General features: G+C 37.8%; 2 protein-coding genes and 1 pseudogene across 5 annotated transcripts; 1 reads left to right on the forward strand and 2 right to left on the reverse strand.

The window, feature by feature from the left end:
* Positions 1-514: 514 nt before the first annotated feature.
* On the forward strand, positions 515-29,124 carry LOC149834361 (DNA damage-binding protein 1). 2 transcript variants are annotated; one of them, XM_090011358.1, is made up of 19 exons: positions 515-707; positions 1,416-1,464; positions 9,178-9,237; positions 9,341-9,432; positions 12,192-12,243; positions 12,470-12,532; positions 12,727-12,776; positions 19,246-19,321; positions 20,115-20,324; positions 20,459-20,565; positions 21,839-21,947; positions 23,139-23,339; positions 23,462-23,677; positions 24,526-24,636; positions 25,284-25,559; positions 25,668-25,942; positions 26,389-26,740; positions 27,119-27,403; positions 28,412-29,124. In XM_090011358.1, exons 1-19 carry the CDS (start codon positions 604-606, stop codon positions 28,991-28,993), a joined length of 3,270 nt encoding a protein of 1,089 aa, XP_089867484.1. In that variant the 5' UTR covers positions 515-603; the 3' UTR covers positions 28,994-29,124. The 2 variants fall into 2 exon arrangements, with proteins under 2 accessions (XP_089867484.1, XP_089867485.1); XM_090011359.1 differs by lacking the exons at positions 515-707; positions 1,416-1,464 and adding an exon at positions 8,619-8,658.
* A 17,639-nt stretch (positions 29,125-46,763) lies between these two features.
* LOC149834362 (protein ALTERED PHOSPHATE STARVATION RESPONSE 1 pseudogene) lies at positions 46,764-48,484 on the reverse strand (annotated as a pseudogene). 2 transcript variants are annotated; one of them, XR_016432528.1, is made up of 2 exons: positions 47,695-48,484; positions 46,764-47,110 (listed from the first exon to the last, which is right to left on the reverse strand). The product of XR_016432528.1 is annotated as a protein ALTERED PHOSPHATE STARVATION RESPONSE 1 pseudogene, transcript variant X1 (transcript). The 2 variants fall into 2 exon arrangements; XR_016432529.1 differs by having other exon boundaries at positions 46,764-47,126.
* Positions 48,485-49,170: 686 nt separating this feature from the next.
* LOC149834363 (uncharacterized) lies at positions 49,171-52,320 on the reverse strand. Its single transcript, XM_090009351.1, has 4 exons — positions 52,015-52,320; positions 50,223-51,106; positions 49,659-49,843; positions 49,171-49,494 (listed from the first exon to the last, which is right to left on the reverse strand). The coding sequence occupies exons 2-4, from the start codon at positions 51,103-51,105 to the stop codon at positions 49,171-49,173; spliced, it is 1,392 nt and encodes a 463-aa protein (XP_089865477.1). The 5' UTR covers position 51,106; positions 52,015-52,320.
* Positions 52,321-72,089: the final 19,769 nt, after the last annotated feature.

The following is a 72,089-nucleotide window of genomic DNA, read 5'->3' on the forward strand; positions in this document are numbered from 1 at the left end:
TGAATTTATGATGTAAGCAAAACCTAACTCAAGTTTCTATTGACATATATAATAAAGAATCCAAGAAAAATAAAGTTTTACCTTTATGTTATCTTTTCCAAACCAGAATTTGGGTCTACTCATCCCGCCAAGTTCCGGCACCTGAAAGTCGGACTTGGATCCTCCACCCACACCTGTTAGGCCCTTGTTTCGGCCCATGTCACAGGGATGCACTATTTTGACTCCATGTCCCTAGTGAGGGCACGCACACCCAGATACTGCAATTGACACGTATCATTTTTATTTTAATAGTTTTAATATTTTTAATTTTATTTTAATGAAAACTACTTTTAACGCTAAAATTTTAAAAAATAGTTTTTATTGATTAAAATTATAAAAAATACGTGTCATCGTGTCCCATTAAAAATTAAACTTCCGAGTCCACGAATCCCTGTGACACTGGGTTGGGCTGCTGAACTCTTTATTTCATCATATTTTTTGGTCGATTTGACGTGTCCTTACCCTCAGCCGCTTCCCCATTGTTCCATCATTCTCGTTCGGGAGCGGGAGAGAGAGAGATTAGGGTTTCTGTGGGGTTTTGTTTCTGCAGTGAGAAGAAGGGCGATGAGCGTGTGGAACTACGTGGTGACGGCTCACAAGCCCACCAACGTCACCCATTCTTGCGTCGGCAACTTCACGAACCCTCAGGAGCTCAACCTCATCATATCGTCAGCTCCTCTCTCTCTCTCTCTCTTTTATTTTTCTTTCGGCAACGATTAGATTCGTATGTGTTTTTTTGGTTGATGCTCTAGTTTTGTTTCGGGAAATTTTGGGTAAATTTCAATGCCCGAAGCTTTCCGGTTGAAAAGGGGCAGATTTTTCTCTGTTTGCTTGTTTATTTGGTTGATTTTTTTCTCTGAGCAAGTTGATTGATCGGAGTATCGTCTGTTTTGGGTTCATTGATCGGGCTCGACTCTGTGTATCGTTGGAAATCAGAGGCTTCTGCGTTCTGATTCTATTAAAATGAATGCATGTGGTTGGTGTGGTTTTGGAGGTTCATTTTGGTGAGAGTCACCTTTTGAAGGGTTTGTTTGCTTTAGCCTTCTTTTTTGAGTCGTGCTTTTGGTGTTGCGTAGTGTGAAACTTGGGTTCTCGTCTGTTGCTGTTTCTGATCGAAACTTCTGGAACTTAACCTCGCCTTTTTTTTCGAGTTTGTATTTGTTTTATTTTCTCTTTATTTGCTTTGAAAGTTTAGCATCGGGACGGATTTGATTCTTTTAGTTCACTGGCGTTCTTAATGTTACTCTTCATTTGGGTGTGCTTATTTGATAATTGTTGCTTCGTTAAGAATTTGAATGTGCATTTTGGTGTGCTTATTTTGTGTTACTGTCTCGGTAGGAACTCTATATGCTTCTAACGCGTTCTGTGCATTTCAGGAAATGCACACGAATTGAGATTCATCTTCTTACACCTCAGGGTTTACAGGTAATTTTTGACATTTTGGTCTTTTTGTACATCAGTTTTAGGTGGTTCAATGTTACGCGATTAATGGAAGTGTATGATATGTGCAAAAAATCAAAGTTTCTATCAGATTTGATGATAGAGGCATATTTCAATATAGGCTACAATGAAAATGGTGTAGATGTAAACTTATAATGCGGGAATTTAAAAATTTGATGTTTATTATTGTTGCATTCTTCCCCATCACCCACACTCCACTACCTCTCGGAACACATGACAAAAATGTTACTTTTATATTTTCTTTATGTTATGTCTTCTCTTCATAGTTTTGTATTTTTATATTTTTTATATGCCAAGATTTTCCCGGTATAAACAAAATATTTTAATCCACAATACGATATTCCCTTGAGATTTGTGACATTGGTTGTCACAAGAACACTTCTAATTCATAGTCAGCAGGGTCATGGGTTGTGGGTTGTAGTCTGCCTGGTGACCAGAGGCTAAGGTATCTTGGCTAAGATCATCTGAACGATGATGTACCCTTCTGTACTTAGAATCCTGGTCGTTGTTTAGTTCATGGCTCACAACGTAAACTAGAGAACCTGATTCAATGGAATTCAAAGAAGATCATGAACAGATGGAAGAATATAACCTGGCTCAGGTAGCTGAATGTGGTTCTCATCCATTTACATAATGAAGGACAAAATCCTGCCATGGTGATAATAATCCTCAGAATTGCTTAATTAACCAATAGAGTCTAAGAAATGGTAACGGACCAAAATACACCTGAGAGCACAACAAATGACTGGGTAACACTTCATAATGCACTTGAGAATTCAACAAATGACCATAATGTTTCATGCCCTCTATTTCTCTTTCTACATTATTGTTGGATAACTTTCTTGTTTAACAAGATGCTGGATGTTTTGTGGAAGCTTGATATGTTTCATTGTAGTGCATGTGAAGCCGTGCCTTCGGAGTCGTGCAATGGGAAGATGCTATTGAAAGGAGAAAGGAGAGAACTGAAAGGATGTCCAACATTGGATTTGGGCTGGTGTCTCCTCTTTTATGTTAAACTCATGATAAAATTACAATATTGTCATTACACAAGAGGTTATAACTTAAATGACTATTATACCCTCACTAGATAATAGAAATACAAACACAAGGAAATACATTCTAAACTACCCTATTCCTTAACATGCCCCCTCAAACTGTGCATATGAAAGATCCATGGACAAATTGTTTTTTAAAAGCCAATGTCTTCCGATAGTTAGAGGCTTGGTGACCAAATCTGCAATTTGATCTTCACCACGAATGAACATAGACCGAATCTCCTTATCTTCAACCTTCTCCCTCACAAAGTGTTGATCTAACTCCATATGTTTCATTTTTCCATGCTGAACATGATTAGTAGCTATTGCAATAGCACTTTTGTTGTCATAGTAAAGTATCGATCTATGTCACATGGGTGCGGGTACCAGTGCGGCTCAATTTCAAAAATTTTGGACACGGGGACACAAGTATATATATATATATGTATATATATTTTAAAAAAAATATATCTAAAGACTGTGCTTTGCAGTCTGCTAAAGACTGCTTCTGCTAAAGACTGTGCAACTGCACAGTCTTTATGCTAAAGACAGACTGTGCAGCTGCACAGTATATATATTTTTAAAAAAATATATAAAAGATAACTTTTTTTAGTTTTTATACATTTTTTGTCCTAAAAATTGGACAAAAATAGACTCGGTCAAAGTTGACCAAGTCCAAAATGTGGACGGACTCAGTCCAGGTGCGTTGACCGAGTCTGACACCTGTTGACCGAGTCCGCCCCATGTCCGAAGCCGCACCCGTGTCGGGGCGTTTCGACGCGGGTGCGTCGCCTCCCAAGCCGAGTCCGTGTGACATAGGTATCAATCTATTCACATTACAGTGTAGGTTGACTAATAAGTGACGAATCCAAGATACTTTAGCTGTGACTACAACCATAGCTCAATATTCTGCTTTAGTGCTCGACTTTGCAATTGTTCTTTGCCTTTTACTCGCCCAAGTAACTAAGTGAGGCCCCAAGTAAACTCCATAGCCCGTGACAGACCATCGTGTAACTGGGTCTCTTCCCCAATCGACATAATCCATAACAATGCAAAGGTCTCTTATAAACAAGTCCTTTCAATACAATACCTTTAATATACCTTAGAATCCTTTTCACGGCCTCTATGTGTCTCTTTTGTGGTGCATGCATATACTGGGACTCGATTCACAACATAAGCTATGTCTGAACGTGTGAAGGTAAGATGTTGAAGGGCACCAACTAAACTCTTGAATTTCCTAGGCTCAGCTAATGGTGAATCCTTTCCCTCACCGGATTGGCCCAACCGAGTGTTGAGGGCAACATGCGTGAATATAGGCTTACATTGCAACATCCCACTACACCATAGTATGTCCATGGCATATTTTTCTTGAGTCAAAATGAGTGAGCCACTTTTTTGATCAACCTGTATCCCAAGAAAGAATTTGAGAGTTCCTAAATCCTTCATGTGAAACTTCTTATAAATGGATTGGCCTTGGTGATATTCAAACCAATACCATACCGAATCATGTAAATCAGGTTTGTTTGGATTTGGCAATACATCCCTAAAAGATGCCAGGACAAATTATTGAGATGGGAGGACCACTATAGTTGGCAACAATTTTGTTGCAGACATATCTTTTAACACTTGGAAATTAAAAAGGAGAAGCTCTGGTTTTGCGGCATGCTGTAAGAAAACTCAGTTTTTGGAGAAACAGTGTAAAAAAATTATATTTTAGAAATATGGATCTAATTTGACTTGGAGGTCAGGTCGAATTATATTGGCTCTTGGAATCAAATCCCATGGTTCCTATACCCTAACATTTTTTTCAAGGAAAATTCTCACTACGTGTCCCTTTTCTACGTCGTTTTATAAAACTAAACCAAAATAAATGTGTATATATATATATATATATATATTTTTCTACATGTATGATCTTCATTTTTTAATATTTTTAATTTATCTTTTTTTAATGCAAAACATTTTTAATCATGGATTCCTTTTTTAATGAGTCTTTTCCATTCCATGTATTGCTAATTATCGAGAGCACTAGGAAGAGTGCATGGAGGAACATGACTTCATAAAAATCCTTATTTTCTATTGACTTGGGAAAGTCGATCCACAATTTGGTTTAGAGTTACTATTACATGATTATGGATTCTCTTTAGTATGAGTCTGAATTCTTTTCTCGCTTTCTAAATGTGGCCTTATAGAAAATAGGGAGGCATGGGTGTATGGATTGAACTAAAACATGCAAATGTAATAAATAATTCAATACTCACATACTGTTACACACTGAGCTTGATAGCCCTTGTGACGTGCCGCAGTATGGGACATGGTGCAATGCGAAGTGCGGAAGAGGTGTGTGCCACAGAATGTGCCATGCACTAAGGTTTGGCACTGGGCAGTGCAAGTATGTGGCATGTGCATGGGCAGAGGCAACAACGAGCATGGGTGTGCGAAGTGCGTGGGAATTTTTTGGAATATGGATAGGCTGGACATGGCGTACAATATGCATCCGGGCTAGCCCCGTAGCATGGTAGTGCCATTTGGGGCCTGCTCGCCCATGCAGTGGGCATACAATCCAAGTGGCATGCATGACAGTGGTACATGTGGCACACACCACTGCCGCACGCCCATTGTTCAACGTCGTGTGTGTAGTGCACGGTGCGTGGCCGCACTGCTGCTGCATGCGGCAACACACTGCATCATGCGTGCACGTGCAATGTTGCGACATGCAACAACTTTAGGCCACATGTGCCGCGACATGCGCAGTGCACACACACAACTTTAAGGTGACGTTTGACTATGCATTTGGATTTGTTTGGGGCCAAGATTGAAAGTTCGCCCGCGTAATGGATGGATGGTTGGGAACACATTTGTGAAGTTGGATTTGACAATAAGAGAAGTTAAAAAATTTATGGTTTCCGAAGGGTTTTTGGGTTCCTCCTGCCAGCTGGGGGTCAACTCCCAAAACACTTATATAAGGGTCTTGTTTCTCAGCCTGTTGGTTAGCATGTGGTGCATGTTGTGCACGGGCACCCCCTATGTCGCACAAGCAACACTTGGAGTGCATGGGGGTGTCCATGTATAGTGTGAATCCCCTATGGGACGTGAGCCTTGGCCTTAGGCATGGAGATAAGGGCCCTTGGTGCAGTGATGCTGTCCCTAGCATGCGAGACTGCATGGGGTTGTGCAAGTGTATGCATGGTGCTGATGAACGAGTTTAGGTGGTGCTCGTCACTAAGACATCAATCATTAACTGGTCTTCGAACTGGGTGCCAAAAGGTCTTGTCTTTTGGTGGGCGTAGTTTCGATGGGGTCGTGCCCATGGGATCACTACACTTCTCATGGCACACGAGGTTAAGTCCTCCTTGTGCGGTTTTCTCTTCAGATGACTATAATTAAGGAACGATTACTCGGGATGGAACTCAAGAGTGTGTTAAGCATCGTAATGCTAAGTGAAGATTCGCTACTCTTTGTATGACCTGTGTTGGACCTTGAAATGTTTGTGATGCCGCAGATGCACAATTTAACCTTGGTGACAATGTGCACTTGCCTGTGGTAGCGGCAAGGCATGTTTGGACCTTCAGTTGGAGGTGCTTGTCAGTATGGGACAGCGATGCGATCGACTATGCAACAACATGGTTCAAGGGATCCTCTAAGAGGAACTTGAAAAAGAAGTTAGTTTCGGTGTGTTTACACGTGTTTGGGAATACACGTATTGAGAAGGCTGGCTAGGTTGGGTTGCCTAGCACCGTCACAGGAGTTCGAGACATGCCAAGCACAAAAATTTATGTCATTTTCGGTGCCTTATGGGTGCGTACATTCCTGTGACATATATTGGTGGTCTCTCTTCTCTACAAATATCGAGGACCACGTTGGGCAAGAAGTGCCTTGGCAGGATTAAGAGTGCCCTTTGCTGGGGCCAGAAGGTGCCCCCCCCGAGGTTGGAAGTGTCCCATGATGACTATGAAGATGGTGAATACGCCATGCGAGCGAGGATGACCCACTTATGTCTGAGATTACCTTGGAGTCTCACAAGCGAAGAGTGATCAATTGTTTGAGCAAGCAGAGGATCAAACACAATTAAAGCACACAATGTCAGGTGAAGTTGCGATGTCACAAGTGAAGACCCGTTGGAAGATCTACTCTTTTTTCAAAGATGATATGAAGACATCATCGAGGACGACGATGAGTTGAGTGGGGGAGAGTGTTACACATTGAGCTTGGAAACCCTTGTGACATGCCACTATATGGGACATGGTGCGGTGCAAGGTGCGGAAGAGGCATGTGTGCCTAAGGGTGTGCCACAAAATATGCCATGTGCTAAGGTTTGTCACTGGGTTGTGCAAGTATGTGACACGTGCATGGGCTGAGGCAACAATGAGCATGGGTGTGCGCAAAGTGTGTGGGAATTATTTCCCTTTGGAATATGGATAGGCTGGACATGGTGTGCGAGATGCAGCCGACCAACCCCATAGCATGGCAGTGCCATTTGGGACTTGCTCGCACGTGTAATGGGCCTACAGGCCAAGTGGCGTGCATGATAGTGGTACAACGCGTAGCGCACGCCACTCCCACACGCGCAGTGTGCATCGTTGTGCACGTAGCGTGCGACACATTGTGTTGAGGCTAGCGCATGTGGCTGCACGCCCAAGGGTTTTTCGGGTTCCTCCTGTTAGCTGGGAGTCAACTCCTAAAACACTTATATAGGGGACTCATTTCTGAGCCTGCTGGTCAGCATGTGATAGGTTGGGCACGGGCACCCCCTATGTCGCACGGGCAACACTTAGAGTGCGTTGGGGTGTCCGTGTGTAGTGCAAATCCTCATGGGACGTGTGCATTGGCCTTGGGTGTGCGGATAAGGGCCCTTGGTGCGACGATGCTGGCTATACTCGTATGCACAACGCTAGAGAACGAGTTTGGGTGGTGTTCGTTACTAAGGCATCAACCATCAACTAGTCTTCAGACTGAGGACCTAAAGGCCTTTGTCTTTTGGTGAGTGTAGTTTCGATGGGGGCATGCTCATGGGGTCGCTACACTTCCCGTGGCACGCGAGGCTATGTCCTCCATGCGGTTTACTCTTCGGTTGACTATAACTAAGGAACGGTTACTCGGAATGGAACTCAAGAGTGTGTTAAGCATCATAACACTAAGTGAAGATGCATTACTCTTCGTATGACCCGCGTTGGACGTTGAAATGTCCTTGATGCCAAGATGCACAGTTTGACCCCGGTGACAATGTGCAGTTGCCTGTGGGAGCGGTAAGGCATGTTTCGACTCTTCGGTTGAAGATGCCCGTCGGTATGGGAGGACGATGCACATAAGTGACGATCGGTTATGCGACGACAAGGTTCAAAGGATCCTCTAAGGGGAACTTGGCAAAAAAAGATAGTTCCCGCTGTGTTTACATGCATAAAAAAATGCACATATTGAGTAGGCTGACTAGGTTGGGTTGCTTAGCGCCATCATGAGAGTTAGAGACATGCCAAGCACGAAAAATTGGGTCATTTTCCCCACTTGGGCTATGCCCGTGACACATCCACACAAACACACACAAAAGAATGTAGGCTATCAATTGTGAAAGGAGATCAGGTGATGTCCCTGAGTGCATCTTGTCCCATCCGGATATTTGACCCCTCTCCAAACAACTAGCTTCATATCAAAATTTAAATTTTAAGTGTTCTCTGTTCTCTCTGTTCTAAAAACCTTGGGAGCACCAACACACTAATTCATTCTTAAGATGCAGTAATGTTTATTCTTATGTCACATGGATATGGAAACAGATTTGACACAGGAACACATAATTGCTGTGAAAGTCTGGTAATGAAGACATGTAAGTTTTAAATATTTATTATATAAACACACATTTGAACAATTTTAATATATAAAATATATTTATGTATAATAAGATACAAAATTTCATTGCAAAATTATAAATGGCATCAGAGGCATGTCATAACATGTCACATGGCATGTCATAGCATGTCATATGACATGTCAGTGTGTTGTATCATGTCCCTTAGACTGGGGAAACCAACTGACATGTCCCTATTACATAGGTTTGTGCTGTCATATGATGCATTATGGATTGTTGGTCGAGCCAAAGGCAGAGAACTGGTAGTATGGGTATTTGAGTTTGGTAAGATTAACTGATTCTATACATTTGATTTGCTAGTTACGAGTTCATTCTTTTTCTCTCTTTTAAGATGTCTATATATTTGAGTATCAAATACAATTGAATTATGTTTTCATTTATATTATTATCATCATATTGTTGATATTCTTCTTCTTATTATTATATGTAAATGATTGTATTTTATTACAAGGGAGGTGGAATGGCTAGACCTCTTGGGAATCATTCCCTTGCTGAGGTTAGAATCTGTTCACAGACTCTCAAGAGCATGTCCAGTGCTAATATGTTTGAATTCAGCATCCCAGTGCATATATAAGATTTACATATCCTCAAAGTCTTATGGCTGCGTGTGCCATGCTTGTATTTTGTTCCTTTTACTCATCTTCGTGGTGTGTAGATGTTGGCTAGTGGTTGAATTTGATGGTTTTGTCTAATTTCTGTGTTTAAAACCACACATTTTTTCCATTTCTGATTAGATGTTTCCCTCTATTGAGCTATTTTTTGATAATGTTGCATGTTTTGCAGCCTATGTTGGATGTTCCCATATATGGAAGAATTGCCACACTTGAGCTTTTTCGTCCACATGTGAGTTTTTGGGTTTTAAAAACTGATACTGTTTTTTTAATCCAAGTATCCCTGTCAGTGTCATTTTAAACATTGACATCTTTCCTGGTGCTTTGGTCGACAGGGTGAAGTACAAGATTTGTTGTTTATTGCGACAGAAAGATACAAATTTTGTGTTCTTCAGTGGGATTCAGAGGCTTCTGAACTTATCACCAGGTTTATTACTGAAATCATGCTGTAAATTAAATATTATGTGATGTTTTACATGGAAAAAAGAAAAGGCCATTGATTTGTTGTGTCGCCTGTTAAGCTTTTCTAGCTTAAGTGATTTGTTGAAATGTTCTTGTAATAACAGTTTGGCAATTATCTTACATCTGTAGGTTTTAGATTGTTGCTGTTGTATATACACATTTTTCTGGAAAAGCTGACTACAAAATTAATACAAGGATACAAGTTCCAGATACATGTGACTAATGGTGGTTGTTAAATTGGGGCATGTCCTTGTAAAAAATAAAAGGAATTGGACCATGTTAACCATCTAATTGGGCTCTGTCATTGCAAAGTTTACTTCTTGTTCTGTCTTCAATGATTATGATGTGGTTAGGGTAATTATATTTTTGCCTATGGGAATCTGAACTGAACTTTTGTTCATAATAACCCAGTGATGTTTTTGTTACTTTGTAGTTTGTAGTTCTCAGTCAGATTATGGTTTCCCAATGATTAAGAATGTGAAAGTTCCCCCTTTGAGATACTATTGAAATTCATTATCTTCCCCTCGTTTTTCTTATGTTGGAAAATCTTGTCTAAGGTTCATCTTTAGAATTGCATGGACTAGTTTAAACACTTTTTGCAAACTCTTTTAAGGTTTGAATGGACCTTATATGGTTTGTGAATGTGCATTGATGATTTGTCTTATGTTTTCTTGCTCAGTTTTAAAGTTCAACCCATGTATGGGAGTCTTAATATTGTCAAGGACTTGCAACAACAACTAATCTTTTGGATTTTCATTCAGGGTGGATTATGCCTAGATAACATCCAGAATTGTTATTTGAAAGAAAAAAGAACGTCTTAGGAGGGCTAGGCTTGCCAGTAGGGATGCCAACGGTACAGGTTTGGGTTGGGTACCCGATCGACCCAAATATGTTTGGTCGGGCCTTTGTCAAGGACTTGCAACAACAACTAATCTTTTGGATTTTCATTCAGGGTGGATTATGCCTAGATAACATCCAGAATTGTTATTTGAAAGAAAAAAGAACGTCTTAGGAGGGCTAGGCTTGCCAGTAGGGATGCCAACGGTACAGGTTTGGGTTGGGTACCCGATCGACCCAAATATGTTTGGTCGGGTTTGGTAGAAGATTTTAGATCTGAATGGATAACTGGATCGGGTTCGGCATCGAACTCGGTTTTAGGAAGAAACCCGATAGGTCGCTTATGGGTATACTTTAAAAAGCAAATACTGTAATTTTTTTTTTAAAACCGAGTTGCTGGGACTTGTGCAGCTGTAACTGCAGTAAATGCAGATGCTGGCAGGTGTATAGACTAGGGACTATTAAAAGTTGTGCAACCACGTATTTTACGAATGACTTTTTAAAAATTTCCCTTAAATGCATAAGGAAACTAGAGAAACTTCTAACCATGTGTCGTGCAGGTGGGTTAGATTAAATTTGTGGTCATTTTTAATAACATTAAATGAATTTTATTGGATTCCGATCGGATCTGGGTTTGATGGCTGGAGTCGGATGCGGGTTTAGTTGGCATATTTATGCATCCGGCTCCGAGTCTGATTATCGAAAATCCGATTGATTGGATTTGGTTTAACCTACATCCGACCCGTTTACATCCCTACTTGCCAGGTTCCTTGGACCTGCTTCTCATCTACTTGTTATTACTATTAGATGCACCGAATACCCCACCTCAGTGATAGTGCATCATCTTCACAAGCAATATAAGCTCCACGGTGATATCTTTTCTTCGTCATTGTCTTCTTCTTCTTCTTTTTAAATTTTACTAACAAGTCGAAAAAGTGAAACAAATTTCATCATGATTGATTGTCTTCTATTCACAGGTTGGGAAGTCATTATTGTGTTCATCACTGAATGCAGTAGCAAGTCATTCCTATATTGCCTGATATAATATTGTGATATTTACGAGCTTTCAAACAACTGAAAAAAAATGAAAATATTGCAATATTTTGAAACTATCTTCAGAACATAACATTGTGATATATTTTTTTGAGAAAATTTGCAAACAAATCCTTTTTTATGTATTTTAAGTACATGTTTACTAATTTTTGTTTCTTTTATTTTTTAAAAACCTTTATGTTTTGCAAGAAAATACTAAAAAATCTATATCTTTTTTATTATCCTTTGTATTTTTCAATTCTAATACTTCTGAGAAAAAACGCTTTCTAAGAAAAATTCCCAAGAGAAATCTTTCCGAGAAATTGTCGAGAATGATTTTTATGACTATGCTTTTAAGGCTTTGGCTGCAGCGTGGGCATCTTTGTGTTGTCAAGGATTTACATATCTTTGTAGCTTTCAGTGTTTGGTGGCCATTATACTGGAGGTAGAAATGAAGTAGCTTTGATTAAGGATGTGCAACCTATATTCTTTTTAATGATTTAATCCACTAACGCATTGGCAAATCTCTTTCTGATCACCATTTTCTCTACATCCACAATTTACTGAATAGCTTCGTTAAAAAAATAACAAATTTTGGTTTTGATATTTATTTATCTGCAGAATGCTAATCTTTTAGATGATTCTTAGGTCTTTTAATGTTCCAAGGCTGTAAATAGTACAAAAAACTTATGAACATACATATACCAGCTTTAAAATTGTGATTAAGATGTTAAAGCAGGGGCATCTCTTTGTTTAATGTAACTAGTATTTCACAAGCACTAGTTTGAGGTACTCTCTTAATATATGTGATGATATACATGCTTATTTTTTCTCTTTTCTTCCTTTTTTTTGTAGAGCAATGGGGGATGTTTCAGATCGCATAGGCCGTCCTACGGACAATGGGCAGGTGGGCTTTTTAAATCATGGTTTCTCATTTGTTTTCATAATTTGCTGTCCAAGTTTGTTACTGTGAATTAGTATGCCTTTGTTGTCCAAAATAGTGCATGAAAGAAAACAAACTACTAGGTTGGCTTTGTGGTTGTTTGAAGGCACATGGGGACCTTTTGTTCTTCTATAAAGCAGGTGATGTGTCAGAAATTACTGGTGATAATATTTTTATCTTCATTTTGTAGATTGGCATAATTGATCCTGATTGTAGATTGATCGGTCTCCATCTCTATGATGGACTATTTAAGGTATGGTAATATGATTGTGCGTGCTTAATATCATTGGAATAATGATGCCTTCTGCTGGATTTTTATTGTACCTTCCCCTGGTTTAATCTTTTAAGTCATGGTCACATGAGGTATTTGCATGTGTATGCAACATCCACGTGCAATATGTGTCTTGTGTGCATTTTTAAAGATTTTGATAAGTTTGTTTTTATTAGGTTATACCATTTGATAATAAAGGTCAACTGAAAGAAGCATTCAATATAAGGTATTGTTTTTAAGCTTATGCATAGTCTTCTCTTTTTTGGTAGTTCTAGTCTATGTGTTTTTTTGTTTGAGTTCATACATGTTTGAAAAATGTTTAATGCCTATGCTTTGGTGAATTTGAGCAGGCTTCCTAAATTTGATAGTTCTATAGCTTTTCTTGCTGATAAACTAGAAATGTCATAGATGGGTCTTCTTGTTCCTTTTCTTTTGTGTGGCCATACTGTAAATAATGTAAAGGTCACAAGCTGTCTATCTCTAACTCTTAATCAATTAAATGAAAAATTTATGCCATTGATAGATATTACGTGTATTATTACTCAAAACTTATTGGAGAAAATTATTTTCAGTGGTACATGGTTTAGGTATAAAGTGGTTTTCTTGTATAAACTTTAGGGTAAATTTTTAATAACTACAACCTCAAAAAATAAAAATCCCATAAAGAAATGCAAGGAACACATGCAGATTGCAGACTCATGCACTTGGACTGGAGGTTTGAAAAATAGTCACCTACATCATGGGTCTTAGCTAGCTACACGCCTATTATCTAGGGATCTTGTTTTGCTTGTGTGTGTGAGCACGTACTCTGTGCATCTGTATGCGTGCATGAGTGCACACGTGCACATATGACGTGTGTTTGGGGGGGGGGGGTTGAAAACTAGTTACCAGCATCATGGGTCTTAGCCACCTATTGCCTAGGGAACTTGATATCCTAGTGTATTGGGGGTGGGGTGGGTTTGTGGGTTTGAAAAAATCACCAACACCAACATCATTGGTCTAAGCTACCTGCGTGCCTATTGCCTAGGGATTTTGGCATGCTAGTGTGTGTGTACGAACATTTTGTGTGTTAGATGTTCAATATTTAATGACTTATTATTAGTTATGTGACTATTTTCTAGTCATATTTATATTCAATGCATCTAGTGTATCTCAATACATATCATCAATGATGTATGATGGAGGAGATATTATATCAGTTGCACGTTAGTGGTAGTTGGGAAAATCTATTTTTCTTGCAGAGGAAAAGAATCTGTGTATCAGTAGTATCACATAATATTAGAAGTTACTATATTTCTTATTTGCGATGACCGGGTGGGGTTGTATCAAGATTATCTTCTGGTTGGTTAATTATGCATATGGTATTATTTAATTGTCCCACTTCATATCTATAGAAAATAAGATTTCTGACATTATGATCTTTTAACTTTATGCTGTCCTTGGTTACAACTGAATTTATGTGAGATTGTGAAAGTTTCAAAGTTAATGTTAGTGATTTAATACTTCTATGGGTTAAAAATCGTTGAACTGACAAAACCTTGGACTTGTGGGTTTGAAATTATAGTGGATCAACAACAGTTAACAATCCATAATCAGTTTTGTTTTGGAATCAATATTGTCATAATATATATCTGATGTATACTACTATGTACATTTAGTTCTCTATAGGTTGATAATTTCATTCATAAATTTACCATTTTATTAGTCTCTTGTTGGTCATGAAGCAACTGTCACGAAATGGCACGGATCTCGATGTACTCTGGAATGTGTCCCATGGATCAAGAATACAATGTAGTTAAACACAGATTCACAATATAAATACCCATAGAACACGACTTAAAAATAAATAATTTCATTAAGGATAAAATTCAAATAATACAAAAGAAATAAAATTACAAAGAATCTTCACCTACAATACACACATAATCTTAAAACTACTCGTCACTCTCTCACTTACAAAAGCACCCACCCACCCTTTATATAGAGAGCAAGAGGGAGAAGAGAGAGATTAAAGAAGGGAAAAGGAGAACCAATCTAGCCGTTGGACCAACAGTCCAATAATCAACCCCTCAAGTCAACCAATAGTTGACTTGAGTATTTAATATATATATATATATATATATATACACGTATAAATATATACATACATACATACATATACAATATGTATACATATATACATATATAATGTTATGTACATATTTTAACACCCCCCTCAAACTTACCGTGACTCATCGTAAGTTTGCAATTACAAAAGAAGTCCCATTACACAAGATATCGACATATTCTTCATGATACAAATCCTTGAAGGGGCTTCTAGATCTTCCTTGATATTCTCGAAATATCTTGTGAATTATCAATGCCTCAAATATTTTGAGAACCTCTAAAGAGAGCAAAACAAAAGCAATCTAACAAGAAATAACTAGACTTATATATATATTATGGAGAGAGGATGACCAAGCACACAAGCATACAATATATAAAAAATATTTAATAAGTCAATATAATATTTTTAAAATCATTTAAAGGAAGAATTAATTTGGAAAAATCATTAATTTAAAACATGAGTCATTTATCACTTTAATCATTCATGGAAAACATGCAGATATATCTATCACAAAAGGCTCTTTAATGCATAGCGGGCATGGATTTTCAACACTACCAATTCTCTGAAGAAATAACTCACAAAGGAGTATAAATTACAAATCATTTTTACATAGTGGATGATATAAATAATCATGGATCAATTAGCAGCAATATTTAAACACACAACTAATGCATATATGAATGAACCATGCAATAATTTATAACCAATGAAAAAAACACTTATGGAAAATATGAAGAGATTTAAAATCCCATAAATGTCAAGAATTGCTTAGATCAAAGAATTTCCCTAATGGAGATACATATCAACAACTTTAGAAAAGCGTTGATGCAAATCACGCAAGACAATCAATCATGAAATAAATCATGTAACTAAAGTATATCAAATGCAAAATGCATGAAACTATTTCAATAACCATTTTGTAATGAAGTGGATTGAATCCGATACACATGCAAGAACACACTTTCAATCAAGTAAAAATACTTGATTGAATCACGAAACTACCCACACAAGGGTCTACAAACTTGTTATTGCATAGAAGCACTCAAGAATGAGTTAGGAATAAAAGGCCACGAGAGGCCATTTTATAATACAATGGAGCCAATGGGGTGCAGCTCAATATAGCTGTTGGGGCTGCACTCAATAGTCATAAATATAGCTGTTGGGGCAGCTCCAACAGCTATATGGAGCTGTCCCATCATAAATATAGCTCTTGGGGGCAGCTCCAACAACTATATGGAGTTGTCCCATCAAATCTGAAAAAGACAAAAAGGTAAAAAAAAGAAAAAGACAAAAATAAATACATGAAATAAAATGCAGAAATATCAGCCCCTAATCGGCTGACACCTATTACAGAGAAAAGACCAAAATACCCCTAATGGGTATTTTAGTTAACAATAAACACATTATATATATACATATATATATACATGTATATGTATATCTTAACACATTTCTCATACAAGAGCAAATGAGTTTAGAAACATTACAAATTTTTTTTAAAAATCTCATGCATAATGAATGAATTTTGCAAATCTTAACACTAGTTCGACGACTACAAGCAATCACCTCACTAGACCTCCAATCCTCAAATATCATCTGTACCTGCAACTAGAACAAGAGCATGATCATAATGCCATTAAAGGGCTAAAAACATCACTTGTCTACATATAATGATACTTAAAACAAGTGTATCACCGACTAGAACAAGCGCATGATCATAATGTCACTAAAGGCCTAAAAACATCTCTTGGCTCCATATAATGACACTTAAAACAAATGTATCAATGACTAGAACAAGAGTATAATCTCAATGCTACTTATAGGCTAAACAAACACACAAAGTGTGAATAAACATCTTTTGTCTACATATAATGACACTCAAAACAAGTGTATCAAGGATTAGAACAAGAGCATAATTACAATGCCACTAATGGGCTAAAAACACACACAAAAATGTGAATAAATATCTCTTGTCTACGTATAATGACACTCAAAATGAGTGTATCGGCTACTAAAACAAGAGTATTATCTAAATACCACTTCGGGGCTAAACATACATAGAAAAGTGTGAATAAACATTTTTTGTCTACATATAATGACACTTTTATATGAGGCATAACAGGAGGAAACACAAGAGGTAAGAGAGCTTGTATTGAAAAATAAATTAATGCCATCAATAATGATTTAATCAGTTTTTCAAAATTCCATGGTTTCAAAAACATAACTACCATCACAAGATATCAAGCATCCAATACTGGAACAATCTCCATATAAACAAATGAGTGATAAAACACACTCATAGAAATCTAGGTCAATTACCTACCGGTTAGATACATACTTAAACTAACAAGATGACATGGAGTGACACACAACTCACCCCAATGACTAACTCAGATTTCCAACAACAATGAGTTCAGAGGCTAATCATCCATCAATCTGACCCAAGGCAAATAACAACACGTCACTCATAAACTTGAGAATTTAGATTAATAAAATGGCATGAGGTGCACACACAACCCAATTCAACGCCTAACCCTGGCCCAACAACAATAAGGCCAAAATCAGATGATGCATTATATGAAATTCAGTGATGGACAATCCAAATGCCATAAACAGGCAATACATACTCATGAAAATCAATTTCCAAATAGGTGAGTTTATAAAAAAAGAACCGATTTGAAAAGTCAGTTTCAAATCAAAATCAATAAAGGAGATAAAATCTTAGCATAAGAATTAGTGCAATCATATGCACAACAATATGTCAATTGATGCAATTATATGCAATCATGTATTATGACATTTTTTACAAGCTTGAATAATAAGTCATGCCCAATATAAGCAATTTACATAGAGGAGATGAAATTATGAATTTTGAGAATCATTCAAGAGATCGTAAATCCACCAATCAAGAAACAAGTGCACTAAGCACTTCACATACAAAAAATCAATAAATCTTACTAAAGAGACAAGGGCACATATGCTTTTAAGAAGTTAGAGCTACATCATAAGTCTACTATGAGGCCATTGAAGATAATCATATGAAGATTCCCAAAGAGCTAAAAAATCTTGAGTGCACTAGTGTACAACTACACAAATACAAAGCCACTAGTGGGCGAGATACAAAGAGCCAACTAAGGGCTATACCCAATCCTCACAAAGAGGAACAAGAAATATAAAAACAATATAGATGTTATTGATAAAAAGATTCCAAAGAGCCATAAAGATCCACATATATATATGGTCACATCAAACAAGAGATTTTTCTCAATGTAACACTCTCCAATAAGCATGATGCAAAATATCAACTCAAGAGAGAAACCACTAAGATGAACACATTGATTATATGATAACAAGTCATGCTTATGCAATTCAATAAAGAAGGTATATACCTAAAGGCCTTAATCCAACACGTCATTTGAAAATAATCCAACACATCATTTGAAAATAATCTTACTTAATAGAGCAATATTGTTCAAATGAAATAACATATTCAAATGGTGATAAAAAGACTTTATTATAAATAGATCGCAATAAAAGTTCATGTTTACATCACAATATATTAAAAATTCCAAAGATAATCCATACATACATTAAAAGACATTCAAATATGAATTTTAGTATTTTGCAAAACACCATAATATTTTAAGAAGCGATTCAAAAGAGTCTTCAATCATGAACCAAGAGTCCATCAACTTTGAGTGGATAGCAAAAAGTGTTCTCCATGGAACACACTCACAAATCCCACAAAGGGGATACACACAATAAGGCACACTATATAAAAAAATATAATTTTATTCAATGAAATAAGTGTGCAAGAGCTTATATATTTTTGCAAAATATAGTTTTTCATTACACATTCATAATCTAAGACATATTTCATATATCAAAATGCAACAAATTTTACATACTTCAAAAATATTTATGTTTAACATAACTCTTTTTAAAAAAAATACTTACCATGAATATAAAAATCAAGAAGCTAAAGATACATACCGGAATGCGAAATCCTTGAATCTATTCTATTCATTTAATACAAAACCTTTTCAAGACCCTGATGCTTCGCTCTGATACCATATCACAAAATGACATAGATCCCAATGCACTCTGGAATGCATCCCATAAACCAAAAATACAATGTAGTTAAACACACATTCATAATAGAAATACCCATAGAACAAGACTTAAAAATAAACAATTTCATTAAGGATGAAATTCAAATAATACAAAAGAAATAAAATTACAAAGAATCCTTATTACAATACAATCAAATTACACACATAATCCTAAAACTGCCCATTACTCTCTCACTTACAAAGGCACCCACCCACCTTTTATATAGAGAACAAGAGGGAGAAGAGAGAAATTAAAGAAGGAAAAAGAGGAACCAATCTAGCCGTTGGACCAACGGTCCAACAACCAGCCTCTCAAGTCAACCAATAGTTGACTTGAGTATATATATATATATATATATGTACATATATTAACAGCAACAAGTGAACATGTTTGTCTTCCCATTGCTTTTCTTGTTCGAAACGTTCATGATTATTTATAATGTTTGATGTCTTATTATTTCTGGCGGTCCTATCAGGCTTGAAGAGCTGCAAGTTTTGGATATAAAGTTTCTTTATGGCTGTGCAAAACCTACAATTGCAGTTCTTTACCAGGTAAATTTCACTTTCATTTGTTATACTTCCATTCTTCTATACATTGGTTACTTCTTTCTTAATGTCGTAGATTATTCAGTAATTCTTGTTTGAAACACGGGGCTTTATGTTTTCGGAGTTTATTTGTTTTTATATCAGATGTGTTGTAGCTTTGTTTGCTTATTTTGTTCATGCTCGTTTGAGATAATGAACTTTAGTAGTTGGCGTATTTATGCTTGTCTAGAAAATCTTTTTCATGAATGCTCTTCCTCAAAAGTTGTCATTACCCTACCTAGGTTCGATTTTATATGTGACTTCTTCCCAAAGCAAAATTGAGAAGAATGTATCTTCTTATTTTAACATGTGGCGTAAAAAGTTTTGGGACCAAATAATGTTGCAAGTAGTTGATGTTGTTTTCTTGACAATAACATTGGTTTGAAATTGAATTGACTCTATTTTCCTTGTCATCTCTTAATAGGAAAAAGCTCTGCTGTATCATTCATGTGAATCCTGAACATTCTTTGAGAGAAAAATTTGCTATATCAGCTGCTTTCTCACCTGTTTTATTATTTGATTCTATCTTCCTTTAAGTACTGATTATTTCTGTTGGAACACTGTCGAAGGGTGTCTTACATTTTTCCATTGGTCGAGTATCATACTGAATATTCTTTCATCTTTAAGATGTTATAAGCATCAATGACAATTCTCCAACACCATTTTCTGTTTTAGATGTCAATTATCAAAGTCAAAGTTGCAAGATAAATGCTAAGTTTGAAAAGATGAAATGCTTATTGTGATTTATATCTTTCTGCAGGATAATAAAGATGCACGCCATGTGAAAACATATGAGGTGGTTTTGAAGGATAAAGACTTTGTTGAGGGACCATTGTCTCAGAATAATCTTGATAATGGAGCTGGTCTACTAATACCGGTTCCAATGCCGTTAGGTGGTGTTATTATAATTGGAGAGCAGACAATAGTATATTGCAGTGCCTCCGTATTCAAAGCTATCCCAATTAGACCAGTAAGCATAGTGCATCCTTTAGTCATGTGCTTGTGTGCTGATTTTTGGCCTTAATAATACTGCCAAGCTCCCGTCCATTAGATGTCATATAACTTGGTTACTGAGTTTTACATAATGTATTCTTTGTATGCTAGTCTATCACAAGAGCATATGGGCGGGTTGATGCAGATGGCTCTAGATACTTGCTTGGTGACCATGCTGGACTCCTTCATCTGCTTGTTATCATCCATGAAAAAGACAGGTCTCTCTCTCTCTCTCTCTCTCTCTCTCTCTCTCTCTCTCTCTCGCGCGCGCGCGCGCGCGCGCGCGCGTGCGCGCGACGCTCACACATGCGCATGACAAGTGCATCCTTAACAACATATAGTTGTTTAATGAAAAATGAAAGTATTCCCCTAATTCAAAGGAATGAATTGGGTATTGTCACAATTTGGATGTTCAATCCTTAGCAACATAATTAGTTTTACCATAATAAAATAATTTCATTGCTTGTCATGGAAAGCCAGATGCAACCAAAGTGTTAACAAAAGCTTGATTGTTCTTTTGTTTGTACATGGTTTTCATGATGGTCATGATCAAAGAAAGCTTATGCATTCTTGCCTTCTACTTTTGCACATAAGAAGGACAAATTGACTGGTTGGAGCTTCATTATCTTAACCAACTGAGGATTCTTGTGTTTGAATCCAACTAAGGAAACACTTATGTTGACTATCCCCTCCAATAGTCATTGGTACAATAACATAATATATAGTTCATTTTTGTTTAATTTTTCGGACAGAGTAACCAAGCAAGCGTATGGATTCTTGCCTTGGAAAAAAGTGCATGCTTGCTTTTGCATGTAGGTGTTCTTAATAAGAGCATTTTTTTGTAGGGCAATCACCAGTATACAGTATGAACATAAATATACCTCTTGTTTGATGAATTTTTGTAATTGAGATGTTTGGTTGTCATCTCTAGATCCAATACTTGAGTGTCTGACTTTCAAACTAATATGCATCTGTTGTAAACTCTAGTTATGCTATGATGTTAAAATTGTTTGATTCTATCGAATAGATGATATAACTAGGTGAGCTCTGGGCTAGAACAACTATAATTTATGTGGTATGCTGTGATTGTTCTTCACCTCATGACAATAGGATCAAGGTTCTGATTATCTAAAAGCAATCCAAAATTTGACTGTTCTAATGTGGTTTAACCTTCAAAATGTAAGTTTCCTTGGCTGCATTTTAATCTCGACCTTTGGTGACTCCTTCCTTTTTTGGCCTAAGATTACCTCTGTCTATTCTTACTTTCTCCTCGCTTTGCACTTTAGAGTAGTTCCTCAGGCACTAAATCCTAATAGTGCCTGCATAGGTTGGACCACTTTGCGCATCTGGTCTTTCATTGCTTCTCATCCACAAATAGGCTTAATTGCTCTCTATTTTGTTTAATTGCATAACCTGACACATTTGAGAGTAGTTTGCCAGATTGTGTATCAAATTCTTATCAAAATATTTATATTGCTTGAATTTTTTTAGGGTAACCGGACTCAAAACAGAACTACTGGGAGAAACTTCTATTGCTTCAACAATATCTTATCTTGATAATGCATTTGTTTATATTGGCTCAAGCTTTGGAGACTCACAGGTATGTGACTGTCAGAATGAAATGTTGTGGTTTTATTTTGTTTCTTTTAGTTTATGAATCTTAGGTTGCGTTGTTGTATATTTTCCCCCACTATCATTTATCAGACATGGTATACATGAAGCCTATTTGGAAATAAGGGTGGACCTGGAAATGACATCGAAGTAATTGAAAATCTGTGACTCTGGATGTACAAAGGGCCCCAACTACTACTTGGAAGATTTATAACACTTTTCTCTAAGGAGGCATTTGCATGCCACAGAAAAAACACACTGGAACCCATGCGTTTCAGCGGGCCCCACTGCAGCAATGCAAACACGGGCATTCCTTTCCTTGCGGAATGGGAGCTGTGGTTTCAACGGGGACCACCCCCTTTTCGCAGAACCCTTTCCCGTGGGCGTTGGTTCGATTCTGTTTCAGCGGAAGAGGACTCCGGTGACGCTGAGGCCTCTTCCTCGGGGTGCAAACATGCCCTAAAGTTAGTAGAGTCACTAAGACCTTGTGCTTGTGTTGCAAAACACAGCTTGACCATGATTGGTTTCAGATAGCTGGCTAACATTTGTTTTCTTTTTCATCTTCTTTTCTTTTGACAACCTGGCTTAATGATCATAAATGTCACAATCAAAGGTTGCCAAGCTCTGTTCTATAGGTCCCTGCACTTGTTCCCTTTAGATCATGAAACAGCACCAAAAGGTGGGAATTTTACTGATTGGGCATAGTACCATAAGGTGCAGCTTGACATCTGATAGAAAACATTACCTTGGGATTTTTTTAGGTCAGTAAAAATTCTGATTGCCTGAGCGTTTGCTCAGTACTTCCTGGGGTGCATTGCCTAGTTCATCAAGCAATATTAGTGCACAAAGTCTTGTTTGGCCAACAAGCAATTTGCTTTTATACAATGTTTACTTCCAGCTCACTTTATATGTTTCATGTGTTGCTCTTTTTAGTGTCTCTTGGAGGTATTTATCATTTTTAATTATTTGAATACGATATCTGTATGGTGTGATCTGTAATCAAATTGTGTTGATATTGCCAACAAAAACTGTTATGTTTTTAATTTCAGATAAGTTACGAAGCGTCTTCATGCACACACACACACACAGTTGTTCCTTTCACAAGCATTATCCTTTAATTTATTATAATAATTCCTCGTGGATTTTAAGCTTTAACTGAACATTTTTATCTTGGTGGCAGCTCATAAAACTCAACCTCCAACCTGATGCAAAAGGTTCTTATGTTGAAGTTCTGGAAAGATATGTAAATTTAGGACCTATAGTGGACTGTTGTGTCGTTGACTTGGAGAGGCAAGGCCAGGGTCAGGTTGTCACTTGCTCAGGGGCATTTAAAGATGGTTCTCTTCGTGTTGTTCGGAATGGGATAGGGATCAATGAGCAAGTATGGAATATAATTTTACTGCATGTGCACTTTGTCAATTTCATGATCATGTTTGTTAGAACTTTGAATCTTGGAAAATGTTTTTTTTTTGTTTTGTTTCATGAGTGCCTACCTACTTGCAGGCATCTGTAGAACTTCAGGGAATAAAAGGAATGTGGTCATTGCGCTCCTCCACTGATGACTCATATGACACCTTTTTAGTTGTTAGCTTTATCAGTGAGACACGAATTCTTGCAATGAATTCAGATGATGAGTTAGAAGAAACTGATATAGATGGCTTTATCTCAGAAGCACAGACTTTGTACTGCCAAAATGTAATCCACAATCAACTTGTTCAGGTGATTGTCTAACACTGTCATGCTGGCTTGATTTCCATCCTGTTTTGGTAAATTATTTGAGTTGTGGAAGTTCTGCATTTGCCCTTTCAAATATTTCAGCCTTAGTGAGTGGGTTTTTTCACTTAATATAGTGTCGGTTAATTTTATACAAACAAGTTTGTAGGTCTTATTGTATCTTTTATCATAACCTTCTGTTCTCCATTTGCTTGTGATATTTGTAACATGGGTACTTCTGGAAGGGTGCCATACCCATGTCGATATGGGTACTGGTGCTGGTACTTCATTGGGTGTGGGCCAGGCCAGTTTTGGATTTGACATGATCCTGACCTGATCCATTGCCTGTTTTCATCCATTTTTAAGGTGCATAAAGGGTTGTTTTCACTGATACCTATATGAAGTAGCTTCTGATCCTTTTTCTATTTTTCCTCAGTTGAAGTAGCTTGTGGCATCACTCTTGCTTTATGTTCCGTCCTTTCTTCTTCCACTTGTGGTGGCAGTAAATTTTCTTCTTCATTGTTTTTGATGTGCAGTGCCTGCTTGTTGGATTTTAAACTTTCAGTCCTAGTTTGCTTGGTTCTGGCTATTGTGCATCATAACCGGATAGCATGTATGAAGCGAAGTTACTTATCTTTCATCTTTCACTTTTTACATACTTTTGAAGTACGGGGTTTTATCATTGTGCATCATAACTATGTAGCTATTTTTCAAATATGGGGGGGGGGTCTATTTTAACCAAGCGATAAGGTGCTTCTTCTAAATTTGACTTGTGAAATTTATGAAAAAATTGATATTAAATTGTGAAATTTAGAAAATTTTGTAAGTAGTTTAAATGATTGACATGATTGCAGGTCACAGCCGGTTGTGTTAGATTGGTGAATTCGCTAACTCGGGAGTTGCTACATGAATGGAAGGCACCTTCAGGATTTTCTATTAATGTTGCTACAGCAAATGCTACTCAGGTTTTTTTCCTAACCTTATAATCTCTCTAGTTCAGATCTCCATGCTATTATTTGGCTAGTCTATTCCTATTTCTGGGTAGCAACACTTGCTTACTCACATAGTCAGCATTAGTCAACATAGTTTGTGCTGTGTTATTTTGTACCATGAAAACAGGCTGAGAAAGAAAACTGCTAGGTAATTACATTGATCAAAAGGTGTTCCTCTTTGTCAACTTTATATGAATTCTTTGACCAACATTTTTGTTTTTTGGGACAATACCTTACTCCAGCTGATATCTAACTGAATTATTTAATTTTGTAACCATAAAGAGTGATTTAATTTTTGTACCATTTCCAGTCCTCAACGATCATGGCTTATGTATATGTTTCTTTCTTGAGAGAAAAGCTGTCAAATCTTTCATTTCCCTAGTAGGTGCCTACATAAGAAGGCTCTTATTGATTTCTGGGTCTTCATAGAAGTACAAATATGAATTTAATGCTTACCTATTTTTTGTTCTCCATTTACTGCATCAATAAGCTTTTTCAAGAAAAAAATGGTTCCTTTTCTATTAAAGTATTTAGGCATTTCCACTTTTCAGCACACAATGTGCAATTAGGCTAAAAAGCAAAATCCTAACAGTGCTGTTAATACTGTCAAATGATGTCAGGTTTTATTGGCTACTGGTGGTGGTCATTTGGTTTACTTGGAAGTTGGAAATGGTACAGTGACGGAGGTGAAACATGTGCAACTTGAGTATGAGATATCCTGTCTAGACATAAACCCCATTGGTGAAGACCCCAATCGCAGTCAGCTAGCTGTAGTTGGAATGTGGACAGATATAAGTGTCCGGATACTTTCTTTGCCTAGCCTAGATCTTGTTACAAAGGAGCATTTAGGAGGAGAGATCATCCCTCGTTCTGTTCTGTTGTGTGCTTTTGAAGGGGTATGTTTATGTTGTTTCTTTGATCTAGGTCTTCAAATGTTATTGTTTAGGTTGTACATATGATATTTAGTCGTATTAAGTTTCCTTGTTAATTTATATCCTTTTCAGGTGTCAAACTTATTATGTGCCCTTGGAGATGGGCACTTGTTCAATTTTTCGTTGAACATGAGTTCTGGTGAACTATCGGATAAGAAAAAAATATCCCTTGGGACACAACCTATCACACTCCGTACATTCTCGTCCAAGAATACTACCCACGTGTTTGCTGCTTCTGATCGACCCACTGTCATCTACAGCAGCAATAAGAAAATGCTCTACAGCAATGTAAATTTGAAAGAAGTTAACCATATGTGTCCTTTCAATTCTGCTGCCTTCCCAGACAGGTATCTTTGTATTTCCTGCTTTAATTGCATGACTTTTTTGGAGAGTTAACTTCATCTGGCAATTCAGTATACTTTTATTAATTTCCTTTTCTATTATATTTTGCATAATTTTTACATCACAACATTTTAATTAGTATCTTTGTTTCTGCACTCGTCTAGCTTATAGGTTAATGAAAATTTTGTCATTTAGTTGATTAGTGTGCACAGATATGGTTCTTGTTGCAGAATATTACTAGATTATTGTATGATCTTTTTTTTTAGTGTTTCACTTGGTCTACTGAAGTTTCCCTTCTCTATTTTGGTGTGGTAATCAATCATCTTTGCAGTTGTAATGAAAATTTGATTTGTTGATTAATATATTCTCGTAGGTTTTATCATGACATTTTTCTTTGTACAACTCTCTCTCTCTCTCTGTTCTTGATTCAGTTTTGTTGTGGGTTGAACAGCCTGGCAATTGCAAAGGAAGGCGAACTTACAATTGGCACTATTGATGATATCCAAAAGCTTCACATTCGCTCGATCCCTTTGGGAGAACATCCCCGTCGGATCTGTCACCAAGAGCAATCTCGAACGTTTGCTTTCTGCAGTGTGAGGCACTTCCATTCTGGGATGGATGAGTCAGAGATGCACTTTGTGCGGTTATTAGATGATCAGACATTTGAGATCATTTCATCCTATCAACTTGACACCTATGAGAATGGCTGTTCAATTCTTAGTTGTTCATATTCTGATGATAATAATGCATATTATTGTGTTGGGACAGCATATGTCCTACCTGAGGAAAATGAGCCTAGCAAGGTAACCCTCATGTGATTTACACTTCACCAATAAAGTTCTTTATTGGGATTGAGAAATTTCAAGATATCATTTAAAATAGATATGTTATATGACGTGCACACACACACAAACTTATCTTTGTTTTTCAAGGAAATTACATTGTATGGATTTGTTTGTCCCAACCCATTCAACAAGTCAATATATTGATCCAGCTATCTATCTTTTTAACAATTTCATGTTTGTGCAAATCTGGGTGCTCAAGTTTTGTCCAGGTCTCCAAGTTATGCCTGCATGCTATATTATGTTAGATCCTCTTATTATTTAGCTTTGTTCTCTGATTGTCATTTAAATGTAATTTCTGGAACTTGTTATTCTCAACTACTTTCTTGATGATTATAGGGCCGCATATTGGTATTCACCGTTGAAGATGGCAAATTACAACTAATTACAGAGAAGGAAACAAAAGGGGCAGTGTACTCCCTCAATGCGTTCAATGGAAAGCTGTTGGCAGCAATCAACCAGAAGATTCAGTTATACAAGTGGACTCTTCGTGATGACGGTTCCCGTGAGTTGCAGTCGGAATCTGGTCATCATGGCCATATCGTTGCACTTTATGTTCAAACACGTGGTGACTTCATCATTGTTGGTGATCTAATGAAATCCATTTCTTTGTTGATATACAAGGTATGCACGAGTTTTGGAGGTTGATAGTATGGTTGTCTGAGTCTGATTCACCAGTGACTAAGCCTACCTAGATCCAGCTCAAGGGTCAAACTGGATCTCTTCTTGTAACTGTCAATCTGAACTTGGTTGACTCGGCTTAAGTTGTTCTAGGTCTCTTTTCTCGAAATATAGAGCATGATCTTGTTCTCCTTGTGCAGTCAAACACTAGGCAAGTGGTGTATGCATGTTCTTGTGCTGCATGTACTGTTACAGGAAGGAACGTTCCAGATTTATTTTTCTGGAAAAAATAGCCTCCTTTTTGGAGTAGGCTATAGCAAGATGCCTGGAGATGCCTTTAAAACAATATCTAATGCCAGATCAGTAATTTCCTCTGGATTAGTGTCACCACTTGTCCATGCTTATCATAGGAACTACCTATTTGTCCTAGAGTGGTTTCAAATTAAGAATTGCTGCCAATTTATTTCAATCTTTAGGAACTTGAGCTTGAGTTGGTTTGACCTCAAACAGCTAAGCTTGTGTTCAGATTGATTAAGCTTGTTAAGAAATTCTATGTAGACATTTTATTGAACAGTAGTGTAAGGTGTTTTTTTTTTACCCTTAGCTTTTTGTTTATTGATCTCCTAATGAACCTGACTAAGAGTTTTAGTTCAGCCAGTTTAGCAAACAAGCCAGAGTTATGCTCTTATTGACAAACTAGGCTAGTTTGTGAACCACACGGTTCTTTGTCCACCCTTGACAAAAACTGCTGGGATTTAAGTTGGGGCATGTCGTCAAGTCCCTGCAGCTTTTCTAGGATGAAGTATCGGGGCAACTTGGCTGCCACTTGTTTGATTCAACTGTCACTCTGGACAGAGTTACAGGTGGTCTGTTTTTTCTCTAGTTTTCTGAAGTGTCTACCTGAGTTACATAGACAAGACACATGATCTGGCATTGGATGAAGTAGATTTAATATTTAAGTTGAAGGATTGTCAATTTCCAGTTTTTCCTGATTCAATGCCTTGTTTGCAGCATGAAGAAGGTGCTATTGAGGAGTGTGCTCGTGATTACAGTGCCAATTGGATGTCAGCAGTCGAGATATTAGATGATGACATATACCTTGGCGCTGAGAACAACTTCAATCTCTTCACTGTTCGGAAGAACATGGATGCTGCCACCGATGAAGAGCGCAGCCGGTTAGAGGTGGTGGGTGAATATCACCTTGGAGAGTTTGTTAATCGGTTCCAGCGTGGTTCGCTAGTCATGCAGATGCCAGACTCGGACTCCAGTAACATCCCCACAGTCATCTTTGCTACCATAAATGGTGTGATTGGTGTTATAGCCTCGCTCCCTCATGACCAGTACCTTTTCCTTGAGAAGATGCAAATGAACCTCAACAAGGTGATAAAGGGTGTCGGCGGACTGAGCCATGAGCAATGGCGTTCATTTTGCAATGAGAAAAAAATCTCAGAGGCAAGGAATTTTCTGGATGGTGACCTGATTGAGTCATTTTTGGATCTAAATCGGAACCGTATGGAGGAGATATCGACAGCCATGGGGGTTCCAGTGGAAGAGCTATGCAGAAGAGTCGAGGAGCTCACGAGGTTGCACTAGGAGTCTGTAACATAGTAAGCCCTGTTTCTCCATTTAGTAGCTGCTTCCGTTCCCCATCCTCTTGTATTTGTTCTTGGCTGTTCACTTTGTAATCTTACGTTTGTGAAGTTAATTTTGGCTTGTTTGTAAAACTGTAGATAGCTCTTATGCCTTTTTTCTTGGTTAAGGTTCAGTTTTTCCTTTGGCCATCTCTCTGAGGTCCCTGATTCCGTGAAATAAGAGGTGGGGGGCCTTTGTTAACGTGCAAGGATGGTTGTAACAGATTTCCTTATATGCTGCTTTTTCATGCATACAAGCCGAAGCCCAAGGGTTCAGACGTGAGAAATGACCTTTTCTTTATAACCACTGCTACACACACCTAGATTCTGAAGGGCAGAAACCTGACGCTTTGTTTAAGCGCAGACCAACGCCTTGTGGAGGAATTGCCATGATTTGCGGTGTAGAGGTACCCCCACAGTTGCATTATTATTTCCAGCTTGTTTGGGATTTGGATTGTTTGAATTGTCATTGGCTCCTCTAGTTGCTAAGTAGCTACATGTGTATCGTTTGAACTAGTATCTTTATTTAATCTATATTTTCAAGTGCCCTTGGGAAACATTGCTTGGGCCTGTTGGGTTGCAAATCCAGATATAATTTCTGCTGTTTTACCTTTCAAAATTTTAAAACTTTAGGTTTTTAAATTCTGAATAGTTAGTTGTTTGGATGCACTTGAAAATATGAAAAAAGTTATCCACATTTTGCTTTTTCTATTGTTTGGCTGTTTGAAAATTGTCTGATTCTTTCTCTCTCTCTCTCCAGATTTTTCTAAGAACACCCTGCTATATATTGAAAGAAATATTAAAGCCACCCTCCTATATTAAGAGACTGAAATTTAGATCACAAATTAGCAAAACGGTTTAGCTCATTTTTGGGTGTGAACGACCTACATCCATGCCACCCGTGGGCAACCAGGTAATGTGATTGAGAAACAGGAAATTTAAACACCATTTGTTTCTTCAATCCAGTTAAGCATGCCATGTTCACTTGCTTTAGGGAACAGTAAAATGCACTATTGGAACATAGCCTAGAGGAAAAGCGCATGAGAATCCAACCTTTCCATCTAAAAATTCAAATCTAAACCCTAATCTGGGTAATAACGAAAAAAATCAGATCAGGAAAAGAGGGAAATCAGGTTGCATTAACAAAAACTCAAAAATATAAATCATTATATGATCTGGTGCTTGGATTTGTTGCGTTGAGAGAGAGAGAGAGAGAGAGAGAGAGAGCTACGAAAAGCGGGTTGCCCGCTTTTTGAGATCAAGCCACTTTTGAATATATTTTGTTTTCATAAATCTAAGTATCTATGGGAATTTTCACTTTTTAAGGGTTTCTAGGAAAAACCCAATCTTGAAAACCTTTTGTTTCAATAAATCATAGTACCTACTGGATTTTCTTTATTTTTTCATGTTTTTTTAGAAAAATCCAATTTTTACTTGTCTAATTTTAATAGCTAAACACGGAAAGAAATTTTTTTTTAAAGTCCACCCGGGGTTAGTCCGCCCCCCACCGGTTATGAAAAGAATCTAATTTTTGTATCAATATTAGACACGTGGCTGAGGGGTCTTGTTTTTAGTGGAAGGTTCATTTAGTTGTGTGATATGCCCAAATTTGGATAGCTTTGATCTCTCTCTCTCTCTCAAGCACATGGACAGCCCACATATCGACCTCACCTTCATTTGGAGATTCTGAGTCCAATACTAACCGAAGAATCAAGGATAAAAAAGGAAAACGCCATGAAACCAGTAAAAGTAAAATAGAGTGTTAGGGTCGGGTATATATGGTTTCCCGCCCGACACACCCAAACAAGCTTCTTTCCTTTAAAAGAGCCACTTTTGAGGGAAAGTTTTTCCCATGAAAGGAGGTATGAATCCATTTCGACAATAAAGCCGTATTTTTGTATTTATTTTGTGGGCCTCACCACATATTTTTCATGGACATGTTTGTTTCACCTTTTTTAGGAAAGGACATGAAACAAATGCCCCTTGGGGTATGCAATGAGACCACTCTTCAAGGTCAAGTAGTATATGCACTGGGGCCTTGTTTGGAAGTCATGATTCTCTAGAAAACCGACCCCGTCGTAGTATTAAGAACTGTTGTTTTCACCAACGTGGGCTCCGCTTGTCTGACAGGAGCAGTTAGTGTACGTCACCTTGTGTTGGGACGTTGCAAGTTCGAACCCCAAATGGTATGGTTGTATAACTGGTAGGGGTTGGTCTAACCCCAGCTTTCTCTGTCAAAAAAAAAGAACTGGAATTTTCGCATGTAACTTATATTCAGATTTATTAGTTTCACTTTTTGTTACTCAAACTTGAATCCTTACCTGAGCTAAGTTCGTTCAGACCTGAACCCAGTACCAGCACTTCAAATCTGGACCCAGTTTTCAGTTCCTTCGTTGTTATTTAGGTCTGACCTGTTGGCAACCCTAGGAGAGTAAATGGTTGGCAAGAGAGGGGGATGGAAAGCAAGTGGTGAAAATAAACTTAATGTCTCTAATAAGGATCAGGCATGTCTTGATTCCAACTTGAATTGGATCCAAGCTGGGACCCACAACCATAGTGACAAAACTTGTGAAAATACCGTGAGAAATTACCTTAAAGTTAAAAACGGTAATTTCTCATGAGTTTTTCATCAAAAATATAAATATGGCATTTTAAACATGATATTTATGCTTTTATCGGCTATTTATCATGAAAAATTGTGTGGTTTTTATTTATATTTTCTTACAAAAAATATTTTTATATTTTAATTTATTTTTCATTGCTGAGATTTTGACAAAAAACATGAAATTTTCAAATTCTCGTGAGTTTTTGGCTGCCGATATTTTTTTTGTTTTTAACTTGTCACTATGCCTACAACTTGAGATTGTGTGTGTGTGTCTAATTAAAGAGTGTTTTTGCATGCTATTGCCTCTCGTTCATTAGACATTTTGACACTTGTAAGGCGTCCACTGTTACTCTTATATATATATATCCATTCTAAATGAAATATACAAAATGGGTTTTTCAGCTTTACTATTGTTTTTTTTCACGGTTCCAACCACATAAATGTGTTGGGCATGGTGGATTTACTAAGAATCCACACCTAGATCATGTGTTTTCGATGAAAAAAATGATATTTAGAGCCTACAAATTTTACAAAGATTTTGGTCTGTTGATTTTTCAAACCTTATAAAAACCTATCCATGTGTCGGAATAGAACTCTTCAGGAGATGATCCCTATAAAATCAAGTACAAAGATCACATATGTGCAATCAAATTTAAAAATATACAAAAAAGTTCAAAAAACCCATTTAGCATATATATATATATATATATATATATATATATATATGTGAATGAGAGTAATAGTGCACACATTATAAGTGTCAATCTGTTGGATGAACGAGAGGCACACGATAGCATGCAAAAAAACACTCTTTATCAATGGTAACAGCTGCTAAAGGCTTTTTTGCGCTGCTGATCTGATCAACGACACTCATCATCTGATCTGGGCGTCCACTTTTATTCAGATCTCTCTTCCACTTTATATATATATATATATATATATATATATATATATATATATATATATATATATATATATATATATATATATATATATATATATGGGTTAATTTACCATTAAATCAGTTAGGTTTAACATCATATGGATTCAACCATATTATAATGACAAACACCCTAAAAATAATGATATTTTTAAAAAATACAAGGTTACTTTTTAAGGTCAAAAGGTAAATTTGATAGCTTTATAAAGTTATTTTTTTGTGAAAGGTGTTTGATTTTTCAATTCCCTCCAAGTTCAAAAGACCATTAATGCTTAAAAAAGTAACCTTGCACTTTAAAAAATGCCATTATTTTTAGGGATTCATAATGTTAAAACTAACTGGTTTAATGGTAGATTAAACCAATATATATGGGGAAATATTGGCTACTAATGAGGGTAAATAACTAATGAGTAGAAATCACTCTGTGACGGATGTGATCTACATGATTTGTTTAGAGAAAAACTTGTTTTGAAATATGTGATTATGACAAGTAATTCGGTTTTTTAAATTGTCCAAAAATCAATGGCCCACAATGTGCCAAAATTTCATATCTCAAAAGGTCACATTTTACATTGAAAAAGTAAGATTCAAAGCTTCATCCTTGGCAAACAAACCATGTTGAACACATCTATATATGTGGTTAGATTAAGTCGATGCAAACGTATGATTTCACTGTGACATATATATATGAATCTGACCATATATTTACATGGATCTTATCTTCAAAATCTAGGCTTTGAATCATGCTTAAAGTGATTTATTTATTATTTTCATATGACAAAGTTGACTCGAAATTGACGTTTTGGATAATTTTTGCGATGTTTATCGTCATCAATTGTGAGCCTTTGAGTTTTTGCTGCCTTGAAAATTGAATCTAATGATATACTAAAGATGACTAAACCCACTAACATGGTAAATAAATCATGCTAAGCATATTTGTATGGTTAGATTCATATTTTGATGGGTAGATACACAAACAAAGTGTGTACTGTACCATATGTCATCGTTGTTCAAAACTATGTTAGAGAGAGAGAGAGAGAGGGATTGGTAGCTGCTAAACTACATTGGTGCTAAATCAGAACTGAAGGGCACGACGGTCATAGGGTAAAAAACAAAAAAATTGCCTCAAAAACACAAATTTTGAGCAAAAAGACCTTTAGTGGCACACTTAAAGCGCCAGTAAAGGTCCTGTTAAAGGTCTTGTGCTTTCAGTGCGCCGCTAAAGACCTTGGTTTTCACCGTGAGTTTTTTTTGTGCACTGACCATCCATCAACAGGTACGATGGACGGTCAACACACTTTAGCTCCTGTTTAATACCAAATGAATTTAGCACATACCCATTTCAATATATATATATATATATATATATATATATATATATATATATATATATATATATATATATATATATATATATATATATATATATATATATATATATATATATATATAGGAAGAGAGAGAGAGGTATGAAACTGTTGACTCACCGTTCTTTTCATATTTTTTTTATAGATTAGATGTAGCTACCCCTAATTAAAAAGTTTTTTTTTACCAAGTCTAGTTTTATGGATGTATTCAGCATGATGAAAACTGCATGAATCAACATTCGAATTATATTTTTTTGAGGTAAAATATGATTTTTTGATGGTTGTTTTAGCGTATCTCTCTCTGAAAAAGGAGTCTGATCACAGTAGGCCATCTTGCTTCATGACACATTGATGGACCAAAATGGACATTTTTGTATGAAATGGATAGAAGACTAGGTCCAACTCACGTTGGGTAGCAGTCAGTTCAATAGGATGGATCAGGTACAATCATATTGCACACTTTTAATGTACTGCTACACTTGGCACGATCCTTGATGAGGCGAATGCCACCTGGATACACTAGGTGGCATTTGTCCATGTTAAGGAGAAGCTGGATCTGGTTCAGCTTTCATTAGAAGATCCAAATCCAGCATCAAATGCCAACGTGATGAAGAGTCAAAGAGGTCATGAGGACTATTAGCTCAAGAACCCAACGTGTGAAAGGAAGAAGACGTCAATTCAAAGAAGACTTTTCTGAGACAAAGAGTCCAACGTGGAGATGTGGTTGGCTCTAGAGAATTGCCTCATGTAGGTGGGATTGTTACAACTCTGGATTGTGCAAATAGAGGAACAAAAAAGCCAAACTCATGTAACCGATCCTTATATAAAGGAACCTCTCATCTCTCCAATGTGGAGAGAGAGAGAGAGAGAGAGAGAGAGAGAGAGAGAGAGAGAGAGAGAGAGTTCAACATTATCACTCATGAAGATCAACAAAATGTTGAACACATGAACCTAACAAAATAGAAAAAAAAAACTAAAATATATAAAAACAAAAGCTAAAGAAAAAGAAGCTACAGACAGCTAGCAACAAACAACAAAGCTAAGCTCAACCAGGATCCGCTGGATTAGAAAAAACCACCGATGAGTGAACGTTGTTCAGACGGAAGGAGAGGTCTCTAAGATGCATACGTAGAATCGCATATACATCAACCAGGATTTTATGGACAAGATTATTAAGGATGACCGAAATTTGACGGAAAGTAGCATCATTGCGTGCCATCCAAACAAACCATCAAGTAGTAAGCAACCATGTCTTCCAGATCAGTATCCATCGCTTGCATCGTCTAATTTCAATAGGGCCTAGGAGCAGATCAAGCGCAAAAGACTCCTCTTTGACAATTACGTTCGGAGATCTCCACGTTCTATTAAATTGGGCCACAAAGATTGGGCAGGACCAGAATAAATGAAAAGTAGTTTCTTCAGCAGCTTGACACAACACACACCAACTTGGAAACTGAAAGCCCAACTTCTTTAAATAACTGTGAGTCTGAACCCTATCATGCAAAATTAACCAAGCCAAGACCCGAGATCTTGGGGAAGGGCCCTTACCCCATAACGCACACTCAGGGAACCAATCTGCCTCTAGGGAGAGCAACGATCTATACACTTTGTAGGTGTAGAACACACCATTTGGTGCAATCGCTCATTGTAACCACTGATCATAATTTTCCGCATCCCCATTTTGATCTCTGAAGGACGATAAGGCTCTCAGCCACATGCTTCGCAAGTGCGAGATTGCCAACCTCCGGGTTCTATGACGAAAATGAGATAAATCAGGAGCACCATATTTAGCATGAAGCAAACGAGCACATGCATGGAGAACCTGGTTGATGGGTCATCCAACATTGCTTGGCCACAAGAGCAATACTCCTCTGTCTTGGAGCAAAAACACCTAAGCCAGCCATACGCCTAGGTAACACCACCGTTCGCCAACCAACCAAATTGTGCTTACTCTTAAGTTGACACCCAGACCAAAGAAAATTCGTCATTAAACGATAAATCTTCTTCTCCACGCCCACAGGCATCGCGAACATTGACATGAAGAATTCAGGGATAGAAAAAAGAAGAAAGAACCACGTAATTGGTTGTATGGAAATAGACACATTTTGAGTTGAACCACGTAAAATTGTGTTGTGTACTTTCTTGAACTCGTTTATGGTATCATAGCCCTACCCAGGTTCAACGGGCTCGTGTTGGCACCTTCGTTATATCTTGATCTTGCCTTTACCCCATCAACGTGTGTTGCGATGGCAGAAAACAACTCCATCATAACATGTGCAAATGATCTCTTTCCTCGGCTCCCAGCTCCTACTAACCAACTACATGAACTTGAGCTACTTATGTCCAAACTAACCTACAACAACCCAATCAAGGTAAGAAAATCGTGGTACCCAAAACCGATACAACTTCTCATGAGAAAGAGGAGGAGGATAATCCAATAAAACTGGTCAAAATTGTGGTTATAGCTAGTCCAACTCCATTGGTTTATCAAATCCCGTTATATGTCAAGCGTATGAAAACCAATGAAACATTGTTGCTTAGCACATGTCAGGCCTATAAAAAATAAGGTCAGTGCATTGCAGTGTCAAGTATTTAAATTTTAAAAGGATATGTTGAATCCCAAAGCGTACACCACCACCATGATGAATCATATTAATGATCAAGCCTGGTTTTGTTGATTCTGGCACCACCCACCATGGCATGATAGACTTGATCACAACTGTCTAGAAATTTATTAAAGACAATATTATATTTTTTAAATTTCGATCGATGCTATAGATCGAAAAATATGAAAAACAATTCTATAAGGTACAAAAGACCGAGATTTCTACCAGTTTAGACATCATGAAATGAGGACAACAAAAGGAAGATCATGATATATTTACCTATCTAGGTGAACAGACATCCATTGAGCAATGACATAAAAGAATGGAGCATCCTTTGTTTCATATTATTAGTCAAATTTTAAATTAGTTTTTGTGTCTTAAGAATCACAACTTTGTTTGTGAAGTGTGTCAAATGGGCAAGAGTCACACTCTTCCTTTTGAACCGTCTACGTATAAGGTTGATGAACCTCTTGATTTAGTTTATTCAGTTGTTTTAAGACTTGCATATGTTCTTAATACTAGAGGACATTTATATTATACCAGTTTTGTAGATGCTGTCTCAAGATTTACATGGATATTTTTTATTGAAAATAATCTCATATTTTTTCTATATTTCAAAGTTTTCAAAAACTTATGGAAACCAAATTTGGGCAATGCATAAGGCTCCTCAAGGGTGGTGAATGTAAGTCTCTCTTTGCTTATTTAAAGTCTTGCAGCATTGAGCACAAATACAAACAAACAGAATGGATGTGTGGAGAGTAAGCATTGACACATAGTAAAGACCAACTTGACTCTCTTAGCTCAAGCCAAGTTACAACGAAAATATTGGAGCTATGCTTTTATCAATAGATCATGCCATCCATTGTTACTAAACAAGTCACCCTATCAAATCCTCCATGGTAATTTTTTTTTTGATGTACCTATTACCCTCGCCTCAGACCCTTCAATAACCCCAAAGCTTCAATTAAAAAATGTGTTTTCTTGAGTTATAGTGGTCAACATAAAAGGCATTTTTATCTTTGAACCTGATATAAGAAAAGTCGTCGTTAACAAAAGTGAGTTAAACTTCAAATCCTCATCCGAGTCTCCTCCTCCTCCCATGCCACTAGATGTTCTAGTATCTATTCCTATTCCTCTCCTCCACAGTGTTTCACATGAACCCCTGGTCGATGTTCTATCTGAATCGCCTGTATCCTCATCTCTCAATCTGGATCTTGATCCCCCTACTACACCCTTACCCGACCCTCCTATTGCTGCACTATCCCCACCTGCGCTCCACCCAGAACCCCCTCTTCGTACCCACTCAATGGTCACCTGTTCCCAGGCCGCTCCCTGAAACTGAAAGCTTTTCTTGTCACCTAGTATCTTATTCCCCTTGTCTTTCTCACCGAGCTTCACCAAGACCGTGAGCCCACTTGTTTCACCGAAGCTCACAAACACCTTCACTGGCGTTATGCCATGGCCGACCAGTTTAATGCGCTCCTTAAAAATGACATTGAATATACAGTATCCACCATGATCAAACTTGCATGTTCATTCTATAAGAAGATGAAAACCTGATGCCTTCTAAATCATCATTAAACAGAAAAGTACTGGAAAAGCACACCAGACCATGTAGAAGCCAAAGACAATTGACAAACATATCTTTGACATGCTTTTCATAACCATGATCGCATAATTAATGCCAACTGTGGTCAGGTTTTTGATATAGCTAGGTTTATAGAGTAAAAGAAAGAAAACATAGTGTCATGAGAAAAACTACGCCAATACTTCGATCCAGATATAGTCAGTAGTAAGATTAGTTAAAGCTTTATCTTGAATCTCACAACACATGAAGTTTCTTGATCGTTGCTTTTTTCCAACTGTAAAGAGAGAAAATATCAGAACTCTGAGAATAAGCATAAATATATAATGATAAGCTAAATATAAGCCACTATGGATTATGGATCAAATGTACAATACCTTGGTGGCATTAATCATAGCAACATTGGCACAAGAGATCATGAAATGAGTGCACAATCAAGCAAATGACTTTATCAAGCTGCAAACTGGCATTTCATTGGTAGTAGTGAGTCTGTCATTATCTATGTGGTCTCATACAGTATATTTCATATGAGAGCAATATCTCGATCTAGAATCAGTTGTAAATGCGAAAAACAATATGGAATTCTTCCATCAAGCAAACTTGATCAACTAGTTTTTACAGATGGTAAACATGCAATGTTGTCAGAATCGTTTAGAAATTGATTCAGGGAATCGAACGATTCCAATTTTGAACAGAAATTAGCTGAATCGGCTAATTTTTAACCAGAAAATGACTTGTGTCAAAAAATATTAAAATAATATTCAAACTATTAAACAACTATTTTAAATTATTTTTAAAATTTACTCTGAAAAGATATAAAGCCTGTTTTGTTGTTAAGGGCTACAGCCAGGAAGAAGGGATTAATTATTTTGAAACGTTTAGTCCCATGGTTAAACCACCCACGGTCTCTATTATACTCACTATTGTTGTCGCCTTAGGCTGTACTATTCGTCAAATGGATGTAAATAAGGCATTTTTTCATGGGTTTTATTTGAGGAGGTGTATAAGATGCATTCAGAGGGATTTGTGGATCCTTGCTTCAAGACCATGTAAACTGTATATGGGTTCAAACAGGCCCTGCGATCTTGGTACCATCGTTTAAGCAGCTTTCTTGTGAACATTGGTTTTTTGAGCTCTCGTGTTGATACCTTTTTGTTTGTTTTAAGTAAGAACACCCTCATTGTTCTTATTCTTATTTACGTATCACCGACAACTCTCCAGATTATGTTGTTCATTTTATTGATCAACTTGGCATAGAATTTAACTTTAAGGATTTAGGTGTCTTTCACTATTTCTTGGGCATTGGGGCGACAGTTACCCCTGATAGGCTGTTTTTGTCCCAAGAGAAGTATCTCTTGGATCACACCAATATGATGAGCAAAACTAGTAAACACTCCTATGAACCAAGTTATTTGTTCATGAAGGAGATCCATTAGATGACCCGACCATGTATCACCGAGTGGTTGGTGCTTTGCAGTACCTTACTCTTACCAACATTCATCCAAGTAAGACAGATGATGTCAAGAAGTCACCAACCACAGATGACGCTGGCCTGGTGCAGAATGGAAAGGCTGCAAGCCAGATAGTGAGATCATTGTAAATGGCAAGGTAATCACATATAAAGTATCAGACAAATAAAACAAAGGGGGGGGGGGGGGGGAATTCCTAGACACAACTCACAAAGCAATTCAAGTCAAAACATGCTTTCATGCCAATCACCATTCATTGGACAACTGTTAAGTGTATCCGTAGATACGTTAAACATACTTTCAACTATGAGCTCTCACTTCCTAAGTGCAACACCTTTCATATCTCTGCTTTTTAGTAATGTTGATCGAAAACCTATCAGGGGTTTTGCTGTCTTCCTTGGCTGGTCCCTTATTTTGTGGTTGGCTTGTAAGTAATGCACTGTGTCTCGGTCTAGTAAGAGGCTGAATATCAGTCTTTGTCCAATACAGTTGCTGAATCCCTCTAGCTTACATACCTCTTGAAGGATCTTCATGTTATCAGTAACTCGCCTGCTACTGACAACATTGGTGTGTCTTACTTAACTGCCAACCTTGTGTTTCATAACCGCACCAAGCACATTGACATTGATGTGCGCTTTATTCAAGATTATGCGGCCTAACACCATCTTCAAGTAAAGTACATATTCTCTATATATCAACTTGTTGATGTCATGACTAAACTTCTATCGGCCAGCCGTTTCAGTCTTCTTCGAGGTGAGCTCAACACCCTCACTAAGCTGTTGAACTTGAAGGGGATGTTAAGAAGAAGCTGGATCCGGTTCAGCTTTCATCAGGAGATCCAAATTCTGATGAAGGACGTCACCCTGATGAACACTCTATTAGCTCAAGAACCCAATGTGGGAAGGAAGAAAAACGTCAACTCAAAGAAGACTCCAATGAGCCAGAGTCCAACATGAAGATGAGGTTGGCTTTAGAGTTGCGTAATGTAGGTGGGATTGTAACAACTTTGGATTGTGTAAAAGAGGAAAGAAAGATAAAAAAACTCATGTAACTGATCCTTATATAAAGGAACCTCTCCTTTCTTTAACGTGTAGAGAGATAAAGAGAGAACTTAGTTGGGTCGTGGATGTAAACTCATCTTGATTTGAACCATGTAAAATCGTGTCCCTTGTGTGCTTTCTTGAACTAGTTTAGTCCAGCACCTGGGAGTCGCACCCCTGGGTGTGCTGATTTGCTTCTTGCAGGTAATCTGACCCGGTTACATATAGAAGTAGAACATGCTAATCAGGTGCTGATCTGGTTTACCTTTTCTCAACTGTCTTTGAATCTGATTAGGTTGGATTCATTAACGGCTAGACCCGAATCGACCAGCTTACATCCATAGCCATGGTCCAAACCTATATGCAAATGGACCCGATGCCTATGCACCAAAATACAGATCGGATTCAGGTTCGGGTTGGCACTTCCATCAAAGTTTACCCATAACTTTGGGAACACACGGCACTAAGCACAATGTAGTACCACCCAAGGCACTTCCATGAACTATATATGGGTCCCTGTGCAGGTCTTCATCCTGTGTTCAAGGTTGATTGTGTCCATGTACATGACTAAGATGTACCTCTTCAGAGGCACAATTTGGGTCTTGCAAGAAAATGTTCCCTTGTCTTTTGGGATCAAGTTGAGACATCTTGCATGGAACCAAAGTAATTCTAAATGAAGCTATGTTCAACTATATTGTACCACTTAGGTTTTTCAAAATTGCCTCCTTGCAGCTTGAAAGAGAGAATGCTTACTGTATCCTGATGATGTGTGATCATATAGAGGAGTCTAACAGGCCAGTGAAGGATAACTTTCTATATGCTGTGACTGCACGCACCAGCAAGGGATCAAACCGGCCGGATCTTGCCAGATCCAAATCCGAATCTAAAAATGCTAACACTGGATCCCAATCCGAAAGTAATCCGATTGAGCAGGTCCGAATCCAATTCGTATGAACATTGGGATTTTACTTAAATGATATATACCCGAAAATAACATGTCGGACTAGGATGGAATATCCAAGCATATCCGATCCGTTTTCCATCCTGCACTAGACCAGTGCTTTGCCCAATGGCCATCTGTTTACGTGAGTGAAGAGTGTGATCATTCAAGCAGAGGCCGCAGATGAGGCAGGCAGTGCATGCGTGACTGTGGTGCTGGTGACACTGTGGACTCATCATGATCACAGCCATGTGCCCCCACTTCTCAGTAAACTATTTTTGTGCAATCTCTCTCTCTCTCTCTTCACGCCCTGTTTGCCATTACCGAAAAGAGAAACCGGATTTCTTGCCCAATTATTTGGTTCCTCCACTGAGCACCGTGGATCATCTAATAATTACATTTCCACTACCAGTCATGGATTTTTGCAAAATAGTCCCCACCTAATCGGAGATTTGCAAAATATGCCCTACTAATCAGATTTTGCAAATTGGTCCTCCTCTTTTGAACCGTTGGTGAAAAATCATCAAGCTAACCACGGTTAGGCATTGACCTTTTTTTGTAAAATCCTTAGGTAGACATGTCCTTAAACGGCTGGTAACCTCAGGGTATGTTTGATGGTTTGTTCAAGATTAGGCGAAATAAACAAAATTTAGTAACAATCGTTCCAAGTCCAACGTTTGTTTGGACAGATGCTATGTTTTAAATGTTCATCACTTGATGCGAACAACTTGGACAGTCATGAATTCAATTCTAAGTTGTATTCATTCTTGGAATTGCCCACAAATCTAAATCCCACCAAGCAAACCTTTCCAAAATCCCCAAAAAAACCAACTCTGTGAATTCAACCTTCTAACACCAATTTGCATTCACCAGACGACCACCCATTCAAAACCCTAGAAGCAACCGCAGAGTACCAAGCCCTAAGAACAAATTTTCACTAAAAAAATCCCAACCCACCTATCTACATTGAAACCCCATAAAACTTCACAAATGAAAGCACCCAAATGTGACTACTCTCCCCAAAAAACAGAAGAAGAAACCTAACCCCCCAAAATCTCAATTACTCCACAAAACAGCTCCCCTTCTACCCCCTCCCATTTTTTTTTAAATGGTTCCCCATCCCTGTTCGTTCGTAAAAGAGGAAGGTGAAACGTAAATAACAGCATATATTGGACATGGCGGACAGTGTTCCGTGCGTCCGCTGTGTCCCACATTTGTTATTTGTTTTTTCTTCTCGCAAACATACCCTCAAGGATCAATTTGCAAGGGTTAATGAAAAGACGGTGAGCAATTTAAAAATTCTGATAAGGCATGTACTATTTTGCAAATCGTTAATATAGTGGGGGTTATTTTACAAAACACTTCTTTTTTAATATTTTTAATCTCTCTCAGCTGGCACCATAGTCCCCTCTCATATAGTGCATGCCCCCATTATATCATCGTCCTTTGTAGAGAGAATATGGGATATAGTTGTAAGTGGGCTGGCCCCAAGGGACACTATGCTCAATGGTCAGCATCAAATGAGGAAAGATCAGGTGCAATGTGATTGCACTCTTCAAGTATGCCACTGCACCTGTATCCAAAGATGAGTGATAATCAGGTGCAGCAACACACTAAAAGTATGCAATCACATTGCACCTGATCCCAATTCTCACCAAATTCACATCAAGGATTGATGAGTTGGTTTGATAGGTCATTCATAATTCCCCAAGGCCCCCCCACACCCATCTCTCTCTCTCTCTCTCTCTATATATATATATATATATATATCAAGGATCCTGCATGATAACATCATTCTTAAATTCCCAACATGGAGGCACCTCCCTTGTCAATGAGCTGTCCTGGTCCCCAAACAGTTGGTGTGGTTGATTTTGGTAATGCTTTTCATCTCTGAAATATTGACTTTAAAGGGCAATGGTTGGCATTGGCTGCCTAAGCCAATGTTGTCAGTGTCGGTGATTATCGGCCTGAATCCGCTTATACGTATAGTATTGCTAGAAAATCGTTAAGATAATGACTTGAATCAGTTGTTTTTTTTTAATAAATATAAAAAAATAAATTAAAATTAATTTAATAGCTTTAACAAGTGTCACTTTCTAATTGACACAATATTTTTTTAATTATTTTTTGGTCGATTTAAAACAATTCACTTGAGAATTGGTCCGATTTACCTGAATCGCGGCCAAACGATACAGGTCCCAAGAACCATATTGTCATGTCATGCCATGCAGCTGTTGATGTATATATATATATAGGAAAATAGGAATTTACCTGACTCCAGGCTGGCCCATACCAGATGGGTTTTATTCGAAAATTTTGGTGTTTTTTCGAAATTCTAACTTTAAAGATGTGTTCTACTTGTTTTGTTTTCATGGGAAACAGGTCCTGGATCATTGATTTCGATGGGCGGATAGGTTTTATAAGGTTTCAAACTCAGTCTATAATATTTTAAAACTTTTGAGGCTCAAAAAATATTTTTTTATCCAAAGAGTGGATTTTTAGTGAATCGATCACGCAGGACATCCGTAAGGTTGGATTTTCGAAAAAGACCCATCGTGGATTGGACGGCCAGGGATTGGAGGTCGGGTATATATATATATATATATATATATATATATATATATATATATATATATATATATATATATATATATAGAGAGAGAGAGAGAGAGAGAGAGAAAGAGATTCTTGGAAAGTGAAGCATCTATGCCAACAGGCACAGCTAAGCAAACAAAACAATGGTAGAAACCATGATGAGCAAACCCAGCACTGCTTTTGAGAAAGCTTTAGCCGGTTTTAACGAGAGAGGCCTCATACCTGTCAGACAAAAGAAATTGCTTGCTGCTCGTGTACTTTGTAGTGACAGTGTAAAAGAAAGTACCTTCTCTTGTCAAGTAAACGTCCATCTGAGCATGAGGGTGCACACCTCCTTGGTCTTGGACCCTATAATGCAGCAGAGATGGATATCCTAACCAGAATGGGGGGGGGGGGGGGGGGGGGGGGACGGAGCCCATGATCCCATCGATACCCTCTAATAGTAATAGTTACTGTTTGAGTTGGATATGGAAAAATCTGGGTCCTCCTAGTTGGAGCCCAATAAAACCGTACTTGATTCGGATACGTTAAGGTGTTCTCAGAAAACGGATCCGAACCAATATAAAGGTATGTGAGGTAAAATGCTGAAACCCCAATAGATCCCTCAACTCCACTTAGCTCGTGAAACCTGATTCAGATTAGGGTACAACTAACATCTGGATAAAGTAACTTAGACCAGATTAAGTTGCGACCCGCTGATGACACCACCAATGTCATGTATATTATTACACTGCAATTATTAGTCAAATAAGATGGTGAGACCCCCATTGATTTTTTTTTTTCAATTTATTACTCAAAGAAACCACATATGTGATCGAAGGCTTGACCGTGCTAGCTTAGCCTACCAGAGGAATAAAACTCCAGGGTTAAGTCCCTCGCCAGAGGGCCTACGCAGGGCACAGGCTTGCCCAAAAGGTGATGCTCGCAAAAATAGAACCTTGTCCACCCGTCTGACAGCCATGGCCCAACCCCACTACGCCAACCCCCTCAGACTAGAATTAGCATCAATATTGAGAGCTTTTCCCTACATACCATCTAAATTCTCCAATCTGGGTTGATATAGTGCATTAACTGTAGCATGGAGCATCGATCTCACATAGGGGACATAGGGGTGGGCATCGGGCCGGGCCGGCCTGCTAATGGACCAGGCCAGGTTTTGGGCCAGTTCTAAACGACCTGAACCATTGGCTCAAGAAGCAGGCCCAGTCCGGCCTGACCCAATTCTAAAATGCATAAATGCCCGACTGAAATTATGGGTTAATGAGAGAACATACAACTAATTTATAATTAGTACACCTAACTAGGTAAGATAAACAATAATAAATAACAATTTTTTATGCAACAAATTAAGTAAATAATAATAGTTATTCGAGTTATCATGTAATAGTTAATTTTTAAAATTTTTATATTATTAAAAATTTAATAAATAACTCAGGCCCATCGAGCCAGCCCGGCTCATATGTATAATGTGACAGGTTTGGGCCCGGTACCTAATGGGCCTGAGCCTAAAATCATGACCCAAACCCGGCACATGGCAGGCTGGATTAGCTTGGCTCATTAGATCGGTTGCCCACCCCTAATCATACATGCTCAAGAAGTTCTTAACAAGTTAACGATAACTATATAGCAGAATCACCCATATTAGAAATTTTAGTTCCATCTAGCAATTAGAATGTGAAAAGCCTCTTTATTACATAGTTATTTTTAGAATAATCTAGACCATTCATTTACTTCCTTCAAAATACATTTTAATAGTCAAAATTTCCCAAGCTATTTCCAAGGAAAACATAAAATTTTAATTTATCGGGAGATTTTCTTTGGACGAGAAAATCCCACCACAACAAGGATTTTAAATGAAGGGGTGCTGCTTTTTCTTTATCATACATCCGTATGTAAACGTAAGAAACGAAGTCGAAAAAGACGCGAGTGGAGAGATAAAAAGGACAAAAGGTCCAAGATGGAACAGTAGGGAATGAAGGACTCTGCACCATATGGTCCCCGTCTGGACCTTTTCACCCCAACACACACTGTACCACCGTTCAGGCTTGGTTGCGTTCTAGGCAACACGAAATATCGAAAATAGCCTTGTCCATATTGGAAAAAACAAAACGAGAATTTTTGTAATTAAGAAATTAAAACCAATTAGAATTCTTGTCTTGGCTCCCTCCAACAAGGACATTTTGGTGATCTCTCAACGACAAACAAGCATACTTTAATTATTGCGGGACCAACCGGTGTTGTATAATACCCGGTACCTTCGGATTGATGGCCTGTGTTTGGATTTTCAGATTCCGGTTCCATCAAAATTCTCCTTTTTTAACGAATATTTGGTATAGGAACAGAGAGGCTCAGTCCTGTAGTTCGGTTTGGCATACCCAATATCTAAGGCCCCAAAAAAGCTACAGCCACGGGATTGCCCACAATGGTAGTAATACTTTACAATATGACAAGAATACCCCCCGGAAGACAGAAAACTGGTACTCCGTTGTTCCCAGAGCCACCTCTGTACGAGTTCTCGTGACACCCAAAAAAGAATAAACTATACACAGAAAACTACAAAAAAAAAAAAGAAGGGAACAAACAGCAAAAAAATCATGGTGGTCATTATGTGTCACTTCATAAGATGGCAATACAAAATTACCTTCTTGGTAAACCATCCAAAAGGTACAAAACAGGAGTAAAAAAGATATTCACAAAACTTGGTTGAGATTTCGGGAAAAGAAAGAGAACAAGGAACGATTAAAGAGATCAGGAACACTGTTTCATTTTCCTGACGTGATATACGGCAAGTAATTACGTTTTTGGGTACTTACATTACATGGTCTAAAGGTGATGGCCTTTGGCTGGTGCCTTTGTGTACGGTCTCTCACAGTAATCTCACTGTTTCTTATGCGCGCCGGTAATGTATTGATATGCGCATAGTCAGAGAGACCTGCATTGCAGAAGAACTACAGGAATGAAGTCAAGAGAGAAAATAAAACAGGAAAGAAAAGCATGCAATGATTTCATTATGGATTAAAACATTTGAGACAACGCCCCAGAATGGAAAAGCAGCATCAAAAGATTCAAAACAGGCCATGTCCGGTTACTGATGGACCTTTTTATGGACCCAGCTAACCGACCAGATTGGGTCAGTTGGGGATTTTGCTCCACTAACTACTGATAGAGATTCCATTTCCAACCGATTTCACAAATCCAAACACACCCTTTTAAAGGCTCAGCCTATTTGAGGAAACTTGACCCTGGTCATACCAGAACCAGATAGGCTTTTTGCCAAGTCTGTAAAACTAAATCCGAACACATCATGCTGAATCTTGGATCCATCAAGTCCATCTGGATGGTAATAGAAGAATCATGGCAACAAAAGTTCCACTCCCACAGATGGAAACTACAACCACGTCCTAAGGCTCAGGTAAATTTGCCTGTGGCCTTGTTTCAAAGTATTGCATAATTGCTCATCATTTCTCTACACAAATGAAGAAGAGACATAGATGATTAGGGAAAAAGTCTTTTTACCTTAAGAAGCCTAAACGATCACGGTCACAGACAGCCGGATCTGTTGTCATCAGGAACACCCTTGGATTGGTTGTACAGACCCTCGAATGCTTGCATAGAAACGCTTGAGAATCCAGTCAATGCCTGAAACACGTTCGGAAGCCCAGTCTGCAGGTTGTTGAGCATCATTGCCCGAGTAACCTGAACAGCACTGTGATACTTGCTCCTCTGCTCATCTACCCGCTTCTTGAACGCATCCGTTTTAGCATGCTTGACGCACAACGGGTGCTTAACATTCATGCTGGAAATGAATTCGGCATCGATGCCGTACTTCCTTTTCATTAAGCTCAAAGACTTTAGTTCCTTATCCAGACGCTTCTCGAGCCTCTCCAACTTCCTTCTCAGTCGGTGTTCTTCGGCCTGCTGAACTGCTATGGAATGGATAACTGCAATGAAGCTCTTGATGGCCTCCGAAGTTACTTTATCAGGCAGCCTCTCGAGAGCAAGTTGCCACTGATCACAAAGGGCAAAGGCACCTGTATCCATGAAGTCATTGCGCTCGCCATCGCCATCGGTAAGGCAGTTGGTCAGCTTGATCCATGCATTGAGCATACGCATGTAATCGCGTTGAGACTTGAGAAGGTTGCAGAAGCTGGCATACAAGGCAGCAACCTCAGTTTCCAGTTGGATAGTGGCTAGACGATGATATTCTGTAGTTGCTTCAGTACTCAGCTGGTCATTGAGGTTGTTCAATTGTTGAGAGATGTGGTTTTGAACTTGATGACACTCGTACATGATTCTCCACATCCGTGTCAGTCTGTGAAGCAAATTGCATGAGAACATTTAGAAGTTCGGAGACGGAAACATCATGACAGTTAAGACAGTGACAACAATACTAAACAAATCAAGATAATTCTACTTCAGACAAGTTTCTGATAGACAAAAGAGAGTACCATCAACAAGTTATGCAAAAATTTGAAACAAAAGATCAGTACACGGTGGAACTGGAGCAAATATTAAGGAGGTGAGATAGTGGACCAAAGATCAGACCAGCAGTTAATAGCATGAGTTGTCTGAACGTATAAAAATCTTGGGAGTCAGAGGACATCTTGGTTTGTTTCACAAGTGGGACTTGGTACCGGGCTAAAGCCAGAAATTTTTCTGAATGCTTTGTTTGATTCATGGATTTCAATAGTATTGTTTTCATGTCCTCTTCTACAGAAAAAGGTCTTCTCTGTTGGACAAGAAAAATGAGACGACTACCAAATCAGAGAAAAAGATGATAAGCGTTCTTGGTACTTGGTTTCAACCTCTGAACATTCCATCTGCTCTTAGTAAGAATGACGGCAAAATATTTTTGGGTGCACTAGGCCTGAGCCATGCGTGTGACATGCATATATGTTTGTGCGTTCAGAAAATCCCGGATGTTACAAACAAAATTTACTAAGAGGAAATTAATTTTGTATTAGCTGCCATGAATATGCGTCTATATCTGACTTACCCGCCCGATAATTCAACAAGCTGAGGGTGCAACTCTTCATCCCTGAGCCTCACTATGGTTGAAAAGGTCGTAGCGATAGACACTTTTAGAGAATTGATTTGGGAACGTGACCTCTCAACACTAACTCTGGTCTTGTCAACCTTCACTCCCTCTTGGTTCTTAGCTTCCTGCCTCTGCAATAAATGGACTTCCTTCTCATGTTGACGCTTTGCAATCTCCTCACCCTGCGAAACATAAGATACTTTAGCATTGTTCCTCTTTGTGAGAAGCAAGAGATGCATATCACTTGTCACCCAAGAAACAGGAAGAATAACAAAGAGCTAAAGAGAACACTGGTAAAGGCATCATCAGTAATGTAGCAACTAAGGATTTTGATCTTGCACAGAGCAGATTATGATCGCGAATAAATATAAATTGCCAAATTCTCCTGTATTGGAGCAGCCAAATGCAATCCAAAACCATATTTAGCATGTAACAAGATTACCTTAACTTCTTCATAGAGCTTCTGCTCCTCCACGTATAATTTGTCGAGTGTTTCAGAAAGGCTGCTAGGTCTGTAAGCTTCATCCATGGTCTGAAATTCAAAAGAGTCTCTGCTGGACTGAAGTGATTTAGAAGACCGATTCCAAGACAATGTGCTGAAAACCTTTGCTGATTTGCAGCTCTTCTCTGTTGAAAAAAAACAGAAACCAGGTACACACATTCTTAAATCTGTGACAAAAAATTAGCAAAAACGCCTTGTCCAGAATACAGTTACAAATAGCCGACAAAGAACAAGACCAATGCTTAAACAAATAGAATGAGACACTTATTTATTACTATCTGCTACAATGCAGAGAAATAACAATGTAAGACAAACAGATTGCAGCCAAAGCTTAGAGAAAAGGACAGATATAGAAAGAACAGGGGAACAGCTAATAGAAATAACAGTATAGATTTCCCAGCAAGATATCAGTATAACATGTACAAAGTTCAAACTATTATAGAAAAAGTAACCTCTCGACAGAACTCCCTGAAGATGAGAGAGAGAGAGAGAGAGAGACTTTACTCTTGGTTTCAATGAAATTCTGCAGCAAGGAAGTGCCTCTGTTATTTTCCATCAGGATGGAGATTTCTTTGCCCCCAGCAGATGCCTTAAGGAAATAGTCATCTAGATCCTTCACAATCCCAGCTAAGCTCTTCTTGGTCTTCCAAACAACCATAGTCATGTCTGAATCCTTAGTGTACCAACTCACCATTGACGAATTATCATCAATTTCTCTAGCAGGAGATTTATCGTGCACGACTTTTGAAACCCAATAATCAGTTTCTCTAGCAGAAGATTTCTCCACCAGAGATTTTGGGACCAAATAATCTATTTCATTAACAGTGGATTTCGGAGGAACAACTTTGGAAACCAAATCAGCCTCCAGTTCTTCCTCTTCATCCTCAAACTCAGTATTTGTTTCTGCCCAATCCTCATCTTCCACTTGTTGACAATCATCAGTCTTCCTCAGCTGAGAAGGGGATGCGGGGGTAAAAGGGTCCCAGAATTCCCAAGATGATCCATGAGCCGACGGTGGCGGCGGCGTATGATTCCCTGGTTCATCAATCTCTATGTTTTCCTGAAGGGGTTTGTCATTTTGATCATAACCACCAAGTTCTTCTGCTGGCGCAGTAAAATGCGTGTTAGAAGGGCTCAGTGGCGGCGGCGGAGGCGGTGGAAATGTAACTCTGAAGGGTGCTGCTGCATTGACTGCACCGAGCTCGCTGGATTCTACTTCAGCAAATTGCCTGAGAGTTGCACCAGTATTTTTGAGCGAGTGCAGATAGGCAACCTGAGAAACTGCAAACTCATTACGATATTGTACTACTTGTTTCATAAGCCGCCTTCTCTCCCTACATCTCCGCACGCTCTCTTCCCTCTCAATACTTGATGATGCGCATCCCATTCTGAAAGCTCGAAAACCAGAGGGAACTACTCAGGACTCAGGAGGGTAAGACATAAGTTGAACCATTCGATCATAACTAAGATAAAGGGAGAAAAACTAAATAAATGATCTCTCACTAGGAAGATTGCAACCATAATAATAATTTCTGCACAGATTCCATGTTAGAACCAACAGCGCTCTAGAAAAACAAAACATAAAAAGAAATCCTTTTGAGAGAAAGCACTCTGAGATGAAAAAATCCCATCAAGGTCTAAATAGAATGATCTTTATCAATGATCTACATTCAATGTTAGTTTTTATTCTATTAAGGTTTCCACCGAGCTCCAAGAGCATCTAAAAGCAAAACCATTCAGGAAAACCTTCACAAAGGAAGTTTAGTTTTGTAAAGGAAAAACAACTAAAAGTATTCGTTTAGTTCCCGCAAATAAACGAAGAAAGTTGCTACAAATAGAAAATTAGCTCAAAGATGGAAAATTTCAGAAGAAAAAACAACGATCATAGTAAAAGATGCACCTGTTTTCTGAAAGCTCGGTCAAGAAAACAAAATCCAAAGCTGAAAAGGAAAAAAGAAAGAGATTGGCCAAAAACTCTACATTTCTCAAGTTCCTTACTTCATGCAATAGAAAAAAAACGAAATCGATATATCAAACACAGATCTTCAAGAAAAAAAAACATAATTTTCCACATTCCAACAGCAAATTCCTCCAGTCTCTTCCTTCACTATGGAGCATCAGAAATCCGCACTAAAAAGAAAAATCATTAGAAAGAAGAACACAAAGAAGAACTCCGGAAACCCTGAGAAACAAGAACAACAAGCACTATTCCACTAAAAAGACTTCAAAAACGAAAAAGAAGAAAAACAGAACGAAATTGGAAAAAGAAAGAAGAGGAGAGATTCCAACTTCTTACATTCCTAATCACGCATGAAGGAATAAAAGAAACCTAACTCTTCGTCCCTCTCCTCACTCTGTCTGTGCCTCTCCTTCTCAGATGACTCCCGCTCTCATTTCCACCGGTGATCCGGTGATCTCCAGCGGAAAACCAAAAGGAAAATGAGCTCTACCGCACGAACGTACGAATCTGCGGAGAGTCGTCGTTCGGAATCCTAACCTCCTCTTCTTCTTCCTCCTCCTCCAACTCCTCTGCTTCTGCTGCTTCTCTTTTGTTTGGTTGTGGGGTTTTGTTTGGAAGGAATTTACGATACACACGCGCCGCTTCTGAAGGCAGGGGAGAGCATTTTATGAGTGCCAGCACTTTTACAACACTGCCCCTAACATTTTTAACATTTTCCTCTTGTTCTTTTCCCAGCTTTTTTTTTAACCTATTTACCTCGGTAAGAAAAATTAGTGGGAGAAAGGATCGAAAATTAGACGTAATGAATCGGTGTATGAATCGTCTCGGGCGATTCGTGTGGGTTGGTGCCTAATCCTTGAACTCGGTGGGGGCATGTTGCACATGACTTGGATTGTAGTTGGCAGACACTTAGAGGGTAGGGGTGTCAACGGGTCGGGTTTGCCCGGACCTGACATGGACCAAACGTTATAGGGTCTGGGTATGGCGACAAATAAGAAGACTTGAGTAAGACCTGGGTCCGAACTTGAAGGTCCGAACGGGGGGTAAAATTTGTGAATTTTTTAAATATGAACAACAACATCAACAACTACCCCTTCATCTCAAAACAATTGGGGTCGGCCATATGAACCAAAAAAGAAAATCATTCTGGGTCTTTCACATGAATCTTTCTCCTCCAATCATATTTTTTACCAGATATGGTTTGGGTCTGATTCATGTAGCTCTCTTAATAGGTCTGAGTATGGTTTTTCTTACAACAGACCCGTTTAGATTATCATACCCAAAAATCTGATCTAAGTCTAGTTTCATCTGGTCTGAACCAAAACTGACCTCTTGACACTCCTAGTGGAGGGCAAGAGCTCACAGAGTTTTATGCTGCTAGGACAGTGATCTTTAATAGGGCCAGCAGAGCCACAGGCTCAACCCATATCCTGACCTGAGGTCAATCTAACTCGGGCTCGAGCCAGTCTCTTTAGGCCCAACCCCGTTAATGGGGGGCTCATGTATTTTGTAAATGAGCTGGGTCTGAAAATGCAACTTGAGCTTGACTTATAACTGATCGGGTACCCTACCTGAGGAAAAACCCTAAGCATTCAAGCTTGGCTTCGGATAATCTATATTAAGAAGGATTTCTTTTGTTCCGGGACTGCCATGTTTTTTACCTTTTTGTTCCTAATGTCATTTGCTTCTTCCTGCTCTGCTGGATGGAGTTCTTAGTTTGGTTTTATGGATCTTATGCGCAATATGAATGCCTTGGGATTACAGCGAGCTGGGTAGAGCTCGAGTTCAAAAGATGCTTAAAAAATGAATAAGTAAATAAAAACATTGTTTGGAAGCTGAAAATAATAGGATTTGAACCATAAACCCTAGTGCTTGCAAGCTAAAACATTTCAACCACAGTTGGGAATCTGACTCTCTGGAAAATATCAGTGGGAAAAAAATCTCATGGTATTTAGAAAAAGTGTATTTTTTCTCAAAAGAATCTCAATATCATATATTTTAAATAAATATGTAAAATACATAAAAATAAAAACATAAGTACTATATAAAATTAGGCAAAAAAGGTGTCTTTATTATGTGTTAATATCGGGTTAAAAACATGATATTTTCATAACGAACAACATGCACATATCACATTTTTCTCCGTATAAAACATGATATTTTCATAAAAATAAAAATTCTCTTTATTGTGTGTTAATATCCAGTTAAAACATGATATTTTCATAACGAACAACATGCAAATATCATGATTTTATTGCGATTTTTTCAAAAAAGTCGGTGATACTTGTGACTATGATTTCAACCATTTGTTCTGCACTATGCTCTCTCTCTCTCTCTCTCTCTCTCTCTCTCTCTCTCTCTCTCTCTCTCTATATATATATATATATATATATATATATATATATATATATATATATATATATATATATATATCTTCAGAACTTATACCAAACTCAGACTAACAAAGAAAAGGAAAAATGAAAGAACTAACGACAAACCTTTGTTGGGTCGTTTCCGGCATCGCTTCCCCTGTGACAGGGAAAAACCAAAAACTGTTATTTGAAATAGTAAATCACATAGGAGAGGACTGCGTACCTGAGGCAGCCATTGGCGAACTGTTGTGGTTACCGGAGATGGAGGTCGCCGGAGGTTCTCTGCTCAGCCGGGCTGCAGCTACCACAAGCGCAAGCTTCCTCAGGCAGCCGGTGAGTAGACCTGTATTCCCCGTATCAGGGTCGCTAATGATACCCTGTATTTATAAAGTATAGGGTGGGAACGGTTTGCGTAACCGTTCCTCCTTATCCTATACCTTGGTTTATCAGATGGATCATCCCTGATGTGGGGATGTATCCACATCGTGGATAACCATCACGTCAATCATGGTGGTTAATGCGACATTCTCTCACTTGATTCGACGATAAACCTTTTAACCAGAAAACCTTATGGGAATAACTTGATAAATAGAATGACCTTTTTATTCTATTCTATAAGTCCTTAGTTGAATCTCTAATCCTTATGAGATTAACAACAATCATAATGAGAATAAAAAACTGAAAGTGATCACTTTATTTATGTACATATGTTAAAAAGAGTTTAACAATCCCATCCTCATTACATGTTTGGAATATAATTCCGGTGCTAGCCCTTTAGTAAGAGGATCAACGATCATCTCTTTGGTACCAATATTAACAATATGCACTAAATGATTCTTCGTCCTTTCTTTAACAACAAAATACTTCAATTCCATATGCTAGCACGACGTAGTACTTTTGTTGTTGTTAGAAAAGAACACTGCAACTTCATTATCACAGTAGACCTTCAGTGGCTTCCCAATGGAATCGACCACCTTTAACAGTGATATGAAGTTCTTTAACCATATAGTCTGCGAAGTAGTTTCATACAATGCTATGAATTTTGCCTCTATGATGTGGGTAGCAGTGGCCGTCTGCTTTTCACTCCTTTAAGAGATCGCGCCCCCAGCAAGTAAGAAGGCGTACTCAGTAGTAGACTTTCTGCTATCAAGGCATCCTCCTAAATCCGCATCTGAGTAGCCAATGACCTCGAGGTGATCAACTTTATGATACGTCAACATATAGTCTTTTGTCCCTTGCAAGTAGCGCAAGACTTTCTTGGCAGCCTTTCAATGGGGTAAACCTGGGTTAGACTGAAATATGCCAAATACCCCTACTGCAAAAGAAATATCTGGTCGAGAACATGTCTGTGTGTACTACAAGCTGCCAACAACTGATGCATATGGAAAAGCACTCATCTGTGTTTTGTCAATATCGTTCTGTGGATAATCCTTTAGGCTCAACTTGTCACCTTTTGATATGGGTGTAGAAACAGGAGAACAATTCTCCATCCCATATCGCTTTAACACCTTATCTATATAGGATCTCTGGGAGAGGCCTAGAAAACCTTTTCCTCTGTCTCGACGGATTTCAATGCCAAGAACATAAGCAACCTCACCCATATCTTTCATATCAAAATGTGATGCAAAAAACTATTTTGTCTCTGAAAGCAACTTTATATCGTTGGTTGCAAGTAAGATGTCATCCACATACAACATCAATATAATGAACTTACTACTACTTTCTTTAAGGTATATACATTGATCAATAATATTTTTTATAAACCCAAAAGTCATAATGACTTGGGAAAATTTAATATACCACTGTCGGGAGGCATGTTTAAGTGAATATATTGATTTGTTAAACTTGCAAACCAGACGATCATTTTTAGAAAAACCAAGAGATTGTTCCATGTATACCTCTTCATTCAGATCCTCGTTGAGAAACGTTGTTTTCACATCCATCTGATGTAGCTCTAAGTCATAATGAGCTATGAGGGCCAAAATTATTCTCATCGACTCCTTAGTTGAGACAGAAGAAAATATCTCATTATAGCCAATGCCCTCCATCTGGGTGAATCCTTTAGCAACCAATCTTGCTTTATGTCTTTTTATGTTATCTTTGGAGTCCTTCTTGGTCTTAAGGACCCATTTACACCCTACAGGTTTTACTCCTTCAGGTAACGTGACAAGATTTCACACTTGATTTTTAGCCATAGAGTCTAACTCTTCTTTCATGACTTCTATCTAGTGCGAAGATTGTTTACTTTCAACAGCTTCCATAAAAGTCAACGGGTCATCATCCATATCTATGAAATCACCAGGCGCCTTAAGGTACACCACATAATCAGGATGTATGACAGATCTCCTAATCCTTATGGATCTCCAAACAGGTCGTTCTTCAAGCTCAGATTGAACCTGATCATCATGTTCATGCTCTTCTGCATTGTCCACAATAGATTCACTTTGGATTTGTGCATTAACAACCGAATGATCAACCACATCATCATTAGGAATAATAATGTGGTGTCTTTCGATGTTTTTCTTAACAGGTGATGAAACTGGATCTTGTACTTCCTCAAAACCAAGGCTTTGAAGTGCACTCAATCTTACTGAACCATCTTCTAGGAATTTTGCCTTATATGTTTCAACAATTTATGGTGATTGAGATGAACAATAAAACTTGTACCCTTTTGATCTTTCTGGATAACCAATGAAATATCCACTGGTTGTTCTTTAATCAAAGGCTTTAATGTGGGGGTTATACAACTTAGCCTTTGCAGGACATCCTCATATGTGCATATAAGACAATGATGGTTTCCTACATGTCCACAACTCATAAGGAGTTTTAGACACAGATTTCATAGGAACCTTATTCAAAATATGCATAACAGTCCTTAAAGCTTCACCCCACAACTTTATGAAAAGTGTTGAATAATTCAACATAACTCTTATTATTTCCTTAAGCGTACGATTTCTCCTTTCAGCTACACCATTCTGATAGGCACTACCAGGCATGGTATGTTGAGGCACAATGCCTTCCTCTTTGAGAAATCGCGCTAATGGTCCTTCCCTTTGCTCCATCTTAGTAAATCTACCATAATATTCACCTCTTTATTAGACCTAACTATCTTAATAACCTTATCGGTTTGTTTCTCTACTTCTTTCTTAAATTCCTTAAACATCTGAAAGATATTAGATTTTTCAAAGATCAAGTAGAGATACATATACCGAGAATAGTCATCAATAAAGGTGACAAAATATTTTTTGCCTGTGTAACAGGGGGAAAACGGTCCACATACACCAATATGGACTATCTCCAATATCTCACTGTTGCGTTTGTCACCCTCTTTATATGTGTTTGCATGCTTAGCCTTTATGCAATCAACGCATGGGTCATTGTCGGTAAAATCTAGAGATTTTAAGATCCCTTCATTTACAAGTCTCTTTATTCTCTTTTCAGAGATATGACTCAATCTTCAGTGCCAAAGCATGTAAGATTTAATTTATTGGCTATTTTCAGAAATTTGTAATAAATTACATTCATGAAAAACAAATAACAAATTACCTCTCTTTTCCAACCACTTCTTATACTTCATGCAATATGTCTTCATGTGTCCTTTCTTCTTATAAAAAAAGCACCTTATGGGAGTAGAGTCAGATTGCTTGTCTTGGGATGACTTATCCCCAGTTGGTTTCCTCCTAGCATTTCTCTTAAATGCATTCTTCCTTGGTCCTACCTTGGATGTATGAGAAGCCATGTGTGCACTCTGCACCTTCTCTCCTTTCAGCCTCTCTTCTTCTTCAACATACTTGGACATAAGTTCATTGAACGTTCATTCATCATTATGTGTGTTGTAAGATATTTTGAAAGATCCGTATTCCAAAGGTAAGGACATTAGAACTAAATACACTAGGAAAGAATCAGAGATGATGAACTTTATGTCATTTAGCTGAGATGCTATTCTCCACATCTCCAAAATGTGCTGACGAATGTTTCTCCCTCTAGAATATTTCATAGATATTAGTTTTGATATCAGGGTACTAGCTCTAGCCTTGTTTAAACTCACAAATTGTGATTTAATGGCACTCAAGAATTCTCTCACTGTTCTTCATTGTGGGATAGCACTGCGAATATTCTTAGCCACTTTAGATTGCAAAAGCAGCAGGCTAAGCCTATTCGAGCGCTCCAACTTCTTAAAAGCAATCTTTTGATCAACAGTGCTCTGATCAGTGAGGGCAGCGAGTTCTTCTATCCTTAGGGTCAGATCTAGATCCATATACTCTAATGTAAAAAGAATAATTTTTTTTCAATCACTAAAGTTAGATCCATCAAGAAAAGGTATAGAGCTTGAGTCATCTAAAAATCACAGAACTAGAAACTGCATGACAAAAGACACATATCAAGAAGCATTCGTACGAGACTAAAACTTTAATGAAAAAAGCAAAAGAATAAAGGCCCTTATTATGCTTATTTTCACGCGAGTGAAGGGGGTCATCGGAGTCCTACTTTGGTAAGAGTTCTGACACGCAAAACTAATTCACCTACCGACCATATTCGGTAAAACTAAAGTTCTTGTGAAGTTAGACTATCGACACAAGGTACCTTTGGATACACATGTGTGATGTATCTCGACACATTTACCTTATTTTACCCTACTTAAATTCTAAACACGATAAAACTATCTTTGGGTCATTTATCATTTCATGAATCTAAGTACAACAGTAATATTGGCTAAAATCATATGATAATACAATATGTTGACAACATACGTGTATTTAATCACTTTGGTGACATGAATTCACTAAGTTATCTAGTTATCCATATTGTCAATACTATACACACATCATTCACGCATGCAAAATTATAAATAAATGCATGAACAATAACCCAAGCCAAGCTTAAATGGGTAAAACCCTGGGTCCTTAAGCATGAACTTGTTTAAAAGTACTCTGAACCGGTCTGAAATAGCCATGAACCGGTCATCCAAGGGTCCGAACCGGTTCTAAACCTTATGAACAGGTGTCAAGTATGAACAAAAGTTCATAAAACCCTATAACCATATGCCAAAATCCTTGTATTTTCTTATATTTAAGAAAACAAGGTCTTAGCATCTCGGAACCAGTGAGAAATTGAAAGAACCGGTTAAAAATGGCTCCAAACCGGTTCCGAAAAGGGGCAGAATCAGTCCACGATCTGGTTCAGGCTAAATAGTGCCTGAACCCTACTGGATTCGAGTCGGACCTGACTGTAACCAAAACTAGGTTAGACCCGGTACATAACCCATTGTTGGGTCATTTCCGGCATCGCTTCCCCTGTGACATGGAAAAACCAAAAACTGTTATTTGAAACAGTAAATCACACAGGAGAGGACTGCGTAACTGATGTGGTTACCGGATATGGCGGTCGCTAGAGGTTCTCTGCTCAGCCGAGCTGCAGCTACCACAAGGGCAAACTTCCTCAGGTAGCCGGTGAGTCGACCTGTATTCATCGTATCAGGGTCGCTCATGATACCTTGTATTTATAAAGTATAGGGTGGGAACGGTTTGCGTAACCGTTCCCCCTTATCCTATACCTTGGTTTATCGGATGGATCATCCCTGATGTGGGGATGTATCTACATCATGGATAACCACCATGTCAATCGTGGTGGTTAATCCAATAACCTTACCATTTGGTGGAACCTCTATAGGAATCTACCACCTTATTCCCAGTTTCGGAATCAGATTTGGATCAAAACTTCTGCCAGATCTACGTCTCAATCTGTATGTGAAAAGATCAAGTGCAATATTATTGCACAAATATTTACACATTAAGCACCTGATCACCCTCCATCTTGGGGACAAGGCCTGTCAGGTGTGGGACCCAAGACCTTAGTGAGAGCACAAAATTTTGTGCAATAATATTGCACCCAATTCAGACTCGGATCTGTATCTTGGATCAGTCATTGCCAAGTAGTAGAATTCAGATCAGGATCCAAATCTACTTCATCGAATCCAAATCTGCATATTGCTCTATTGCTTTTGGATCTGGATTCACATCAATCATGATCATCGTCCACCCTACCATTTGCACCCTTTTTCTAAAGTAAGGCCCGGCTGTGATATAGGCCGGATGAGGTGCAATCACATTACACAAATGCAATGTGCCGCTGCACCTGATCATCCCTGTAAAAGTGGGGTCCAACAGCTGATGGAGGGTGATAAGGTGCAGCAGCACATTGCATTTGTGCAACGTGAAATTGAGACCCAACAGCAGGGTGATCAGGTGCAGCGGCATATTGCGTTTGTGCAATGTGATTGCACCTTATCCCAATTTGGTATGGCTGGGCCGCCTTCGACTTTGTGGGTCCTGGTTGGTTGGTAGATGTAAATCCGTTCTCAAAATAAGCCTGAATCCTGGCATGATCTCTAGCGGTGCCTTAACTGATGACTGTCTCGGAGAGAGGCTCGGTGAAATAGACCTGTCTTTTTTTTTCCCTTTTTATTTACCTTTTCTTAATATAATAAGATCTCTTTAGCTGGTGATGCATTTTAGGGCATGCTTTTATGGCATAGAAAGTTTGGTCTTTTATGCGAAAATGCATGTTAAGTACAAATCCCACTGGCAACACAAACACGGCACCCACTTTTCCACGAGGAAAGTGAAAGTGGGACCTAAAATCAATGAGAATAAGGAAAATAGCCACACACTTTTCCATGGTTCTTCTGGATTGGATGGTTAGGATTGAATGTACGATGGAACCCATCCTATTTCAAATGATGAGATCCGTGTTCCTTCCTCACTCCATTGAACGTGAAACCCATCCTTGGTTTCTAGACCATACCCCAGAAGGAGTAATTACGTCCATTGTCTTTTTAAGGGTGTGTCTAAATACACAAGATTGGGAGGAATTAGAATCCAGTTCTACTAGAATTTTCTTTTTTCCTGTCTTTTGATGGAATCAGATTCCAATCCCACTCAATGCTACAAATCCAAAATCACAAGTTTGGGTGGTGGCTCTTGGAAAGACAGTAGGTGCCCTTTATGGACTTGTGCCACTGCCACCAGAAGGAGAGTCACATGGCTTGAACCAGCCTTACCATGCTGGACAGACTGATTTTTACTGTTAGGTTCCACTCATCCTTCATGTGATCATCATCCCCATCTTCATGCCCCTCTTGCATCTTGTTTTGATCAAATCTGACCTAATAGATGGATTCAACATGGTCCATTTAATAAGAATCGACTCTTGAACCATATTTTCAAAGCTAAAACATATGATTTTTTTAAATCACATAATTTTGTGGTTTGTGAAATGTTGATTTTTGAATCACAAAAAAAAAAAATCCTGCACACAAGTCGGATTTTGGAGATTTAAATGTCAATCTTCACTAAATGAATGATGTAGATCACATTTATGGGGTCCGATTTGATCAAAACAACTTGCATCAATGAAATCCTAAAAAGTTGTATGAAGATGGGGATGAGAGAGGAAATGAATGGAACCCATTTCCCAAGCAATACCTAGACATGCATCTTTGATCCATTTGAGTCATAGATAGGTATTATTATATGATATCCAGATGTTGGCCGGATAAAACCCTGCAAGAATTTCATGCCACAAACGATGCAATCTTTGGGAAAGCATAAGCTCCATTGTCACTCGTTGTGGAGACGTGAACCATCATCATACACATTGCCTTTGACATCACACGAACCAGAACAATTTAGTAGGGGTGTCAATGGGTCAGGTTTGACTCGGACCCAACCCATACCAAACCCTATAGGGTCAGGGTTTAGTGATAAATTAGAAGACCCAATTAGAATCCAGGTGGGACTGGAAGAGTCCTATTAATATATGGAGCCGTGTATGAATTGTGAAATTTCATACCAGACCCGCGGGGCCTGACCCAAGTTCCAATTAAGATCCATAAATTTTTAATGTAAAAAGGATAAAAAAATATTATTTTATCGGTTATAGTCCGGGTCTGATTCATGTAATCCTTATAGGATCTGGGTATGGTTACTTTTATGGTGGATCCAATTAGACCCGTGTCCAGACCCGATACCATCATATCAAATTATGTTTGGGTCTGGTTTCACCCGAGTCTCCGAACCAAACCCGACCCGTTGACACCAATTTAGTAGTTGATAAAAGTTTCAGTTAAAGCACCAGTCATCACGTGCATCACAATCAAGTCCATCAACTTTAAAGGAAAAAAAAAAGACGAGTTCATGAACTTCAAATGTTGCAATTAATAGTAGAAGGGAACATGCAAGGCGAGGCAGCTAATGCAGCTGGACCCAGATCCTTAGCTTCAATGTTTATATTTGCTCATGAAAGCAAAAGTTTTGTGAGTTCATGAACTTGGCCACATTTCACTAGGGATCCAAACAGACCTTCAGCGCTACATGGTTAAGCAATCAGCATATAACATGGAAACCCAAAGTTTAGTTTTCCAAATGAAAGAAAGTTCCAAGTTTTCTCATGTGTGAAAGAAACTAGAAAGGAAAAAGGTTCCCTCAATTTGTTGCTCAGGTCCTAGTCCAGATCAGATATTTATTTGGCAGATCAGGATTTGAATGTAGTGTATTTGGATCTGATTAGATCCAACTTACTGGATTGGACACATTGTTGCAGTATATCAAATGTACTCAAACACACAAGCAAATTTCATTTAATAAATAAATTCATTTCCTAAGTTGAATGTAAACCTGAGAACAATGAATAGTTGTCAAATAACCAAAGAAATTTCCCATTTTTTTTTCACAGATATAATTTGTGCTTTTGTGCATGAGAAGAATCGAGAATGTCATTGGTTCCAAATACTTGATAAAAGCAAATCAAACATTTTGTGCTCTCTCTCTCTCTCTCTCTCTCTCTCTCTCTCTCTCTCTATATATATATATATATATATATATATATATATATATATATATATATATATATATAGTGAGGGTAGGTGCTTAATGAGATATGCAGCTCATGAAAGGGGTTTAATGGGTTTTTCAGGTTTTGTTTTTAAATTCTGACCATATAGGGATCAGCTCTTGAAGTGTTCAATTTTGAAACATGGGTGAGTTTGTATAAGGTTCCAAAAATCAATGGTCCAAAATATTTATAAATTTTTGAGGCTCCAAATATCATTTTTTTCATAAAAAATACATGATCCAGGTGTGGATTCCTCGTTCTTAAATAGACCATGCCCAACACATTTATGGGGTCAGAACTTCAAAGAAACACCTACCCAATTTTCTCTCTCTATATATATCGTAGGTGGTAGCTGCCTACTAATTTTTTATCCTACCACCAGCCTACCATGCTTTTGGAATGATTTTTTTATTTTTTCTAAAATCTGACTATTCTGACACAGTAAGGTTTTTATAAGATTTAAAATTTAACGGTCTACAATTTCAAAAAATATTCAATGCTTAGAAAAATATTTTTATCAAAAAAACAAGATCCAAGTCATTTTCTATCCAATCAAAGGAAATTTCAAAATCTATAACAGATGATAATCGGTGGTGGCATTTCTTGTCTAATGATCGAGTTTTTCATCGATCAGACTTTACATATTAGACTTTTCTCATTCATTTAGTGAGCATCATATTTTAGATTATAATTTTTTAATGTTTATATGTGTTTTTGAAAACACTAAAAATCAACCACGGACAATACTTTGTATTTAAAGTTTTGAATGCATTATGAGCTGTCACTTTTTTCACGTTTCAAAAAACATGTCTATATGTTGTAAAGTCTTCATCTAAAGCATATTTCTTACTATATAAATTACAAAGAATAAAAATTTAAAGTTTGATCAATGAGATGCTCAGGAGAAGAGGAGCAGTCCAATCATCCTCGCATGGTCCCCCTATATATATATGGGTTAATTTATAATTAAACCAATTAACGTAAGATGAATTCAACATTATGAAAATAACTAAAAACACACTAAAAAAATAACATTTTTGAAATTCTAAGTTTACTTTTTTAGATCAAAAAAGTGTTTTAATTTTTATTTTGCTTTAAATTCAAAAGATCTATAATGCCTAAAAAAGTAATCTTGTATTTTAAAAATACCATTATTTTAAGGGTATTTTAGTTATTTTTACAAGGTTGAATTCATTTAATGTTAAACCTAAGTGATTTAATGGTAGATTAACTTATATATATATATATATATAGAGAGAGAGAGAGAGCTACGTGGGATCGACCAATAATCAAATTATAATATGTAAAATATGCATTAATGATCACATAGAAGTATCCATTAGTGCTGGTACATTCATGTGAATCTTAAATAGTATTACATACAATGGTCCCCGCCATAATGACAAATATCAAGGAAGATTTTGAATTTATGACAATTCAAATTAAAAAATGATAAAATTGTAATAAAAATCACAAGTCATATTATAATTTACCCAAATTTTATTGTGTTTTAATGTGTGTTTTTATTTTTAAAAATTCTTCAAATTTTATTTTATTTTTTGTTATTTTCTCAAGAATTTGAACATTTGACACATATTTTTACTTTTTTATATAATGTATACTACGAATCAACAAACAACGAATTTTTAATTAATAACGAACACTTTCTTTGTTAGGAAAATAAGATTTGTGGCTATGACGTGGTCTCCCCCAGTTCGGTTCCACTCATCCTCTATGTCACCCCCTCTTCTTAAATCTTATAAATCTTATATTGATGCAATTGTTTTGATCAAATCTGAACCGATAGATGAATTCAGTATGGTTGATTTAATAAGAATCAAGCATTGGGTCGCACTTTTTTATGCAAAATATTATTTTTTAAAACATAAAATTTTGTGCTTTGTCAACCGTTGATTTTTGAATCACCAAAAAATCCTGCACACAGGTCAGACTCGACAATTTAAATGTCAATCTTCACTAAATGAATGGTGTAGATCACCTCTATGGAGTTCCAATTGATGAAAACAACTTGCATCAATTAAATCCCAACGAGGGGTAGGAAGATAGGGACTGCTTTGGTGAAGAGTGGAATCGATTTGGTACAACTCATTAAAAAAGGATTCCTACATAGTTTCAGCATTCAAGTGTCTGTATTTAAGAAGGTGTAATGTGTCCACACAAAATGCACCAACTCTCCTAATTGAGTTCCTTGTGCTTTCAAACGAAAAACAGAATCCACATTTTCCTTCTAAACAAATTCTCTTGAATTCCTGTAATTTGATTTTCCTCTACTCCATTCATAACCTTCCCTCCCAAACAGTCTTAGTAGACGTGAGGCCAATGGAATTAAGGTGTGCCTATGGTTATTAGGTTCTTTTCATATAGCTCTTGTAACAAGAAGGTCAAGGACATTAAGAAAGGCCCCAAGGGGGTTGGGGTGGTGGAAGGAGGCCTTGGCTGATATACAGAGGTGGTCAGGGTTTGAATCCCACGAGCATCATCCCTTTTGCATATAAGAAGAAGCAAAGGCATGCATTATGTCCCTTGCTGCCTAAGCGTGGTGAGTCCATGAGGGCAAGAGGTGCACCAGGGGTTTACAGCGTCGGAAAAGCAGCGGTAAATACCGGCACACTGCACCCGCCACTAGCGGGTGGTTTCACGTTGCTCACAGAGAAAAAAAAAAAAGGACATTAAGAAAGCACCAAACACCAAGTGACTGAACTTTTGCTTTTCTCTTTGTTGTGCTCTTTGAAAATGAGACTCACAACCAACAGACTTTAAACCACCACCCTTCAGCTTTTGACAAGACCAATTAAGGAGTCTTGAATGCCTGAACCATGTCTGAAGCTTCACATTGTCTTCTTTTTGGGATGTATCCAGTAAAGCAGATACCGCAATAATCTTTATTTGCTCAGATCTCAAAAATCAATGTCTGATCAAATCGATTTTGCATGCTGAAATCTAAGGCTGACTTGGTTTGCATCACCATTTCCCATGCAATCATAAAGTTTCTGCTTAGGGGACAGTTGAAATCAGTAGGAATCAATCAAAGCGGTTACTGTTCTTTTCCAAAAGCAAATAAATAAAGTGGTTACTAGAAGCCAGTTGAGTCAACTATTCTTTTGTAGGTTCTTATTCTTTTGTTCTAGCATAATCCCAGCTCTGGAAAAGGCACCGAAAGAATATTTTTCAAGTGATAGTGAGTCGTTTTCCACTCTGATTTTTGTTTAACCCTGTTTGGATGCAACCACTTATCCATGTGAAGCGAAGGTGGGATCTGCTATTATACATGATAATGCGATTTCACAGCTTAATTACCCCATTTATCTGGATAAGTGGGTGCACCCAAGGACACCCTTGACAAATGAAAAGCAGATGTACTGCTACCCATGAGGGAGGGGACTCTTCTCATCTGGCGAGGGGTGACTTGTTGACATCACCAAGTTGACAATGTGTCTCAAGTTCAAAACCAATGGATGTGCATCCTAAACCAAACCAAGGATAATACAAAGAACAAAGAAAAAAAGAAGAGAGATAATGTCTCTGTGGTTCGGTTCAATAAAACCTACATCTAGGAGTGGGCAACGGGCCGGCCCGTTGGGAAAACCCCAGCCCACAGCCTGCCCATTAGAACCATGGGCCTATATATACCCGGCACACTAGGCTGGGCCGGCCCACGGGCTGCCCGACCTATTGTCCACCTCTACCTTATCCACGAATACAAACCTACATACAATTTTTTCATTCAAACCAGTCATATATATATATATATATATATATATATATATATATATATATATATATATATATATATATATATATATATATATATATATATAGAGAGAGAGAGAGAGAGAGAGAGAGAGAGAGAGAGAGAGAGAGAGAGAGAGAGCGGCTCACATGATAGGTGCAAAATGAACATATTAAATGGGTTTTTCAGCCTTTTCATTTTATTTTTAAATTCTAACCATACAGATGTGATCTATATACTTATAGGGATTAGTTCTTGAAGTGTTCTATTCCCACACATAGGTGAGTTTATATAAGGTTCAAAAAATCAACTGCCCAAAATCTGTGTAAATTTTTGTGGCTTGAAATATCATTTTTTCATCAAAAACACATGATCCAGGTATGGATTTCTCGTAAATTGATCATGCTTGACACATTTATGTGGTCTAAAACTTCAAAAAAAAAACACTGAAGGAGCAGAAAAACACATTTAGCACCTAACCTGTCAGCAGCTACCAATCTCTCTCTCTCTCTCTCTCTCTCTCTCTATATATATATATATATATATATATATATATATATATATATATATATATATATATATATATATATACACACACACGAATGAGATTCCACCAAGTACAGCTCACGCTAAATTAATGATTCTTGATAAATGAAAGGGCTGTACTCGGTTTAGATGCCAACCCTTTGGAAGATGAATAGACCATACTGGGTTTAACTGCACACAATTGGATATTTGCACTCTTATGGTGAGTTGCATTTTTAGTATCACCACCACCTTCTCGAGTTGACTCTTTTGGTATTAGCACAATTCACTAGGCATTGAATTCTAACAGCCCCCCTCAAACTGAGCCGCGAACATAGGCCAAGTTTGTCTCTAAAAAACTTGAAATGGTACCTTTCCCAGCGGTTTCAAAAATATATAAGATAGTTGATTCTCGACGGACACTAATTTTGTGATTAGGCTAGTTTTAGATAATTGATATGAATATGTTTAGATCGATTATGAAAACTGGGTCAACAGTCATATTGTGCACTTAGATTGTAACAATGCAGAATAAGAGGATTATTTAAGTTTTCTCCAATATCAAAAAGAATAAATGAAATCTATGTCAACTCTGCCATATATAGTAGATACCATGGCTCTATATTCTGCTTTCAAACTCATCTAGCAACAATATTTTGCTTTTTCGCATTCCAAGAAATATAATTTTCACCTAAAAATGTACGAAAACCAGTAATAGATCTTCGAGTAATGGGGGCATCCAGCCCAATCTGCATCTATAAAGGCATAAAAATCCAAGGTACTACGAGACAATATCCTAAGTCCAAAATTCATGGTATCTTTAATATATCACAAAATCCTTTCACCTGCTTGAAAATGTCGTGTTGACGATAAATACCTGACTGACATAATTAACAGAGAGATGGCTCTGATCAAGTGATAGTTAAATACTGAAGGGACCCAACTAAGTTTTAGTATGTAGGATCTCCTTAAGCTTCATCTTATCCCACACTGGCATTTTTGAGACCATAGGAGTTGAGATTGGTTTACAATCAAACATTTGTGCTCGATCGTGAAGATCATGAGCATATTTTGTTTGACATAAGAATAAGAAATCTTGGAAATGTACCACTTCTATCACATGAAAGTAGTATAATTCTCCCATGCCCTTAATAGCAAATTCTTTCAACTTTTCAATAAAAGTACAAAACTATTCATAAAATTGGCATCACTCCTTATTAAGACCATATCGTCTGCAAAGATAAACAATATCAAGACAACCCTATCTTGTAGATATACCAACTTAGATGAATCCAAGATACTACATATGGAGCCAAATTTGAGAAGAAAAATTTTTAACCAATCAAACCAGGCTCGAGAGACTTGCTTGAGCCTTAAGTTTGCAGACATGATCAAGAAATTTAGGGTTTTCAAACTTGATCAGGGTTGTTGCATATAAACATTTTCATTTAGGACTCTATGCAAAAAGGCATTTTTTTACATTCAATTGATTTACTTTTCAACCTTTGGTTGTGGTGATGATTAAAACTATTCAAATGCCGACCCGACACACAATAGGAAAAAACTTTTCATAAAAATCTATTTCTTAGTCAAGTTTTTGGCGTAATATGAACTGTTGATTCTTTTGTTGAGCTAAAAACACATTTAAAACATAAAAAATGTCTAAACTAATACATGATTTCTACTAAATAAAGCATAAAGATCATATATATGAGTTTAGATTAAACAAAAAACACATGCATGTATGTTTTTTAAAGTATTTTGAGATATAAATGGTCTAAAAGTTACACATTACTCTCTCTTGCTATATATATATATATTGTAGCTTTCCTAGATATGCTTCTTATAATCAAGATATGAACATAGAAAGTAGCAAAAGATTGAGGATATGCATTGATAACGAGAGACTCACAGAGAAGATAATAGAAAAGTTATGCATAAAGTCTCGACCTCATTTATCCAAACTTAGAACAAATTAAATTTGAGGGCTGGATGTCAAAAATGAATATTTTGGTAGAGTAGTTTGCAAAATGGAATTTCTTGACTATTTCAAGTAATGGATTACAAGTCTACAGCTGGTAAGGAAATGAAGATTCTAAATAAATGGCCATACACAGTTTGTTTCAATTGAAATACTTTTCTGGTGGTAAATATGGATCCATAAACCATTTGAGCCCATTAAGTGCATAAATGAATGCCCACATGCAGGCACCAATCATGGTCCCAAGCCCCAACCTTCAAAACAGGACCACAAACAGTGGTTGGCATTTCATGGTACTTTTCCCCTCAAGGGGCGCTTGTTTCATGCCTTTTCCTATGGATCAAGGGTCTATTTTTCATAGGAAATAGGGCCTAATTCTTATAAAGAATGAAACTACCCCTACGAGAAATATATGGTGGGATCCACATAATAAATGCAAGCAAGCAGTTTTTCTGTCAAAGTAGGTTCATACCTCCTTCCTGGGGAATCACTTTCCCTCCAAGGTGACTCTTTCCAAGGAAAGAGGCTTTCCTTGAATGGGAGTGTAACAAAAGCCCAAAGTAAATCCTGATATCCAGGATGCTGGTTCCAGAATCAACTTGATATTTTCCAACAGCAATAAAATCTAGAAATAAATCAAAGGTTTGTTAACATATAGGCGCCTTATGTATGCAAATTTGTGTTTAGAATATTCAATTTAATGTACACGCCTACCATGTTGAAAATTGCTTAGATTATGTCACTTTAGTTTAACCTTTTCTTCTTCTTTTTTTAATTATTGATGTCACTTTTGTAGCTATGGTGAAGAATTAATTTCAAAGGGTAAAAGTAACACCGGCAGTCATTGAGCAATTTCTTAAACGGTAGGGTCATTATCTTAAAATTTTAAAAACTGATGTGCCTAAACATAAATTCACCATAAGTTCGACTCTTGTATGCAGATTACCCTGACTAAACACCCCTTCTCTTTTAAGTTTTTTAAGTGGCATAAACAAAATAAATCACCATGGAAAGGTGATATACCTGTAGGCGTGTCAATGGGTCGGGTTTGGTACCAGACCCGTACCAATCCCTATAAGGTCAAGATTAGGCGATAAATAAGGTCTGATTAGAATTCAGGTTGGACTCCAAGGGTCCAATTAATAAATGGATCTGGGTATGGTTTGTGAAATTCCATACCAGACACAGACCAGATCCGAGTTTCGACTAAGATCTATAATTTTTCAATATAAAAAGGTAAAAATATATTATTTTACCATGTATGGAGAAGGTATGGTCTATGTATTTCTTATAGGATTCAGGTATGATTTCTCTATGATGGATCCGATTGGACCCGAGTCCAGAACTGGTACCATCATCTCAAATCAGGTTTGGGTCTGGTTCAACTTAGGTCCCACACAAACCCGACCCATTGAAACCCCTGTATACATGTGAGAGCTGATGGCGCTCAATTTCCTCTTACAAAGAGAAAAGAAGGTGAGCAGTGCACAAATTTCTTATCTTTGAGCCATCGGGGACGACTACTGTGACAGCAACTGCGGGCTCCGGTTGTCTGGTAGGAGCAGTTAGTGCACGTCAGCTTGTGTTGGGTAGTTGCAGGTTCAAAACTCAATGGTATAATATTGTATAACTGGTAGGGGTCTGCCTAACCCCAGCTTGCCTTTCAAAAAAAAAAAAAAGGATTACTGTGATCATAACAGCAGAAAGACCTAGCCTAGAGGGCTCAGCACGCCTAGCTAAGTGGGTTGGTTTAAGGAATTCATGATAAAGGATGTCACCAGTTCGATACATGGGATGCACATTCTTGCCTTAATTCCAAAGCATGGCTCCTTGGTAGGTAAGGAGGGCAGACGAGGGGTTTTAGCCACTTGAGGGTCCGCCATACAGTAAAGCATCAACCTCTTTCAGGTCCCACCACCTGGACCGGGGTTTTTCCTCAATAAATACAAAATGAACTAGGGTTTCCCCTTAATGTATTAAAAAAAAAAAACTGAACTGAAGAGATGAGGATCTAATGCACAAAATTTTCCATTGCCACAACCATTTTGGGATGGACAAAGTGAAGCTTGGCATTGGGAGTGAATAAACGAAAAAAATAAAAAGAAAATCTAAAATAAAGATTTGATGCATTCCACACCCGCCTAGGTCGCCCGAGTGACAACAGGTGAGGCGAGAAGGTGCTGACCCATTTGTCCCAAGTTCAACTCTCATGGGTTGTGCGGGTGCCTTTAACTGGCGGGCTAGTAAGGGTTTGATTGTTGGTGACCCCCAGCCAGGGTTTACTTCATGGAGGGAGGGAGGGAGGGAGGGAGGGGAGAGCAGGTTGTATGTTCCCCCTGGAACACGGGGCCACGTGTTCGCGGGTCCGAATGAGTGCCACATTGGCACTCATTCGTCAGTTTGGGTGTGTACGAAGGAATATTGCGGATCCCAAGATATTCCTCCGTACATAACTCCCGAATGAGTGCCAACGTGACACTCATTCGGACCCCGAACATGCGGCCCCGTGTTCGCGGGGGGAACATACAACCTGCTCACGAGGGAGGGAGGAAGGGGGGCATTAAGGGCCTCGATGAGGGTTTCTTATCATATAAAAAATATGACACAAGTCATCAAAGGTTTTCAATCAATACGAAAGATCAATACCTTCACACAAAGTCAATTAGTGGACTAAATATATTTGTTCTGCTACAATCTTATTGAGGAGCATAAAATCAATTTTAAAAGAAAGAATACACAAATAGCCTGACCAATTAACAACATTAGAAACAACCGAGATCAATGATAAAATGACGGACTTGGAGAGTATTCGAGTAATTACGGGTATGTTTGGTTGCGTTTTTCAAAAATGAAATGAAATCAATAAGAGACCATTCGGTCTATAGCAATG

The sequence above is a fragment of the Nuphar pumila genome, chromosome 6, assembly GCF_984573655.1.
Source record: "Nuphar pumila chromosome 6, dmNupPumi1.hap1.1, whole genome shotgun sequence".
Taxonomy (NCBI): domain Eukaryota; kingdom Viridiplantae; phylum Streptophyta; class Magnoliopsida; order Nymphaeales; family Nymphaeaceae; genus Nuphar; species Nuphar pumila.

Bases quoted from the DNA above. Each gene is read 5' to 3' on its own strand.
- LOC149834361 (XM_090011358.1), top strand. From the start codon at position 604: ATGAGCGTGTGGAACTACGTGGTGACGGCTCACAAGCCCACCAACGTC. The intron at 1,465-9,177 runs GTAATTTTTGAC...CATGTTTTGCAG, and splicing joins TTACACCTCAGGGTTTACAG to CCTATGTTGGATGTTCCCAT. The intron at 25,943-26,388 runs GTATCTTTGTAT...TGGGTTGAACAG, and splicing joins TCTGCTGCCTTCCCAGACAG to CCTGGCAATTGCAAAGGAAG.
- LOC149834363 (XM_090009351.1), bottom strand. From the start codon at position 51,105: ATGGGATGCGCATCATCAAGTATTGAGAGGGAAGAGAGCGTGCGGAGA. The intron at 49,844-50,222 runs GTAAAGTCTCTC...TTTTTTCAACAG, and splicing joins GAATTTCATTGAAACCAAGA to AGAAGAGCTGCAAATCAGCA. The intron at 49,495-49,658 runs GTAATCTTGTTA...TGTTCTCTTTAG, and splicing joins AGCTCTATGAAGAAGTTAAG to CTCTTTGTTATTCTTCCTGT.